The sequence below is a fragment of the Tyto alba genome, unplaced genomic scaffold (genome assembly GCF_018691265.1).
Source record: "Tyto alba isolate M040663 unplaced genomic scaffold, T.alba_DEE_v4.0 Super-Scaffold_2, whole genome shotgun sequence".
Lineage (NCBI taxonomy): Eukaryota > Metazoa > Chordata > Aves > Strigiformes > Tytonidae > Tyto > Tyto alba.
This window is the reverse complement of record NW_024881282.1, coordinates 56,058,785-56,130,873: the sequence shown is the minus strand read 5'-3', so window position 1 is coordinate 56,130,873 and position 72,089 is coordinate 56,058,785. Positions and strand designations below refer to the sequence as shown.

Below are 72,089 nucleotides of genomic sequence, written 5' to 3'. Positions count from 1 at the left end.
GGAAACAGATATTTCAACAACAGAGATATTAGCATAGCAGTTGAGAAGCCCAGGCCAGATTCCTGCTCCAGGACTGCTTTAAGAAAGACGAAAGGTCCTGTTCCCCCGTATTCCAAATTCAGCATGTAAATCCAGTGTATCAGCTGTATTGTACATGTGAAAACAACTCTCTGTTGTAAGCGATACAGACCTGTTTCTCAGGGGATGTGACTGGGCTTCCCAATTCCTGGGTGAAGGTGTGCTTGCTGAACTTGCCTGGTGACACAGAAAGGAAACATGGATGTGTAGACAAAGAAGTGATATAGAGGTCCCCGGTCTGGATGACTGTTGGAGTGTAAGGCCTCCTGCGGAGCACACTGACGTTCAGCTTGGCCTCCGTTCAGTGAATTGGACACATATGAACCAGGAGGCTGGGCCCTGAGGACCTGAGCTGTTAGACAGCCTTTCAACCCACTGCAAAAGGTATTCTGATGGTTTTGGACAAGTTAGTCTTTGTGCTTCAGGTTCCTATCTCCTTATTTTAGACAGGCAATGTGAAGATACACACTCAGGCTTACCTTGCACTTATGTGAGGACCTAAGTCCCTGAAGGTGTAGGTGTCATCATTCCTTATTAGAAGATCCCAGCATGGCCATCTCCACCAAAATTCTGGTCCTGGTGCCAGCTCATGCCACATCATTTATAGGAAGAAGCATGTCACTGGGTAATAGAGAAAAAACTTTCCATTAAGGTAGCTATTCTTTCTAACAAAAATAGTGGTTGCTTCATATCCTGAGACATAAGGACTTATATCCCTTTGTTAACAACCTTTCAGAAGTATCTTGGAAACTTCTCTTTACCAGAACCATTAGCTAAATCTTTCCCCACTTCCTGCCCCAATCTGCTAAGGCAGCTATAGTCCTTTGACAAAGAATTCTAGCATTAAATAATGCATAAAGAAATAAAAATATTTATCTTTGTCCATTGTAAATTGTAGCTTTTCACTGGGGATCCCCAAGTCTTTATATTATAAATAAAAGCAAGCAGGAAATTCTGGTTTAGTTTCTGACTTGATTATTTTTAATGTTTGTCCTGGGTTGAGTGAGTGGTGGGGTTTTTTTTTGATGTCAGGGGAGTGAGCTATAGGGGCGGCTCCTTTGAGATGCTTCTGGAAGCTCCCCCAGCTCCAAGTCAGCTCCACCTCTGTTTGGAAACTGAGCCAATCAGCTTTGCCTCTGCGATAATGTATTTAAGAAGAGACATGGTGATGAGCAGTGGGACTTGTGAGGACTAGTTGCAGCAGCTGTGTGAACACCAAGGTCAGGGGAGGAATGGAGGAAGAAGGGGGAGGTGTGGTGTGGTGTGGTGTGGTGTGGTGTGGTGTGGTGTGGTGTGGTGTGGTGTGGTGTGGTGTGGTGTGGTGTGGTGTGGTGTGGTGTGGTGTGGTGTGGTGTGGTGTGGTGTGGTGTGGTGTGGTGTGGTGTGGTGTGGTGTGGTGTGGTGTGGTGTGGTGTGGTGTGGTGTGGTGTGGTGTGGTGTGGTGTGGTGTGGTGTGGTGTGGTGTGGTGTGGTGTGGTGTGGTGGAGCAGAGACCCCCCTGTATCCTGTGGTGAGACAGCAGGGAGGCCCCCCCTGCCACCCATGAAGGTCTACGGTGGAGCAGACATTGATTTATGGCCTGTGGTTTCTGCCTTATTGATCAAGGTGCTGTGTCTGAAGAAAGCTGGGATCTTGTGGGAAAAGGTAGCCCTGCTGCTGTAGTTTAGCGCTGGGAGGATTGCAGCATGCGGGGGAGTCCCACGCTGGAGCAGCTCAGGAAGGGCTGCAGCCCATGGGAGGGACTCATGTAGAAGAAAGTTTGTGAAGGACTGTCTCCTGTGAGAGGGGGACCATGATGGAGCATTGGGGAACAAGTTTCAGAAGCTCCCCCCACCATAGATGGATGAAGTGGCAGCACTGACTGCACCCCCCATTCCTTGCCCCTGCGCCACTGGGGGAGGAGGTAGAGATATCGGGAGCAGAGCTGAGCCCGGGAAGAAGAGAGGGGTGGGGGGAAGGTGATCTCAAGATGTGGCAATGCTTCTCACTGTCCTACTCTGTTATGTGTTGTTAGTGTCTGTAATAAATGTATGTTGTTTTTTTTTTTTCTTCCCTTAATGAGTCTGCCTTTTGCTTGTGCCCATAAAGGGTGATTTTTCCCCATCCCAGTCATATCCTGAACCCCAAGCCTGGCTCTCTGTCCCTTCTTATTGCCGGAAGAGAAGGGAGAGAGAGTGGCTGCGTGGTGGTTGGCTGCTGACCAGGCTCAAACAATGACAATGTTTCTGTTAAATTATTTCTAAAAAAAGCTCTCACAGTTGTTTCATTCTACCGAGGTCTTTTTCATCTTTAGTTCCTCATATAGTCCCTCTCCACGCTTCATGTATAATCAGTAACTTCTTACTGAGGTGAAGTTGACAGACATTCACCCGGTGTTGCAGATATGCTAGTCCAAAGAGTGCACAGTAGCACATGAATGCATTTTTGAGTTATTTTCCATTGTATTCCCTTAACATTCTTGTGTTTCCATTGCAAGTGCACTTTGGGCTAAGTTTTCCAGCAGAGTGCTGCATATGTGCTGAAGCTTGGAAGCTACTAGAAAACCACATCCAGAGAAGCTATGTAGTAAGTTTAGCAGAATACAGATGATTTTACTTTTAGAAACAAAAGAATATTTAAAAACACTGGACCACTGACCATATATATTCTCTCTGACAATGAATATTACTAGATATTTTGGGCAAGGACTCTGAAGAAGAGAAAAGAAACTAAAAGTCAAAGGAAGAATTTCCATTTACTTCAATGGGCTCTGAACCAGAAATTCAAACACAGAGTTGACATTACTAAAAAATATACCAATTATCTAGTAATCATTTCTCCTACTTACTAGATTTTGCCTTTACTTTTATTTAGAACCTGAATAGTTTTAGTTTTAAATGCCAGGATCAACTTTGAGAAGTGCAAAATAAAACCGTAGCATTTGTAGGTCTCCAATTAGAATAATTACCACAGCATCTTTTTTTTTTTTTTTTTTTTTTTGTGAAACAAAGGAAAATAGGGTCTTATGAAAAATATGAAACAACACAGAATAAGATTGTAAGCAGATGAAGTAATTTTACTTGTAGCATATTCTGGATGCAGTACTTGAAGCACTATGACAATAACAATACATTGCTACATGTACTGACCAGGCACGTTGTGATTTAATGGATGACTTCAAAAGAAAATGTCACCAGCAGTTTGAGATGTCAATTAGAGCAACATTTCCTAATATTCCACAGATTCATTTCTTCCCCTGTGAGTGTTAGAGAAATGGAAAATGTTGCACATTTAATCCACTCTCCACTAATTTGATCCTTTTGGGCTCTTGGTGGTACATTTTATTTCATCTTGGTCATTTAGGAAGGAACAATGTTTAACCAGAGTACAAGGGAAAATGGACTTACAGACGAACTGTTAATTCAGTATGACAACATGTGGGAGGAAAAGTGCATTCAGATTGTAGGCCAAATACAAGATATGTAAGATTACATCTTCTGCTCTGTTCAGGTTTTCCTCTGGAGAGGAGTGTGGTAAGAGGTGGAGAAACTACCATTGGCACTGAAGGCACTGGAGAACCTCAGCCCTGAGACTTCCAGCCAATATTTCAGGTACTTTCAGCGGTCTGGCCACCCAGCCTTGTCTCATTCAAGAAAGGAGATTGAGGCACTTGGAGATTCTTTCCCCAAGTGCCCACAGGAGGTAGGCTGAGTTGGTTTAACTGCAGTCTGAGATGATGCTCAAGAGAGATTTGGGGATTGCTCCCTGTAGTGTCTAAAAGCACTGGGCCTGTCTATACAGGAAATTACTCAGAAATAGCTATTCTGGTGGTGCAAATTCATAGCATAAATCTGCTTTAACTTTCAAGTCTGGACGAGCTGTTATGCTTTATTATCTGTGTAAATGTGATAATTGGTGTGAAATCAGCAAAGACAAGTTTAAAAAAAAAAAAAAAAAAGATAGGAAGGAAACTAGATTTTGAACAGGGGATACATTTAAAGAAACAGTTGTTTTATTCCAGTGGGAGACCTGAGCTGCCGATTCACACTTCGGGTGTGAGGACCAGCATGATGACATGCTCAGCATAGGTGTTACCAGAGTCAGTATTGCTGTCCTACTGAAGTGCTGGTCTCCTCTTTGCTACTTAACACAATAAAACAATGTGCTCATGCATCTAGGCTGCTTCCAGGGGTGAGGTATCTTTGCTTGACATGCTGTTGTGTTGTATAGATGTACTGTCTGCTGTCATCTGCAGCTTGCTAAAGTCAGCATCCTCTCTGCATCATCACCAAGTCATGAAATCAGGCTTTTACAAGAGAGGGCATCAACTTTAAATGGGGTCATGTCTAACAAATCTTTGGTTCTCAAGAGTCTATAATGATTACTGAACAGTCTCAGCACTGGTCAGCTGAAGATATTTCTGTGTTCGTACCTAACCCTTCCCCTTTGCAGTGACCACAATAGGGCTTTTGGTGTCTCCTCAAGTACCTGCCTCTCAGTCCTGTCAAACTTGCTGAAAACAGCCCAGGTACAGCCCATAACCTAAGCTGCAGCACAGACATGACCTTTCTTCTCTCTCTCAGCCTGTGTATTCTCTAAAATCTCTTATGAAACTGGACAATTATATGGCATGAAATTTTCCTTGATTAAAAAAAACCCTGATATTATCTGCAATAGATGTTTATATGTAAGGCAGCAGCAGTAAATTACTTTGCTGCCAAGTGTGATTTTATTTAAAGTCCTCTGTAGAAGCTGCTTTTCTCTGGTGCTCTAAGAAGTGTGTGAAAATCTCAAATTTTATATAAAAATAGGTTTCTAGCTGGTATATAAAGACAATTTTACACAGAAAATGCCACACTGAAGGTTGAAGACCAGAAGTTAGGTAAAAAGAAACTCATACTACCTTTCCTGTACTGTCAAGATCTTAACAAAAATCTTATGATTATGCAGTGGAAGACATTTACCCCAAATTTCAAACATTTTGGGTTAACAATAATGAAATTACCTCTGTGGGAACTATCTCAGGCTCACTGGGTATTTTTAAGTCTTATTCTTACTGTTTTACAACAGTTTCAGGTGTTTAAAGAGATTTCAGAAATCTTTAATCCGGTTTCCAAAATGAGGAACAGTCAGCTATCTAAATTTCTTGCAAAACAGCATGGCATTTTGAAGAGAAAACACTTGAGCAACGTCTTACTTTACTGCTGAATATGGTTTTGTGGTTCAGCTGCAGCCTTTTTTACAAATCCTGAGACAGACTTCAGCCCATGTGACGTGCGGGGGGACACAGTGCTGGCCTGCTGCAGCATCCCTCCAGGGCTGAGGTGGTAAAGAGTGCTGCTTCCCTTACTGTCGTGCAGCCTTATGGCCCCATTCACAAGCTGGAACATCTTTATGTGTGGCAGTAAGAGGTTTAAGGTGCCCACTGACCTGTTTCCCAGGTGTTGGAGTTATAGAATAAGATAGGAACTAGAAAACCGGTGCTATAAATGAATACCCTGTAAAAAAGTCACTGCACATAATCAGAATAAGATGGAAGCCAATTTTGTGTCCCACTTTTGGTGCACAAGCTTTGACAGGTCGTACAATTTACAGACTTGACATATCTGTGACAGCCTGGGAATGCCTTTTTGCTTTATGGGAGAAGTTCAGGATTTATGTTGGGACCACAGTTGGCCTTTGTCTAGAGAAATGATGGCAATGTGAAATGTTCAGTTTAGTCCTAGTTCACAGAAGAAAAGTTGAGTGGAAGAGTGAAGCAGGGACACGGGCTAATGAAAACTTTTGATTCTACTGGAAGTGGTGAAGGAAGTCTGCTTACTCTTCGTGTTTTTATTCAAAAGTGGTAGGAAATGTTGCTGAGTTTTTGAAAGGTTTGTCATTCCTCTTTCATAATGTCCCCTCTCCCAAGCCACTAGAGGGCCCTGAAGTCCACCTTAACGGATAGACTTGGCAAATTGGCATTTTTGAAAAGATTATAAACAAATTTGAACGTTTTGTTTCCAGAATTCTTGCACTTTCTGGTTCTGCTATTACAAATTAAAAGTGTAGAGTGAATGCAATCACAAGAAAATAAGGATGTGAGGAAGAAGTATCTTGAAGAGTAGCATCACCGAGTGACTTCCACCCCCTAGGGAAGAGCATGGCTTTCTGGAGTTCAGTGGGGGTGGTATCTCTTCAGCAGTGCCGGCATTTAATCCATGCCCTTTCTGTTTCTATCGAGTCAGACACATATGTGGTAGACTCCCTGTGTGTGCACAAGAAGATTCTAATTTCATACCACTCCTTTTGAAGACTTTTGCTCTATGTTAAGCCTTCAAGCCTTACTTCCATAGCTTGTCTTTTGGTTGAGGAGGGGTGAAGTAGCTCAGTTCCCCTTGCTGTTGAGTGTGTGGTATGGGCAGATTAAGAAACAAGACAAGGGTCCTTTAAAACAATGTTTCTTTCTCCTTGTAAAGCTGAACATGGTGGCTGGGTACTTTGTTCTGCTCTACCTTTGTGGATGTGTCTGGGCAGAGAACTTCTGCACCTTTGGTCATCCAGTCAGAAGATCACTTTCTTGTGCTCTATCTCCTTGCAGTCACGAGTAACACCCAGACCTTTGAGCATGTTCAGAAACTTTCAAAGTTTAAAAATAACTCCAGAAAATTTTCCTTTTTCTTCCTCTCCCCGTTTATTTTCCCAACCTCTTTATTAAATAAGTCTGTCGTCTCACATGCTATAGTCTCAGTCTGAGACGTTTAGATAGAGAGGTGTAAAATTATGTTAATTTTTTGGTAGCCCTTTCAGGAATGAAACTGAAAGCTGGATCATATGAAAAGAGAGTATGTCGCTGGGATCAACAATTCACTTATCCCTGTCCTGGAAGCGTCTGAAATGTTGGGCACTGAAATACAAAAATGTCACTGTGAGTTTTATGGCTTTTTCTGAAACCTGTATCATTTGATGGATGATAGTTAGAGCAGCTGACTCCACAATCTAAAGAGGGCAAAATGGGTTCCAGTAAAAAATGCTAAAATTGCCAGAAACCTTCCTAAAATACTTTGCTTGTGACATGTAAAGAAACATACTGCAGTGTAGACTGGATCTACTGGCATTTGCTTGAACTGACCTGCATAATACCAGTGGCCCTTTCATCCCAGAGTAAAGAGTTTCTGTTCAAAGTGACCTCTGTTATCCACTTAACACACTGTGCTTACACAACCCTGTCTTTTTGAGGGCTGTCACTGGATACAAATGAGGCATAAGCTATGTGTTTTCCCTCAGGGTTAATTTTGCCTTTCCAGAAACAAATTACACATTTGTGTAAGAAATAATGTTTCAGACAAATGTATGGCTGCCAGGCTAGTGATTGTGATTAGTGGTAATGGATGAATGAATGATAAAGAATGAGCGTCCCCCCCCTGTTCTTTTTAAGCAAATCCATTCCTCATTGGTAATGATATGGAAGACATTAATGTATATATGAGTAGCCACTATGTTTATTGTATACAAAGACTTGTTAACTCTCCAGCAAAATAGAGTAAATGAGATTAATCTCAGATAACTTTTTAGCATCTGACTTAGTCACCTGGACTCCTTCTGTGGTAAGTAAAAGAAAAAAAAGGCTCTTCTAAGAAATTATGCACTTCATCTTCATGTAAATCACTAAAACACATTATGTAGCTCATATCTGAAGTATGCGTTCCTCTCCTTTAATTACAAAGAACTCTAGCTGACTACATGGGCCATATATTATATATACCTAGTTTTTGGCAAGGTGAACCCCACCTGCCCTGTTGGTGTGGTTATGCAAATCTCACATTTGTTTGTGCTAAATTGCCAAGTACAGTCTCTGTGCTATGTAGCAGCTGAGCACTTGGGAGAGAAAAGCACACACAGCAGGCAGCTGCCAACACAAACGGGGGCTTGAGAGAAACTGTAGCTCCCAGGAACGATTGGGTAGAGTTCAGTAATTCCAAAGGAGGTCCCTTTCCCAGCCTGGGACTCTTTGGAGATGCAGGAGCACATTACCCTTCTGCAGCTATGGGATCTGTGGAGGAACTGTGTGGGCAGGTGTAGCCAAACCACTGCCCGAGGAAAGCCTCTCTAGAGGGTTTTGGGTCAAGGGTAACACGCTTCCATGTCCTGAGCATCTTTGTGGGTTGCCTCATGGGATCCTTCTCAACCCCATCTGCCAGCATCCCTCCAGGAATGATGAGTGTGCTCTGCTCAGCTGCCTGAGCTGGGACACAGAGCATGCAAGGAGGGTGACACAAGAGGAGAATGGAGGGATGGAGAAAGAGATCTCTGGTAAATCATTTAAAATACACTGTCACTCTACAGGGAGTAGCTTAATCCACTGTCTGCTTTCTTAGTTAGTTGCTTACTGCAGATGTTTTATTTGTTTTATGGGTGAATGTTCTTTTCTCAAAATAATAAAGCTTTCTTGTTAAGGAGTGGTTTGAATTAGCAGTAATTCAGAACTTTTTTTTTTTTTTTTTAAGAGGGCGTAAATGGAACTATAAAATGATCTATAGTATTTTAATTCCTTCTAGATTTCTCTCATAAGTTTATTTTGGGTCTCGAGGGATGTCCATACCAAACATGTGGCTTAATTCCAAGTACCTTTCTTCTTAAAACCCCTGTGTCTTGGGGCATAGCCAGAAAGAATGACAGAATATCTATTATTTTTATAGCTCATAAGTTTAGTTGACAGCATGAAAAATGTTTTACCCTTGAGAGAAAAATTAAACATTCCTGTCTAATTTAAAAAAGGGATTGTCTAAAGGACTTGCTTGATGTGAGATTCTATGCACTTTTGGGATCCTCTTTCTATTCTTTAGGAACTGTTATGTATACTTTTGCAACCAGCTCTCATCATTTAGGAACTCATTTTGTCATTTCAATTGTAAGTGGTTTACAAACTCCCAAAAAATCTCTGTGGATATCTAGTGCGTTAATGAGACGGAAAAGATGATGGTGTTCCTGCAGTGAGGTATTATATACAATATAAAATATCACTGGGCAAGATACTGCAATTTAGTGGCTGACTATATGCTTCATTCAATATTGGATGAGAAGCAAGATTTCCCTTCAGGTAATGGGTGTCTGTTAAGTTGGGTTTTTTCATAATGTCCCTTGGAATTTTAGAAAAAAATAATAAGCCTTCATAAAAAAAAAAAAAAATCAGTTAAAAAAGTTGCATTCTAGAAAAGAGAAAGTTTTCTGAAATAGCAGTTAAGTTTATCTCACTCTCCTTCAGGCTAATGAATGATAATATATTCAGCTGGTGAAAGGTATCTTTAGAAACATGATATCATCACAGCTAAATCTTGTTGATTGATCCTATGCAGTAAGCAGGACATTTGTGGCAGCCTCTTACAAATTAGTCTCTCCTTGAACTTCAGATCCACTTCACATTTCTTTTGAATATTTCTCTCATTGCCACTATTTCCAGCACTGATGAGGCACATCTGGAGTACTGGGTCCAGTGCTGGGCTCCCAAGTACAAGAGAGATAGGGACACCCTGGAGCCAATTCCAGCAAAGGAGCATGAAGGGATGGGAACATCTGACACAGGAGGGACGGGGAGAGCTGAGACTGTTAAGCCTAAAGATGAGATGGCTCCAGGGAAATCTTATCAGTGTGTATAAATATGTGACGGGCAAGAGTAAAGAAGATAGGCAAGAGTAAAGAATAGTAATCTCAGAGGTGACCAGTGACAGGACTAGAGGCAGTGGGCACAAACTGATACACAGGAGGTTCCCTCTGAACACAAGAAAACACCTTTCTACTGGGATGGTGGTTGCACACTGTCATAGGCTGCCCAGAAATGTTGTGGAGATCCATGCTTGGAGATATTCCAAAGCTGTCTGGACACATAACCTGGGCAGTCTGCTCTAGGTGAACCCTGCTTGAGCAGAGGGGTTGCACTAGACCATCTCAAGCCTCAGCCCTCTTGTGCTTCTGCCACTGTTTCTGCAATTCAACAAGAGCCAGGACAGGCTCTGGCTGAGCAGCCTTGGTGCTGCTGTAGTTAATGTGCAGGCAGGAGGTTTTGAAACAGGTTTTATGTTGAATTACAGACCGAGAGACAGATTTCTTTTATTTCCACAGTTAAATAGAGCCAAAGACCAGACTGTACAGAACAGACACCCAGTCTGAACCCCTGTATATTAAAAGCCGTAAAGCCTAGTCCAAATGAATTAATATTAAAATAGGATCTTCAGAGGTTGTGTAGTCTGTCTCTTTGTACCTAGTCAGAGTTAACTGTACCTAAATTGTTCCTGGCAACATTTCCTGTGGTTAATGATCCTTATTATTAGAAAGATTTTCCTGATATCTAAGTGAAACTTCAGCAACAGTTGGCCGTAGAATCTCATTAATGTGTCTTCTCGCCACAGTGGTCACCAAGCAGAGTTTATTCACTTTCCCTCCCCATAGTCTTGCACATTTTGCAAGATTACTGCCATTCCCTCTTCAGTCTTGTCTTCTCATGGCTGAACAAACTCTCCAATTCCTTCGACCTTTTCTCACTAAAGATGCAGAAAAAAATCACTGGGAACTTTGCATCCAAGGAGTGCAGCATGCCTGTAGGTTATCTGCCTAGTCTAAGTACTACCAAATGAACAACCCAGTGCTGTCAGACTGACTCTTAAAAGCAGTCCCTGGTGTTACATGTGTCATGTATTGAAGCAAATGAGCTGGCAAACTCACTTAGAGGCTTTTGGAATGTTATATCAAGAATAAAAGCAGTGGTTAGGTCAAAACACATAAATATCCAAATGAAACAGTGTTCTCCACCAGGGAAGACTAGTGATGGATGTCCAGCCCCTGGTGTCCCTGGGCTCTCAGGTGGTACCTGAGCCTTGGGACAGCTGTTCACTGCAGGCTCCCAACTGAGATGCTTTGACACCTGTCTCCCTCCCTTAGTTACACTGGGAGCATGGGGAGAGCTGCCTCTTGCTCCAGGCACTCATCCCCACTCCCAGAGCTCAGGGGAGACCTCCTCCCTCAGCCGCTGTGGCATGACTGAAATGCACTCGCCTGGAGGATGTGATGAGGTGAACCAGGGCCATGGAGCACCATAGATTCCCAAAGTCACCAAAGTCATCCCCTTCTCAGCCCTGATGGGAGAAGAAACTGCACTAGTCAAGCACTTGAGGCATTTTCTTTGCTACCTCAGAGCACCAGGTGAACCTTTGCCTCCAAGAACCATCAGCTGCCTGAAGAAAGTAGGAGAAAGCAAATGGAAAAATACAAGAAAAAGAGAAAAGTGATCAGAGGAAAAATTATATGAGGAGGATTCCCCCCATCCCATGCCCTTTCTTCCCAGCTCGATCAGGCAGTAAAGGCCTTGAAAGATGAATTTTACTTCTGTAATTTCTCCAATACAAAGCTGAAGGAGTTATGGATGCACTAAATTCAACACAAGCAATTCCACACTCCCCCAGGGACAGTAATATTTACACATAGACAACTTAAAAAAATAAGAAGAAATAAGTCTTATATACTGAGTTAATGAAATCTGTAGCTTCTGTAAAGATAATAGGGTTATAGACAATAAACCAAGAAAACCGGAAAGAATTTGCAATAATGAAAAAGTTGCTGCTATGGGGAGTAACAAGGAACAAGAGTGTGCTCTTATTAAAGCCTTAGCAAGAGTTTGTTCTCAGTCATTTCACTTTGAAAACACCTTGAGAAGTAAGATAAGGTATGTTCTGACATCAAAATTCTGCAAAATGAATAGAAATTCACAGTACTTTTCAGTGTCATTGAATCTGTATTTTTATTCAAGTGATCTCATTGAATAAAAACAGACAAAAGATGAATCAGGCCCAAAGTAGTGAAGTGAATAAAATAATTTAAATGTAAAGTGTAGTCTGTTAAAAGTAGAGCACACATTTATGTGTTCAGAAATGTACTGATGCTTTCGATCTCTCTCACATATTACTGAAGTATGCACTATTTTATTCAAAATGCTGTAGTCTAATTCTTCTGTTAAACTCCATTGATTATAATAGGATATTGCTGTTGTAACCAGGTGTAGAATTAGAAAAAAAAAAAAGTGTTCTAATTCAGGCATTTGCTTTTACAGACCTTTTTAAGGTGTCCTTGATTATGTTTTGCTGTGATCTTTGAAATCACCTTCCAGTCTTGCTATGTGGAGGTTACAGGGTTATTCCCAAGCTCCTTAGAAAATGGTGTCTCTGAGTGTTTCTTGAAACAGGCTCCTATAGCAGTTTGAAAAGTCTGCATTTCTCAGGATAGCAAGCAGATAAGCTGCACCTATAGATGTTTGTGGGTACAACAGCAGGACAGGTTTCATGGCAGGAAGGCCAAGTTTTAAGTAGAACTTAGTGTCTGCTCTGACCCATCATTATGACATTTGACAATATAGATGCAAGATCACCTAGGAAAGCAAAAGACAAATATATGTGATAGTCCAACAGAGTGAAAATTATTTGAGAAAGGTAAAGGGTTTGAGCTATATTTAAGACTTATGGACTTTAAAGTTCTGTCTGGTAGAATATCAATTGTTGTACATTTATAACTTCAGAAAAAAATCATAATATAATTTTTGGTTAGCTTGAAGAATGAGGCATTGGGGAAAAATGTTTCTCCTAGAAAAGAAAAACAAAAAACTTCTGTCACAGACCATGGGTTTTTCAAACCACTGTCACCTCACTTGAAGGAACTGATGATATCAGTGTTCTAACATAAAAACGTATTTGGGACTAACATCAGCTTAAATTTGATTTGTTTTTTCACTGCCTTACAAAAAACAGTGCTGGGTGAAGGTTAGAAAACAATTCTAATTAGTTTTTTCAACAAGCTTATTGAGTCCACACTTTTTATTTAGCATCCATATCTACTCTCTGCTTCTGTCAACAGCCAGGAGCTAAAAGAGATCAGCAACCAATAGGTCTGGAAAAATAAACATTTGTATGGATAAGAAGATAGAAACAGAGTAATCGGGCATGTTTTGGGTGAAAAATGTAGCAAAATGGCTTGGGGAAAAAAGGAAACTAAAAACACACTGAGATATTTTATGAGCTTTTGAAACAGTAATCAAAACCATTTGTCACAATGGTTAATGTCAACATTTTTCAAAGTAAAACGCTCCACTTTCCAAACTGAAATGATTTTTATTTTCTTTGATTTCATCAAAATCACTGTGTTGTTTTAAATGGACAGCACTGAATGCACATTAGTTTATGATGTTTCTTTTTAAAAAAAGGAAAAAATCCTGTTCAGATAGATATAATTCAATCCCTTGATTCTGCAACATTTTCAAAAGTTTCAGTTTTTAAGCTGGCTAGGAAATACTACATTTTGTTGTTGTTAATGAATTAAAAATGTAAAATATGTTATTTTCTTAGCTGTTCATGTTAGGTGGTAGCACTTCATATGATCATGAAGAATAAAAGGCTACGCTCAAACTCATAACTGAGAAGGGGGAAAGGCACAGAAAATTTCAGCATAAATCATGCTAGTAATCAAGTGGGTGGTAGAAAAAAACAGTCACACTGATTTCAAAGATAACATAAATAAAGGGGAGTAGTAATGATTCACCGATACAGCTGTAACGTAAACAGTGCTGTCTTATTTGGAGAAAAAAAAAATAAAAAGAGAAGTTTTTACCAGTAATTGCTAACTTTCCCTAACAAGGTGGTTAGCAATTTTATTTTGAAGTTTTGTCTTAGCTTGACTCATTTGTTTTAGTAGTGGTAAAAAACCCCAACAAAATAAAATCCCCTGAGATAAGGAAAACATCACTGGGAGAGGAAGGAGCGTATCAGTCATCTTTTCCTGGCTTTTGCAGGATTTGGGGCAACACTGGGAGAGGAAAAGAAATCCCCAAAGTTTTATGGGAAAAAAAAAATTAAAAAACCTCTTTCTAAAAGATACATATTTTTTTTCAACTGTTTTCCTCCATCTGGAACACCATCCTGGTTTGGGGAATTGCACTGGTACCTTTTGGTGTAGTGGAGACTTGCAGGCACTCCTGTCCTTTATTCAACTATGGAGTAGAAACTCAACCAGCAGAGATCCTCTTTCAGTAAATAGTGGCATTGACCCTGTTCTGATGTTCCCCAAGTTGAGTTCTCAGACAACTGGTAGCTGCAAGGCAGAGCACATAGCTATGAAGGTGGTCTGGGGGACTATATCACCTGAAGAGATTATAATGAAAGAGTAAGAATGCACAGTGCTTTGTGAGAAATGAGCAGTTCTCTCTAATTTTCTTTTTTTTTTTTTTTTTTTTACTTTTCACAATATGGGTCTTTTCTTTTTCATACTCCTATTTATCTGCCTTGCATTCTCATTCCTTCATTGTTTTAACATTATAATTGATTTTTTATCATTGACACACAATCAAACATATCACTTGCCACAGATTTCTGGCTTATCTCTTGACAATAAATCCTTGTCTTGCCCCATCTTTTTCCATGGTGGGGTGGGGTCTGAAGCTAGAAGTGGGTTGTGATGTCTGATAGCATCCCTACGGGATTTCCCCTCTGTGGGGAAGGAGTTTCCCTCTAAGTCTTATTCTGTCCTCATAAAAATGTAAATCAGTGGAGTAACTAGGATATTTTGATGGGATTTCCCCCCTCCAAGGGTAGGAGGGGTGATGAAGAGGGAAATGAAGGAATGTGCTTTTCCTCTTTTTGGTGCTGGAAGCTGGAGTTACAGGAAGAAAAGCTGTTCTAAGAGATCTTTGAGCAATATCTAGAAATGTGTTTGACAGATGCAACTAAAGCTGAAAATGAAGGTGGTAGATTCCTAAAAGAGTAGGACCAATCTAGTTTAAAGATGAGATTTGATAAAATTATGTAATGAGTGGTACAAGAATAGCACCTCTATTCAACTCTATAGTAGAAGAATGAGGCAACTTACTGTGAAATTGGAAAAAAAGCCATTTTAAAACTGATAAAATATGTTGTTACACAGCATGCTGTTAGCTTGGAACACCTTGCAATTCCTATCACAGGCAGGTTTTGGCTGGGCTGACCATGACTTGCTGGAATACTGAGACAGCTGATGGTAAAATGCTGAAATAAGATCAGCACTTAAGCGTGCATAGGCACAAACATAAATATTAAATAACATATTTTTGTCTTTTATGATCTCCTTATTAACAAAGGTAAGTGGATTTTGCTTTTTATTAAATATAAAATAAATCAATAAAAGTTGCTGTCCTTCAGTGGAGCTAGTCTTTGTGTGACATGCTTGCAAAAATAGTTACTTTTCCATTCTGCTCTAATTTCAGGTCTGTTGCTGAAAATATATGTCCAGTTGGGCAACATGACTCAAAAACACATCCTTAGGGGTTTAAGTGACAATAATAAACTCTTACAATAACAATAGACTTTTCTTTATTATTTCTTTTTCTGTGAAAGAGGCATATTATGTGATACTTTTTCTTCATGTTTCTAGAATTCTATGTTGAAAGTTTTTACTTTAGTCAAGGTTTTTATTTTTTATGTAAAGGTTGCTGTATACATTTAAACAAAATTTTTAGAGTGGAGGAAGTAGAAATGGATAAATTTCCAACTACCTTGTCTTTCCCATGGTTAAAGGATTCTAAGGAAGTGTCAAATCCACAACCTCATTCCTTTCCACCAATTTTTGTTTTATATTTGTGTTTCTCTGTCATTTCCTGTGTTTATCTGAAGTGTCTGAACAAGACACATTGGCAACCATCTGCCATCGATTTTATTTTCATTGCACTGCACTAATAGCAAAGTTGTTTATCTTCAAGGGCCTTATTCAATAAAAAATTTGTCTATCTGTGATTGCATGTGGGGTAGCTGTCTCTGCTGCTGAAGAGAGCTCATAGAAATAGCTTGAGTGTCCATCTAGTGCAATGAAATTAAAATCCATGTCCAGCTGACTCGTGAGCCACGTGTGGTAGCTGCGTGTTTGTTGTGGACCATAAGGACGAATGGCTCTTCTGCCATCGGTGGGTAATGGGATGAAACCGAGGTGCAGAGCCGTGGCTCAGGTCCACCCCTGGTGCTCACTACTGCTCCTGTGTGTGCGGCTGAAGGTGCAGGGACAGGAAGGACACGACAGAGGCATTGGGAGATTTTTGGGAGGGAAGGTCGAAGGATCACCTCCAGTTCAGCTGTCTTCTGCCCAACCTCCAGCCTTGGAGGAGTCTAGAAACACTTCACTATATTTTTAGAGAAAAAAGCCTTTTTCTTCCAATCTCTTAAGCACCCTGCTTTAGGGAATAGGTCAACAGCTAGTTTGGAAAATGTTCTCATTGGAAATATGTTAAATTTATCTATTGTAACCCTGTTACTTCTTGAAATTAAAAAAAAAAAAAGTTATACAAATGTGATTTTTTGCCTTCTTGTTTTATTGGTCAAGTTCTTTAATTAACAGGTTGGGCTGATTTTTTTGTCTATTTCTATAACTTTCTGTTATTCAATGAAACCATTCTAGTTTAGTTTACATATATTATTGTGGAATATATATATAGATATTTTCTTTAATTCTGTCTACCTTAAAAAGTAAGTCAGTTCACAATTATTCATATAGAGCTTAATCTTCAAATAGGTGCACAAACAATTGGCTTAGTAGAAACAGCACTGAGCAGGATTAAATAGACAGAACACTGAGAAGGATTAAATAGACCAGAAAGCATCAGCTGCTTTCAAAGGCATTTTCTCTCATCAAGTATTTCCAGTAAAACAAACATGAAAGATGCTTTGAAAAGAGTGCTGACAGTAACAGAAGACCTTCCTAGATGTTACCCTTTTCCACTCTGGGCTTTTGACGGGAAATCCCATCACCATGGAGCTGTGTTGTTTGACGATGCAGCTGCCTGACATGTTCATTGCATGTGTGTTCCTTGCTCAGCTTCACTGAGCTTCAGCATTTCTAAAGGGTGGTTTGACATGGCCGGAAAGACCACTCCTGGAGCAAAGTGGATTAAGAAATTCCTGGAATAAGAAGTGCTTCACATGAACTGCTCTGGCAGAGCTGGGGATGTGATGATAACCAGGCAAGAGGGACAATAAATTTGGTGCAGCAAGTGGTCGTTTCACCAGAATGAACAGGAGGCAGAAGGTGATGCCTGACTGTAGAGTTAGCATGGATTTGCTGGGAGAAATTCCTGGGAAAAGCAGCCCTGAGCTATGGCTACTCTGAGTTGGTGCCTCAGGACATGCCTGGGGACCAGCTGTGACTGTGGCATGTGGTGGCCCTCAAATAATTTATCATTAATTTCAGGTACTTTTCTTTAAATAGAGTGAAAGGTCTGACTTCAGTAGTCTGTTGGCCAGGGAATCCTATAGCTCCCATCCTAAAGCACTCAGTTGTTAAAAGTAATAAGCAGATTTAAAAGGTAAGGTACTGAAGTTTAACAGCAAAATTAAATTTCCTGGAATTCATTAATATTAATAATATTTAGATTGTTTTAAAAAATTATTTAGATTTTATCTTTTATTATTTATACACTGATGTGCAGTGCTTGGGACATTCCTGCATATTTGAAAAAATACGGTCAATGAACAGCAATGAACTGAATCCTGAAGTAATTACCTGTGTGTATTTCTTGTCAAACCCATGTGTTAGATTCTAGAAGATTTAATCTGAGGCATGAATAACTGCAGAGGATGAGGTAAAGTACAACAAGTGTAAACTCCCTATCTTTCCATATTAATGTGTATGAAGGTATATGTCTTTCAGAGCTCAGGGAATGTAGGTAGCATGCACATTTCTAATTAAAAAGTAAGCAGTAGAAATATATACAGAAAAGCAGAAAAGGATTAAGAAAGATACACTGGCTACTCCTGTAATGGATCTGCGGACTCAATATGACCTGGCTGTGCTGTGCTACCCTCCCCACAGCCTGTCCTGGCAGGAGACACCTCTTAGAACTCTGTCCTATGGGGAAAGCCACAAGTGAAATGCACTGACCACTCGTCCTGCTCCCTCTGCACTCAGGGTGGAGCAGGAGAGGTTTGGCCAGAGGGACTTAGTGCTCATTTTCCAAAGGGAGAAATGGTGTGGACCACGCTAAAGGTGATTCGTATTTGCATCTCTTGTGATCTTTCAGTAAGACCCACTGCACACATGCTTGACCTTTCCATGGTCCAGCTGCTACAAAGATCTTGTTTAATTCTGCTATTTGCAACAGGAGTTATGTATTTATAATGCAGGGTAAGGTATTGCACAAAAAACAGATGACCAAGTCACACCATGTGTTCTAGACGCAGAACTGCCTTAATCTGTTTTTACAGCTATGTCCCTTCAAGTAACTCAATGATTATTTTTTAAAAATAATTGCATTCATACTCAGTTTGAGCCAAGCTAGTGGTAAAGTTGTCCTGGGTAGAACTCCCCAGGCATGCAAAAATCTCAACTGAGTAGTCTTTCCTGTACTATTTGCATTAAATAGGAATGCCAGTAAAGTTTAATTATTAATACAGTTGATTATTATAATAGAAATAACATGTTATATATATTACAAATTAATGCTTATTAATTACTTGGGGGAAATATTAGTTGTGCAGAACAATGATGATGTAGTACCTAAGGGGAACCCTTCTGAATAGTCTCTTTACTTGAGTTGTTGGGTGTATCTCCATCTCCATCCCAGCTGTCTCCAACATGAACCAGACCCTTCTGACGTGGAATCCCTGGGTACAGAATGTACCACATTTTCCCCTGTTACAGAGAGCATTGATGAGCTCAATCTCTCTTGTTTTCCTCTTGTGCCACACTATGGTGGCTTTTAGGAACCCAGGGTGTGGCAACATTTTTCTAGAAGTGCTGCGTTTGCAGGTGGCCTGTGTGTGTTGCTTGTTGACTCAAGTGTCCCCTTAGTTGTCTAGAGTGAAGACCGGGGCTGGAAAAGTGAACTGAGCTTTGGCCAGACACTGGTTTGGTGTGCTCTTCATCCCTTTTATGTTGGAGGGTTAGTACAAAAGAGATCTAACAGGGATCCTTGTGACCTACATAGCTACAAATACCCTGTATCCTACTCAGTGATGAAACTGGGAACACTAGCCAAAAGAAAATAAATCCTTGCAATAAAAGGACTTTAGAAATAAATATACTGTGAAACCTTTTCTTGCATAATCATAGTATGAATTCATGTTATTGGTGAGAGGAGCTGAATGAGGAGGAATGTGGCTAATTAGACTAATGGTGGGCATACCTTTCGGAGCCACTTTTGCGAACAGCTGTTTGCTCTATATTTTCACTTGGCTTTCCTGTGAAAAATTGGTTAATATGTATTTTTGGTGTCTTTGTCTTAGCATCACAGAATATGTTTCTGAATCTGACACGTGATTCTTCATTTGCATTGCTTTACTCAGGTGGCACATCTCTGAAAGACCAATGCTGAGGTATGAATTACCCAAGCAACTCATGGCTGAGAATAATTAGTTTTAGAAGAAAATTGTGAAGAACTTATATTACATGTTCTATTTATAACAGATCACTGAATATAAGACTAAAAGGCAATTTAATGTTTTAGTATGGTATCTGTCTTGCCTAACTCTAGCTGTCAAAGCTAAATTAGGAACACACAGGGGAACTAGACTAACAAAGATAGCCATTTAGCTGCCTTCATATGAGGGGAAAGACAGACACCTTCACAGAGAAAGTTTTTCGAAGATACTTAGATACATAGTTTAGATAGTTTACTAGTTATGGAAAAGCCTACCTGAGTATCTTAGATTGGATGATGAACACATAAATTAGATGTGGCAAATCTATGTCTCAGTACTGTAGCAAAGTAGATCATGAGATAAGGCAACAGCAAGTTAGTAACAGCCAATACTAACAGGAATGACATTTGAGTCACTGAGATAACAATAATATTAAATAATGAAGGAATCAATCCTGAGGAATCAGCTCAAGTGTGTCATTAACTTACCTCTTCACAGTGTCTCATCCTGCATCAATATTTACACTGGGGTTCACATTCACAAAACCCAAACATCTCTTCTGTCCCTATGCACGGATATTGTTCTTTGCCCATCTTGTGTGGTCAGCAGGATACAGTAGAAGCAGGGTTAAGATGCATGGAAATTAGGCTATTTGAATCTGGCTGTGGTGTCTAAATTTCAGGTGTTATACCTGAAACACATTTAATGAAAAAAAGGGGGATCAATGTAAGCGAAAAGTCATGGGCTTTTCTTGAGAACTGAGGAATGGTCAATTAACAGTGACTGGAAGAAACAGGAAAATGCTGATGTGGAACCCAAGAAGACTTTAAAATATTTTCTGTTTTCCTGCTTTTTGTTTCATGAATATTAGGTTGCTGCAAATGAGATAAGGTAGTCAGAGCATATTACTGGCCATGGCACAATGGCAGATGTTTCTAGGTACAGTGAAATTAGAAATTCTTGTTTAAACAGCTCTCAAAATTTAGTACTACATAGATAAAATACTAATTTTCTGATTTCAGAATCTAATAGCTTGATTGAGTGAATATTTGTGAGTTATTCAAAAGCTATTAAAAAATGACACTTAGAAAATTCTGGTGTAAAAACAGAGTTGCTTAGCTCCTAGGAAACAAAATTTCACCAGCACTAGATCAGCAATATGCTCTGTGCATCAAGAAGGTATGTTGCTGGTTACTTTTGCTTAGTGACTGTTTTTTTGGTTGAGCGTTGGAAAAAGAATCAACAAGCCCAAGGTATTCCTTCCTGTCTTTATAGTTAGACAAGCAGGAGGTGCTGAGAACATGAGAAGGGTGGCATTTCCATGGCTTCAGTTCACAGCATGGGAAGGCGATGAAAATCTTTGCTTTGAGAATGGGAAGGCTATTTAAAAGCTATTTAAAAGCATGGTCCCCAGTGTAGCTGGAGTATAAAATAGCTCTTGGAGATTATTGTGGGGAAGAGAAAGAAATGACAGGAAATTCTTGTGTCAGGATTCTGACTTGCCTATGGGTAAGGGATGTCATTGAATTAGATGTGAATCATACAAACTCAGCACTGCACCGCACCATGACTTTTGGCCTCTATCAAATTGCAGCGCCTGTCTGTGCATTTGGTGGCTATATTTCCATGTTCCCTCTAATCAGTTCTTGTATGTCAGTCATTTTGTTATTCTATTAGAAGCTAAGCTTGAAGAGCAAGCCTTATGCAAATCCTGTGACATTGCTGGCTTTCCATCTGTGCTAGAACTAACCGATAAAGCAAGTAAAATGAGGGGGGTAACCCTGCCTACTGATGGTATTGCATAGCCGGAAAACATGTCTATAGAGGCCACAAGAAGTGTGAGATGCAGAAATAACTAGAAAAGAAAATAATCGTATCCCCATAATAAACCCAGAATAGAAGTCAGTGTTTCCTTCCAAATGCTAACCAGTAGTTATTTCTAAATCCAGATTTGTGGTCCATCTAGATGGCAACCCCAAATGTTGGTAAGAGTCTCCTGGAGGGCATGTGAGGAAGCTGCTGGGCAGCTCATCAGGCCATGGGTTGTGCTCCCAGCTGCTCCTCTGCCAGTCTTTGAGGGTGCTGGAGATGAACTGCTGTTTCCTCCAGAGAAGCAGATGAGGAAAGATGGGTTGAGTACTTCTCTCCAGCAATTAGGAGGCTTTCTCCTGAAGTCAGAAGGATCTGCACTATCTCATAAAGGAAGGTCCACTGGCTTTCTTCAGTGGGTATGCTGGGCCCTCTATACTCTTTTGTTATGGTGCCCTGAGGGTGATAGTCTTTCAGATAATGAAGATACCTGCTGTATTTGTCACCTTTCTGCTGCTGTTTATCTCTACCTATAGAAATTTCTGGTCAACTTTGTTAACTTTTCTGTTTTCAAGGATTTTTTTCTTTTTTAAACTAACAGAATAGCCAGAGGCTGGGTTGTAGGAACTATGTGCTTCTAAAATTGGATTGCAGCCCAAGAGGGGTTGCAAATGGAAGAGACTCAGAAATACTGACACAGTGGCAGACTTTCAGTACCTGCCCGCTTCATCCTTTGCACATTCTGCTTCTCTGCCAAACTCAGTGCTGGCAGGGAAGATACGTATGACATTTTACACAAAGGCTAGCCAGAGCTGTAGTACACATTATGCCAATGCAGCCAATATCAATAGTTTACAGTGGAAAACTGATGAGTCTTTTCTTACTTGAAGCTAGGATAAAGAATCTAAGTCAAATTAAAATCGAGATTGTTGGTCCACTAAGTTGAAAAGAATTTCCTAACATATGAATTTCACTTAAAAGCATGAAATAGTTTTCTGGCTGTTAGTTTCCTTGAAAGGAAGACACCACAAATTTTATAGTACTTGTTTAAGAGCAAGTTACATACTGCTTATGGAAATGGCTTCTTGCAGCAATAACCCATTATTCCTCCTCATTTGATTCTATTCTTCTGGAGGATTGTTTCAGATATATTCATCTTGGAGATAACCCAGATTTGGGATTTCTTGATTCTAGGAGGTTCGATCCCTTCAGATCTTGCTCTTGATGGATATAGAATAAAACAGGTTTTCCTCTTTTTTTTTTTTTTTTTCACAAATAACAAAACTGGTATAATTGTTATTGTTGTAATTTAGAGAGCAGTAAAGCATTTCCACACAGCATGTATTTCCCCAGACTCTGGCAGCAACTGAAAGGAACTGACATTTTTGTCAGCTGCCTGCTTTCAGCCAAAAGAATGAAAAAAGAAGTAGCAGAAATGTCAAGTTTAGGCAAGAACTGAGGCTTCCAGGACTCTACCTACAGTTTGGAAGATTCTTCACCACAAGAACTGCCCTTCAGCAGCTCTGAGATACCGAGGCTTCTCTACAATCTGAAGACCTTGTGTATTTCTGTAATACATTGTAATTGGTGAAACCATATTTTGTGATGAACATCTGTGGTTTTTAGTGTGAACCCTTCTCTCTAGTACTATACAATTATGAGTGAATGTACCCCATCAAAGTTCAGTGACAAAGGCTGTTACCGTGGACAAGCCTCAAACCAAGGAGCTATGTCCTGTGGCAACAGGATTAAACCTTCTATTCCATGTCTGAAGAGGACTTACAGCCTGATTCAGACACAATCTTACAGAAAGAATAGAAGAGGGGGCTGATATTTCTCCCGTAGGTAGTTTTGTCCCCTGGTGTCATTGCAGTGTTAGACATTTTCTCTGGGACAGGTTTCACAGAAGGGTAGATCTCTGTAGTGCAGATTTTTACTTCCAAGCTAGTCACAGGGATGCACTTTGTGGTCAGCAGAGCCATGTAGGGCACATAATATATGACCTGTATCAGACAAGTGCTTCTGTTCACCATCTGTAAAGGAAATTTAAGTAACCAGCTCAGATGTAGACATCAGCCAAAGAGATGGCTATGGTTATCTCCTGAATCTCGCTGTGGGGGTGTTTCCTTGCTTCCCTATTGCTCAGTTTCTTCATTTTGGAACCTGTCACATGCCCCCATCAAGGACTGGGTCCAGCAGGGTCACTTTCTGTGTCCTTGTTGTTGTCAGTTGTCCCATAAAGCGCAAGCAACCCATGGCTCTGAAGACATGGTGCCCTTGGCTTTTGTGGTGATCTGCTCACAGGCTGACTTCTCTCATGATTTGCTTAGTGTACATTTGACTACGTACTTACAGTGAAAGTTTCTCTGTAAAGAGCTGTGTGTGTCAGTAGCACTTTAACAAAGCTCATAACAGAGCAGCTCTTACACATTTCTCCCCATATTTAGAGTTTCTTGTCTCATGGTGAATAGATGTTATAATTTGTCACAAAAGTTTTTGTGAAGTGAGACTTTTTAAAGGTTTTTGTCCAGATCCAGTACAGATGGAAATGTATCTGATCTGATAATCTGGCTGATTTGCTGAAACATATTCCACCACTAATCTGGAATGATGAGGCTTTTCTTTTGAAAAATTGGCATGCAGAGGCAAATCTGGCCCTAGCACTGCAGATGCATAAAGCACTTTGGCAGAGGGATAAATGTGGTTCTGCTGCACAGACTGTGCTTCTTCTCTCTGCAAAACACAATCCTTCTTTCTGAGGATGTCTGTAGGAAAGACAGAGTGGTGCTCATGGTGAGGGGGGGAATTTGCAGTTTGTCACATTCACCTTTGGGACTGCTTCATTGTATGAGCCCAAAGCCTGCAAGGAGAACTCTGAAACCACTTTTGCATTTAATGAAGTTGAAGGGCTATTTGGAGACTTCAGAAAAAGCCATATTGTTATTAGTCAAGAGTTGGAAGAAACATCTGCTGTCAACACCCTTTTTGTACAAAACAGTGTTTTGAGGCTGTTTCATGTCTTCAAAAACATGCCTGTGAAACATACCTTTAAACACATGGATAATGAAGAGGGAAATTTTGTCTCACAGCATTAACATGAGATATAACTGAGCAATGACGTTTCAGATTCCCTCTGAACAAAGGGCTGCACAATAGAGGACAACGACTAGGACAGGGATAGCATTGTCTCTAAGTTTTTTTATTCTCAAATTATTCAGGGTAGAAGTGGAACAAATGCTTTTCTAATGGTGGGTTGGGAAGACATAACCATTATTTTGTCCTCATGCTATTATGACCAAGGCTTAATGATTCTTCAGACGAACTCCCTCAGCCGAGGATACATTTATAAATAAGTTCTGCTTACCCTTCTTTGCTGGACTATCTACAGTATAAAACTTGGAATAGCTTAGTTTTTAATTTTTCCATAAAAATAAGTGGAAATAAGTAAATGTTGCTTAGAATGGGCACTGAAATCAAATCAATGAATAAAACATTGCTGTTCCTACATGGTCATGTAACTGAACAGAATTATATTTTAATAGCCTATAAATATAAAAGCACTGGAAGACAATGATATGCTCAGGGAAAATTGAGGGAATTATTTAGTGTTTTATGTCAAGATCTGCATTAGTGAGAAGAAATATGTGCAAACTTTGACTGGATGTGAAAGCATTGCCCATCACTTTGTTCAGAGCTTCATGAGTGTCAGGAGAAACCATCTAGTGTGAGAATCATCTCACTTGGATAGAAATTAAATGTCCTATGTCAATGTGAATTGCCCAGTGCACCCTTTAGAAACAATGGAAAAAACAAGGTGCCTCTGGTAAACAATTTCTCTGCCCTGTATTTAGGATTAGATCTATCACCCTCTGGCGGTGCTTATCTTTTGTGAGTAAGAAAAGCATCTCAGCCTGATGTGCCAAGTTTATTTGTAAATGATATATTTTTAGCTCCCTAACTTAGGACAACTGAATCTCACTACTAAACTAGTGAGAAATGCAGGACTTTTCTGAAATTAATTCGGTAGAGCTAAAGGATTTTATGGAAAAGAACAACAAATCCTGTTTTTAAAATGATCAGTCATGAAGGATCTATTGCATTTTCTAGTAAATCAATCCAGCTGTTAAATATGTTTATACTGTTTTTAAAACTATTTGCTTTATTTATAACCTGAATTAGTCTAGCTTCAACTTTTAGCTGATAGATCTTGTTAAACGTTGTCCTGTTCCAGTGAGCTATTGCATAGCTTTGTTCCCATGCAGTGCACGTGGGGATTTATCTCTTCTTAATTCACTTGTCTCAGAATCAGGTGGCTAATCTGAATAAATCATTGTTTCCCCCAGTAGCCCATGGAGACAGGTAATGATTTATCCAAGATGTTTGGGATATTTACTTAATGTTGGAGGAAAAGCATCCTGGAGGTGATGATACTTTCCCTTCCCATCAGTTACAGAGGGGGTCTGGAAGAGGTGTCTTACACTAGATGACACTGGATCAGTTAAGATCAGGAGGAATAAATTCTTACCTGAAGTATGCTCATGACATTCCTGACCTTTACTTCATTAGGTTAAACATACTAAGCTGCTGGAATCAGACCTTAAAAATTTTTTTCCCCTTCATTCCCCTTCTTCTCTAGTTTGTTACGTTATTCTGCATTGAACTCCTGTGAGTTTCTTAACACTTCTCTCAATAAATGGGTGCCAGAAGTGGACACTCTTCCCTCAAAGTAACATACTCTCCTGCTCCTGCTTGGTATTTCCATTTGAAATTGTAAGGATCATGTTAGCACATTGCTTTGGGACCTCAGCACAAGTAATTTTCTCCCATGACTCTCAAATCCTTTCCAGATAACTGCGTTCCAACCCATGGTTTTCCATCCTGTGCACATGGCCTACATTATTTGGAAAGATAATTTTTTTGAGGGACTAAGCTAAACGGATTTCTTTTTAAGTCCCAGATCTAAAGACACATAAGATAGACACTTTTTGGAAGAGTAATACTTGACCTGTAAAATTTTACCTTATCTGAAATCACAGAGATGTGGCTTAGAGAAGAGTATTTTGTAAACCATATAATCTCTAACGTGTCACATGTGTTTTTTCCTTCTGGATTTTCAAAGAAAATGGTTGATTTTTGCCTTGCGAGTCACAGTACAGCCACAGAAAATAGTCACAAATTAACTGTTTGAATGCCTGACACTATGCCACAGAGGAATCCTGCAGAACTAGCCTCACGTTCACACATTCCTTTTATGTGCAATGGCAACTCTTTGGAAGGAGACCTACATTTTCTGTACATGTAGACATCGATTTGCCTGGAATCTGATCTCAGCTGAACCAGCCTGAATCTAAAGCAACATCACTGACTGTGCAGCTGTTACTCTAGGTTTTCATACTTGTAACTCAGCCCTTCCTGAAATCTCAGTCTGTATCTTCACAAACGGGGTATATTGTTTACTGGAAGTTTGTTTTCAGAGGGAGAAAATAATGTAAATGGAACACTGAAAAGTTTCTCCATTTCAGGGATGTCTTCAGAATCTTAGAAGAAATGTGGTATGTTTTTAAAGAAAGAATAAAGAGACTAGTTTGGCATGCTCTATCCCAGATTGTTCTACTAAAGGTGCATGGGTATTGCTAGGGAATTGTCTACGTACCTGGTGGCAGACAGATGCAACCTTGTTCTTCAGCTCCAGGCCAGAAGCCAATTGTCCATTACTGTTGCTTGTGCTTGAAATACCTGGTCTTGTCAAGTATTTTTGTTTTCCAGAGTGGGGTATGAGAATAAACAGCCCATGACAAGAAGAAGAGATTTCAATGTTTTAAGCCCATATTTTTTAAGGAGGCCTCAAATACTCAAATGTCATAGGTGCTCATATGGAAATATATAGCTAACATCTGTCCTTAAAACTAGAACATGTTACACATGGAGTTGTACATACAAACTCTGGGCATCTGCTTCCATTTCTGTTCCATACTAGCACTTCTAGAGATCTTCTATTTTTATGTCCTGTTTCTATTTTATTCACTAAAGCCTTCCGACTATGAACAACAAAAATGTTCACATAACTCAATATGGTAATTCAAATATCTACTTTATACAAAATAATTGCCCTAAAATGTTTCTTTTTGTTTATTTATTTGCCTTCCCTCATCTTCTTCCCATACATGGGTCTTTTTTTCAGCTTTTCCTTTCATTGTGGAAATATATCAGTTACAGATGAAATCATTATTAAGCATTTAATTTCTAACCCATATCCCTCATAGTTTCAGACTTATTCCTTTGAGAATGTATTTTATTTTAGCTGTTAAGTTTTGACTGAAGTTACAGGAGGCTAACTTTAATAAAGGTGGCTGAAGAGTTTTCTAGAGAATAATTTTCTTTTGGAAATGTTCCAAGGAACAGATCTTTCCCAAGAATATCAAAAAGTGAATAAATTCTAGCAGAAAAAAACCCCAAACAAATCAACATTAAAACTGTCATGATAGTATAAAAATATTTTCTGCTGGCTATACAGAAATACAGATTTTTGAGTTTGTTTATTTTCATTTCAATTTGCTGTATGTTCAAAGCTTGTGTATAACAATGTAGCATGAAATCTGTATTTCCTATTATGTAGTATTATATATTTTCAAAAGTTTTTTTAAATTATCACAATAATGTGTTCTTAAACCAAAATAAATTACAATAACTATTTAAATTCATGCAGAATGCAGCCAGACAACACAAGAATGTTTTTTTGGACTCTGGCGTGATGAGTGAACCAGTGCAGCAGAACAAGACTCAAGCTCCAGCAGGTTTTCAGGCACCTCAAACAGTTTCTGTGGCGTTCCCTGTGGCCTGGAGACAGCCTAGCTCAGACCTAAGCAATGCCCTCTCTGAGCACTTTTTCTGACCTCTCAGGCTTATGTTTATACATTGCTTCTCCTCACATCATGGTAGCTTTATTCTTGATTTCTTTGTCTGTTGCTCTCACTCATTTTCCCCCTTCTACTTCTTTCCCCCAACCGGTTTCTCTCCCTGGCCTCCTGGTCCCCTCCTCCATGTCTTCTCTTGATGGCTGTTGGGAGAGGGATGTGCCCGGTCTCTTTCTGGGCACTGAAGAGCCACAGTCTGCCCTGGTGATCCTATCTTCCAGCTCACAGCAAGAGCTCTGACAGTCATTTGACAGAGTAGAATATAGACTCTGGCTCTAAAACGTGTTTTCTTATTATATAAAGATTCAGGCTTGAAGAAATACAATGATAGCAGGTGGCTTTGATGAAATTTTTTTTTGCCATGATATGACTCAAAGTCTCTCACTCTAGCCATCATTTGTCCTTGGTTATTAAGACACTAGTACCTAAATCAGGCAGATTCAACTCAATTAGCAAGCCTAATTCACAACTGACTTGGGGAGGACGAGCTTATCTGCTTGAGACTCTTCAGATGTGTAACTAATATGAAGTTGTCAGCTTACATTAGTTTTTAAACATCTTGGCTACCTTAGAGAGGTAAAGGCAAAATCTAGTGTTCAGAAAGATGACATGGATTTGAAGACTCCACAGGGAAGTTAATCAATGCACAAAGTACATTAATCAAAAATAGTTTTCATTGTGGCAGGCTGCTGATGAGCTTCTTCTCCTTGTGTAACTCTTTCAGAATAATGTGTAGGAGAAAAGATAATAGAATGGAAATTACATCTGCAAAATACAAGAGGCAGTTGTAATATTTTGTGAAACGCTGCTCAGTGAACCAAAACATCTCTCACAGGATGAGTTCTCTGCCTGAAAGATGTATCCAATGTGCATAAACGTAGGTGACTTTCAGCCACAGGAACATGGATTACTTACGAAAGGCTGGAGTCTGATCCCAGTTACACCTGTGTGCACTGAAATTAATTTATTCGACTTTACTGATGCAAATGGTAATTGAGTCTGGCATCATATTTAACTTGAGGAAACTGTTGACCTTTTCTGCAATAGTGTCATATTCTCAAGAGAGACTGGTAAAACTGAGTATTTTAAAAATAATTTTATTTCTTTACTAAATGTAGAGAAAATCCAGAAATTGTTCATAGCAGAAATTTCCAGCCATCTACCTGACACCAGGAAGCAGCTCTACTGGATCACTGTTTTTATACTTGAAATAGGAAGACAAGGAGCAGGGTACACGCTTCCAGGGGCTGACAGAAAACACTGAGGCTGGGTCCCACTTTGGTCCTGGATGAGTCACAATGGATCAAGCTGAGGACACGTGTACACTTTCAAAGCTGGTGGCCCCAGACCAGTCACAGTTCCCAGGCTTCTGACAGCCCTGAGTAATTTTTTATATCCATGGTGCCACTGTGAATCAGCTCAATTATATTCTCTGTGTTTTATCTGTGGGAAATCAAGGCACAGATGAACTCAGTGACTTTGCCTGAAGACACGCAGATAATCACAAGATACAGGACAGTCTCAGGATAAAGGTTCATTCCTTGCTTCAAATACAATTACAGTTCGAGTACGGGACAAAAGAGAAACCTAGACAAAAATACAGTCCATTTAGCTGTCACTGTTATGTAGTCTCCAGAGTTGACTTTATCATCTACCATTCTCCTACGCAGTTTTCTGCAAAGGTATCTCAGAGTGTCACAGATGCCGAGTGTCTGTAATGTAAAGGATGGAAAACATCATGTTACATAAGAAGACATTGTTCAGCTGAATGCTGATAACTGTGTCTTTCTTTTTTTTTTTTTTTTTTTTTTTTTTTTTATTATTCCATCAAGTACATAAAATAAATTATTTAGGAGCCCAGTTTCATGCTTCTGATGACTGAATGTGTCCTGAACACTTCAGTATAATAGAATATATATATAACGTGGGAAATCCAAAATTTCCTATCCAGAGTTCATACTTGGGGTAAAAATTAAGAAGTATATTACTAGTTTTGCAAAGCTCCATCTCATTGTTGCTTTGCTGTCAGGATCTCAAAAGATTACTGATTGTACTGTGCCCCCTAATTCTGCTCTTAATCTAGTTTATTATCATTTTATTATGTATAAAAATTTCTTCTGATGCAACCATCTAAAAGAGAAAAATCAAGCCCTAATTCTATATAAGGCTAGTATGTATCTCTTATTCTTTAAGAGCTCCCACTTCAAAATGAAATGTGGCAATTAGCTCTTAATACGTTCTCATTATTTTAATAAAATACAACAGACAGATTGAGTTTTCACATGTGTTTAACATCACAAGCCTGTTCAGACTATAACTCTGTTTTTGTTAAATGATAATCAGCAAAACATACTTTCGATAGATCTGAATGCTTATATATGCCACTAAGTAAGGCTCTTTAGGAAGAGCAATCAGGGAGGATGAGGAGGTGGTGTTGTTCTCTGTGTCAGTGACCAGCTGGGGAGCATGGAGCTCTGCCTGGGGATGGATGAGAAGCTGACTGAGAGCTTTTGGTTCAGGATTAAAACAAAGGCAAGTACAGGAGATATTATAGTGAAGGTCTGCTACAGGCCACCCAACCAGGAAGACCAAGTGGATGAGGACTTCTATAGACAGATAGGAACAGCTTCACATTCATAAACCCTTGTCCTCATGAGGGACTTCAAGCACCCCGATATCTGTTGGAGGGACAACACAGCAGGGAGTAAGCAATCCAGGAGGTTCCCAGAATGAATTGATGATAACTTCCTTCTCCGAGCGATAGAGGAGTCAATGACATGACGTGCTATGCTAGACCTTGTTCTAACCAACACGGAGGGGCTGGTGGGGAATGTGAAGGTCAAGGGCAGTCCTGATTGCAGTGACCATGAAATGGTAGAGTTCAAGATACTTAGGGCAGTGAGGAGGGTGCACAGCAAGTTCGTTACTCTGGACTTCAGGAGAGCAGACTTGGGCCTTTTCAGGGATATGCTTGGTAGAGTAACATAGGATAAAGCCTTGGAGGGAAGAGGGGCCCAAGAAAGCTGGTTAACATTCATTGACCACCTCCTTTAAGCTCAGGAGTGATGCATCCCAATAAACAAGAAGTCAGGTAAGAACACCAGAAGGCCTACATAGATGAACAAGGAGCTCTTGGACAAGCTCAAACATGAAAAGGAAGCCTACAGAGGGTGGCAGCAAGGACAAATAGCCTGGGAGGAATACAGAGAAACTGTCCAAGCAGCCAGGGATCAGGTTAGGAAGGCCAAAGCCCTGATAGAATTAAATCTGGACAAGGATTTCAAGGGCAATAAGAAAAGTTTCTATAGGTATGTTGGTGATAAAGGAAGACTAGGAAAAATGTGGGCCCTCTCCAGAAAGAAACAGGAGACCTGGATACACAGGATACGGAGAAGGCTGAGGTACTCAACAATATTTTTATCTCATTCTTCAGCAGCAAATGTTCCAGCCAAACTGCCCAAATTGCAGAAGTCAAAGGTGGTGACTGGGAGAATGAACTGTCCACTGTAGGAGAAGACCAAGTTCAAGACCATCCAAGGAACCTGAAAGTGCACAAGTCCATGGGTCCTGATGAGATTCATTTGCAGGTCCTGAGGGATCTGGTGAATGAAGTGGCTAAACCACTGTCCATTCTAATTGAGAAGTTGTAGCAGTCTGATGAAGTTCCCACTGACTGGAAAAGGGGGAACATAACCCCCATTTTTAAAAAGAAAAAAAAGGCAGACCTGGAGAACTACAGGCCAGTCAGTCTCACCTCTGTGCCCAACAAGATCATGGAGCAGATCCTCCTAGAAACTATGTTAGGGCATATGGAAAATAAGGAGGTGATTGGTGACAGCCAACATGGCTTCACTAAAGGCAAATTGTGCCTGACTATTTTGGTGGCCTTCTATAACAGGGCTACAACATTGGTGGACAAAGGAAGAGCAACTGATGTCCTCTACCTGGACTTGTGCAAAGCATTTCACACTGTCCCACACGACATCCTTGTCTCTAAATTGGAGAGATGTGGATCTGATGGATGGACCACTCGGTGCACAAAGAATTGGCTGGATGATCACTTTCAGAGTCATCAATGGCTTGATGTCCAAGTGGAGACCAGTGACAAGTGGCGTTCCTTATGGGTCAGTATTGGGACAGGTGCTGTTTAACATGTCAGTGACATGGACAGTGGGATTGAGTGCACCCTCAGCAAGTTTGCCAATGACACCAACCTGTGTGGTGTGGTCAACAAGCTGGAGAGAAGGGATGCCATCCACAGTGACTGTGACAGGCTTGAGAGGTGGGCTTGCGCAAACATTTGGGTCAATCCCAAGCACAAATACTGGTTGAGCAATGAGTGGATTGAGAGCAGCCCTGCAAAGAAGGAGCTAGGGGTACTAGTGGATGGAAAACTGACTCTGAGCCGGCAAGGTGTGCTCACAGCCTGGAAAGCCAACCGTATCCTGGGCTGCATCAAGAGAAGTGTGGACAGCAGGTCGAGGGAGGGGATTCTCCCCCTCTGCTCTTGTGAGACCCCACCTGCAGTGTTGTGTCCAGCTCTGAGGCCCCCAACATAAGAAAGACATGGACCTGCTTGTGCAAGTCCAGAGGAGGCCACAAAGATGATCAGAGGGCTGAAGCACCTCCCTTATGAGGACAGGCTGAGAGTTGTTTTTTTTTCAGCCTGGAGAATGGAAAGCTCTGGGGAGACCTTATAGCAGCCTTCCAGTACTTAAAGGCGGTCTACAGGAAAGGTGGGGAGGGACTCTATCAGGGAGTGTAGTAATAGGGTGAGGGATGACGGTTTTCAAAGGAAAGAGGGTAGATTTAGATTAGATCTAAGAAAGAAATTCTTTCCTGTGAGGGTGGTGAGACGCTAGAACAGGCTGACCAGAGAATCTATGGCTGCCCCCTCCCTGGAAGTGTTCAAGGCCAGGTTGGACGGGGCTTTGAGCAATCTGGTGTAGTGGAAGGTGTCCCTGCCCATGGCAGTGGGGTTGGAACTAGATGATCCTTAAGATCTCTTCCAATCCATTCTATAATTCTATTATATAGTGTCCTCCATTTTTCCTAAAGAGGTTGGATCCCAAAAACGTCCAGGCAGAAGTGGTAAGGAGATAACTACTTGCTCACCCAACAAATTAATGTCTCCTTTTAGTGGAAGTGCTATTAGAAATGTGAAAGGATTGCCTAGTATTTGGGGATGAAGTATTTTAGTACCTGAAAAAATACCTAATAGTTTCACTGCTGAATATTAGACAGTCAAATGAGATGAATCATACACAGTGAAGGCAAGTCTGTCTTTCAAAGACAACATTGTCGTTGGAAACCTGTTACATTCACATAAATTTGGTGGGGGGAGGTTAAGAAGGAATAATTAATTTCCATTTTGGGGCACTCTATGGTGACAGGCCCACATTTTGAATGGGGAATCAGCTCTTTCTCATTAAGTCCAGTCCAGACTATAATTTCCTCCTGCTGAGTAATACAAAATCCTGCCAGCAATCACACTGATCATGCTGGGCTGTGTTCACTGCAAAGCAAACTTCAGCTTTACTAGAGGTCCCAAGAATGTCTGAGAATTTTTCCCATCTCTGTACACCAAGGCTGAGTTAAACCTGACTGCACTGGTAGAAACTATGAAACAGAGGAAGATTCATCTCAAATGATCATCATTCACATCTAATGCAATATCTTGGTCCAGTGACTTGGAAATACTTGAAAAGTGAACACAAATGACACTGTTAGTGGAGCTTCTTCACAAGTAATATCATGGCCCAACATTTTCCGAACTTGCTAGTATTCAGTGTGAGATGGTTCCAGGACAAAATTGCATTCAATTCTATGATGGCATGACCACAGTTTGTCCCCCAACTAATTAGTTCACCATCCTACATATGATATGTATTCCAGAGGTACTGTTGGAATAGGGCAGATTTCAGAAGTACCATTTATATGAACCTAAGGAACAAAACCAAGCCAAACCAAAAAATCTGCTTGGTTTCTGCTAAAATTTTCAACGGAAAATGAAGCACACATGGACCATTTCAATTTCAGGTCACTTTTGAATAAAAGACTTTACATGCAGTCCCAGACAATCTTCAGTAACCTGCATCCAGAGCAGGAAACATGCAACATAAGTCATGGGGCAAGGCTAGGGGGACCTAAACAAATATTGCCTACATAAAACTATAGGGTTGGAACACACTTGCAGCTCCTCTAGTCCAACACCCTACACTGAAGAAAGATCAAAGATGCCTACACCATTCCCAGAAGGTATGTTCCTAAATTGTTTTTAAAAATCCTCTAGCAAAAAAACAAGATTCAGCAGCATCAGTCAATAGTCTCTCCTATTGTTTTACTGTTCAGGTAGCCAAAAAGCTGTTCATATTTTCCAGCCAAGGCCAGTTAACTTGTCAGCAGTGAACAGGGTCAATACAATTTGTTCTTGTCAAATCTGTCAGCTGTTTTTATCATCTTAGTATGCTCCAGGCACTTATAAATTTGTTATCTAACCACTTGTTCCAGAATAATTCCATGAATTGGTGTTACATCTATACTTCCCTGTTTGTTTTTTAAAAGGTAAGTATTGTATTTGTTTTTCTTGCATTATCTGAGACCTGCCCATGTTCTTCTGTGAGTTTTCAAAGATAACAGTGAGTATTTTAGAGATTTCTTCCTATTCCTTTAAACAAGTGAAGCTGAATGTCATCATGCCCTGATGGCTTCAATTACACTTAGCTTATTCAGACATTTTTAAACTTAATTTCTTCTTATTCTGGCTATGCTCCTATTTTAACATTAAATTTTATGTGGTTAAGTATCTGAGCAGAAATTAATCTTTTTGTGTGAAGACAGCGAACACTTCACTACTCTGTGCATTACCTGTCAAGCAGTGAACCTTTACTTTGCCCTTATTTTGCTTCTCAAGTACTTATTGTATCTTGCATATTTTTGCTGCCTTCATGTTTCAAAATAGTGGTAACTCCTTAATCATCTGAACTTTCTCAATTCCTTTTAAACTTATATCTAATTATGTTCCTTATTTCTACTTTTTGCATTACTCCATTCCATTTTAGGTTCTTAGGAAGGTCTTGGTGCTGTTGTAATGCACTTCGCTCCCAATTTTTTGTTATCTCCTGTAAATTTATCGTTGTGCATTTGATGTAGCTTCTATCACCAATTCCTACCTTTCCTGATATGTTCTGTTCCTTAGATTACTTACTTCAGGGACTCAAGTCACACTTCTTTTTACTGATCTCTAGGCTTCTCTCATTGTCCCTTCTAAAATTTAGCTCAATTCTCATCTAGCTTTAACAGATTCACTGATGATATGATTGCTGGTTTGTGGGTAACTAAATTGAAGGGGTTTGTTACTGATATTCTTAAATTGGAAACAACGATAGAAAACTACAGTGGCTTTGTGCTTCAGCTGCCAAAATTAAAATTGCTCACAGACACAGTATATTTATATATATTGTTCATATAAAGATTACTGACAGCCTCAGAGGATTTTTGAAACATTCAAGAACCCTTGCTTTGAATACCAAAAGACAGTCTCAGACTTTGGCATAGATTGAGAGTGATGTGTCCTATGTTGTCAGAACTTTCCTGGATATTTCCAAACTATTCACCTTCACAGAGACTCCTCAGGGGTAAAAAGGTCTCCTTGGACCTCTTGGATCCTCCATGGACCTCTTGCTGGGAGCACATCACAACTTCAGCCTGGCCATGAGCAATGTCCACAAGATACAGAGAAGAGATAAAGGAAAAAGAGGTTGTACTTGTGCAGGGCAGTTAAGTCTGGCTTATGTTCATTAATTCATGTAGAACTTAAAGAAAAACAAGATGTAAATAAAAAAAAAAAAAACAAAAACAAAAAAAAAAAACCAACCAACCAAACAAACAAAACCCCACAAAACTTCCAGATTCTGCTATTATTCACAGAAGGAAGCGGAGTTGGCAGAAAGCAAAGCCTGAACTCAAGTTGAGTCAGTAGATTAATGTCATTAATATGCCAGTACTACTCCATGGAGCAGTCAGTGATGACAACTCTTTCTCAGGAATGAGAAGCTTTGAATCCTTACAGCCAAAATCATCATTGCTGACAGCCTGGAAAGGTCATTGGCATCCAATCTTCACTGATCAGGTGAGGCTTCTTTGTGGTTACTACAGCATGCAGGAAGATCTCAAGGGTTGGCTTTGTATGTTGGGTTTTGGAGAGTCTTTCAGCATGGATGTTACAGAAGAGCATTTGCCACTGCAGAGAGCATGGCCTTTTGAAAGGATTCAGAAAGTTAGACTCAGGTGGTCCATTATGGCAGTATTCCCATAGGCTAATGTATGTTCAATGACATTAGTCTCCCTGTTTTTCCTGTGTGGTCAGTGCAGAGCGAAAGGCTTTCTGAAGCTCTAAAGCATCCTCTGGAGGAAAATATTTCTCTTTAACCTAAGCAGATGGCAGCAGCATACAGTCTGGGAGTACTTGTGTGAAAATGGTATAGTCATAGCAAGTAATGTCATCATTTATTTGAAAACACAGACATCGTATACTGATAAGTACCTACCTGTGAAAGTATCTTCTCCTTGAAGTACAGTGCACATTTACTGTGCTGCAGAAAGACATTCAAAAAGCATCCACGGTGTGGAAAGATCCTAGTATAATATGAGCCACTATAGTGCTTCCTGTCACAAAAAAATCAAAATGTTTTGCAGCTATTGATGAATCAAGCTCCACAAAAATGCTCAGAGTCAGATCTTAAAGTAGGTATTATCAAAATACTATTACAGAGTGTTTCTGCAGTGGTTATCAATAGTCAGAAATTGTAGCTTACAGCTTCCTACACATACATGAAGATCCTTTTTAAAGTCCTACAAGCCTGGTCAAAATTCTCTCACAAGCTTTGGAAAAGAGAAACATTTCTTATCAGAAAGATAAGGTTTTTTTCTTTATATCAATGTATTGGAATACCTGAAATTGTGGCATCCTTCTGTTCTGGTGACTGTTGCTCTTGGTCTGTCTGGACACAGTTAGCAGCCAGAAGAGGTATGCCATGAGAATGAGTTCCAACACTGGCTGTTTAGGGAACCATATAGAGCAATCATCATCTTTTATATTTAGTTTCCATAGATGTACACGCACATGTATCAGTTCTTCTCCTCCCACTACAAGGGTGCAATATTAATTGGCAAAGCTGACAGCAGCACACATACACTGTTGCAATGTCACACCCTTTAGTGAATATATCTTTAAAGAACAAAATGTTACATTCTGTCTTCAGGGCACAATTAAATTAATTACTTGATTTTCTGTAGAAGAAAAATAAAAATCCCAAGCACTCCTACTTCAATGACAAGATTTCAGCATGTCTCCTGAATGTTATTTATTTTTACAAGTGATGGCTTGGAGATAGTAAGAGATCTGATCAAAGGCACAAAAACTTAAGGAAAAATACAGGTCACTAGTCCTGTGACACCCTTACAAATCAGTCCAATCACCCACTCCCTTTTAGGGAGACCGTGGATTAACATTACCATTGTTTACCTCCTATGAGCAAAGCATCCTGAACTCATGACACGATGGCAATTAAAGATAACATGAAAGTACTTCTTTTCTGTCTGTGATAAGGTCTTCTCATTTCTGGGATGAAAGATCTGCATCTGCATTAATGAAACAACAGTTCTCTACACAGGAGGAAATCATTAAGACAGTATGAATATGTAATAAATTTTCAAAGACCTGAGCCCCTACCAAGGTTCAGGTACTGCTTTTGTTTTTCAGTTTTGACATCTGACTCCTGTATGTTATTTTCTCACCTTTAACTCCAAGGGTAGTATCTTTCTCCTGGCAAAAATTTCCCTTTACAATGTTTCTATTTTTAACAAATTGCAGTCTGTACTCTCCACAAGAGAAGCTCATTGCTTCTGGGTGGCAAGAAAACAGCACCGCCTCTGAGCCCCAGACCTTTTGAACAGTTTAGATAAGAAAAAGGGTCCCCCTCACACATGTCATCACTGTGAAATGCACCCTGCATAATACAGCAGGGGACATAGCCGCACTGATAATGAAAACTAGTGTAGTCCGTGATTCTTTGTTGTAGATGAACATAAATTTTGCGAGTTATGACTTACTGAGCAAGATCTGTAGGACAGCTATGGGAAATATACCCATAGCTCTGAGTTATTCCCAGAGAGTGTGGTATTTTGTACTGGCCTAAATGTGATATCATTGTATATGCTGGATAGAGAGAGGTTTACTTATACTTTTGAAGAATATGAAAATGGCATAGTAATGACAGGGTAGCTTTATAAACTTTTTGTGCATCATGATGATGAGAATTCAAAAACTTCCTTCTATTGCATTTCTTTATTATGAAGCAATTATAAATCACCATGAATGTGCCAAGTACACAGCACGTTGATTCTTCTGGCGTGCTTTCCAACAATTTCTCCCTGCTGAGTATAAAAGGAGCAGGGTCTGGCCGTGCTGCAGAGCAGGCCATGTGAATTCTTATCACTCTCAGGCATTTACACAAGATGACAGGCACATGATTGAGCTGGGAATTCATCACAAGCAGTCTGAATACAGCAAACAGCACTTTGCAACAGCAATTTTGCAGATGGAGCACCAATGAGAATTCATTTTCTTTAATGTAAAATGATAATGCCAACAGACACATTGCTAACCCTATAATAAAAATCTTGGGGACTAAATGTTGAGAATGTAGCTTCTACACACCTGTAATATTTGTTAAACCAGACACAGACTCTGCATAGGATCAAATTATTTGTCAGACTTTGTGGATATGGGGTAAAGTGTTTTTATTGATAAAAAAAGTGTTTTCTTTGTTAGGTGAAGAAGCCTGTTTTTACATCTGATATGAAGCAGGTGCTGTTGAAAGTCAGATTGATTCTGCATTTGATGTGAATTAATAGGTGAGACTGCTAAAAACCAAAAACATTACATGACAAAAATTACTGCTTTTAGTAAATGCAGTGATTTCTAAACTTTACTGTATTTTTTTTTCTGAAATTGGAAGGAAATTTTAAGAAAATTATATACCATAAATGTAGCAGCAATAATAGCAACATGTTTAAATATATTTTTTAAATGTCAAATGATATACAGGACAGCATACTCAACAAATCAGCTTATCACTACAGAACATATGGATCATAGAGACCATTCACTGCAACATGATCATTTTGCTTAAATTGTATGCAGTGATTATCAGTGCTTGAAAATAAACTGGGGAGGGGAAACACATGCATTGAAAAATAGATCAACTATCTTTTTAATATATGGACAAAAAACAAAGAAGAGGAAATAAAATCAAGGGAAAGTTCTCTTATTCCCACATTAAAAAATTACTGATTGGATTGCAATTACAAATGTCATTCACTTGCCCTCATGAATGTCAGTTTAAAAATTAGGGTTTGAAAAGATTTCGGGCAATAGCTCAAGTATATTATTTTCTGCTTTAAAAAACAAGGTCAGAGAAGCAAGTATACCTTTGCTTTTTTGTAAAACATCTCCTTCAACAGGATCCAGACTTGACTGACATATCTGAGCATGTTAGTAGCAGTAGTAACACCATACCAACACTGTTCCCTCCGTGGCTTAAATCAGAAAGAATCTCAGTTCTGGAACTAAAACAGAGGAGAAAATCTTTGTTTCCCCTCCACCAACGTTTAGGCAACAGTAGACTGCCTGAGGAAAGTCTCAAGATTTTGTTTGTTCTGAATACTCTGGTAAAAAATATGACAAAACGAGTGGTTTTCAGTGATTCTAGTGCCAGGTAAAAAGAGCAAAGAGGACAAAAGTCAGATGTAGCCTGCTCTGAGGCTCTAGTGCTATAAAACCCTCTGCTCCAAGTGCAAAAGGCTAATTGAGCTGCTCCAGGCAACTGCAGTGCTTATCAGAGCTAATTTATTTTGTGGTATATTCTTGCTGACAGCACCTCACTTACCAGGGAAAGTGCTAGAAATTCTTTTGTTTCTGTGAAAGGACATTTTGTCTTATGCAAAGGGAAATGTTTGCATTTGGTGAGGCTCTGTGCTCTGTGTCAGGAGCAGATATTTGAGCCTCCACCCACTCTGGAGAGGGTGTCCCTTGAGCATTTTGGGTTTAGGGCCATTAACCCTTGAAGAGAGAAACTGGCAGTGTACTGTATTAGTCAGCTCTCGAGCAAACATGTTCATTCATCCCCACAACTCTTCCCCTCTCCTGACATCCCTATCAGGGATGTATGCTGTAGCAGTTTATGAAGCTCCATGCATAGTTCAAAAGTGCAAATAAAGGCACTGAATTCAAAAGGTGATCTGTGGTAAGGGCTAAATAAGGGTTTCAACTGAGTTTGTTGATCGAGCTAATCTGATTGAAGAAAACATCTTCCCGCTTGCCTAGGAAAGGTCTGTGCGATGCATTTTGTCACAGGCTTGCTGAAGAAATACTTACAGTTGATCCTGGACTGTCATCAGAAATATTCACACAGACTGGACAGCCTCCTTGTATACCAGAGTTGCTGTATGCTAAGAGAGTTATTTCACATTAGTGATAGTTTTTAAATCAATTTAGTTAAGTTGATACAATAGAATAACAAATAGTCTTTCTCCTTTCAAAAATAAAAAGCTTAAAATATTCTATCTTGAGTTATTCCGAGACAGAAAATTTCAGTTAAATTAAAACAACCTACAGGTCTCTGCCTGGATAATCTCATGTTTGATCAAAGGAAACACTTCATTCACAGCCAACTTTTCCTGATATTTAGGTGTCATCAGACTGATTCTTGACCCTCCTCTCCTCCCCTACTGAATGTAGACTTCATTAGGAGAACTAAATGAGAAGATATTATTCTAGTTAATTAAGCTATTCTGCAAAGGAAAGGAAAATAGATTTATATAAGGAAAAAAATCCACTTAACATAATCAGAGCATAAACCAGTAATTAAAAAAAAAAATATTTTCTCTGCTTCATCTGTTCAGTTCCTTAATATTAAAATTAGAGCTTTCTGTTAAGTAAGAAACAGAGGTATGGTCCTTTAACCTATGACATGACCTCTTCAGCAGGTTTGGGACAGCTCTTTTTCTAAAACAAATAGCGATCCTCTTATATTTTGAGTTTGTATGGATCATTTTCATACTTGTATTACTGTCAGAACACTGTTAACAGCCAAATGCTCCAAAATACCCATGAAATCTGTATTTAGGTAATAAGACTACAATTTTTTTAATTATTATATTTATCATGTACCTACTGAAGGTGAGAGCTCAGATATTACCCTTCTTTTAAAATATCAAGTGAACTTTGGCTGAAATTATTTCTTGCCCTTATCCCCCTCAACCTCAAATTTCTATTCTTATCCACATCTGAGCCTTACTGGACAAATGGAAAGACATAAAAGAAACAGAGGAAAAAAATTGTTAAATATGTGCTCTTTTTCTCCCTATATATATATAATGATTCAAGTGCTATTTACCAGAAAAAGCAGAAAGAAAGTCACTAAAATCTACATTGCTCAATCTGTAAATGAAATGTGTATCCTGTCTTCTCAAAAGCTACTACTTACCAATGCCAGCTCTCATCGTTTAGAACACATTTGGAAGTATCTAATTTAATTAATCAATTAAAATGACCCCTTCCAGCAACTTTGCAGTACACCCAGAAACCAATTTCAGGAAGCCAGTCTTGACACAGAGAACTACGAAGGAAGAGGCTGGAAACAGTCCCTGAAGCTGCCAGGGCCAGATGGTGATGGCTCAGCCTCCATGAAGAGAGCAGAAGTATGTGCTGGGTGGGATGGCCAGCGGCTGTAGTCCACAGGGGACTGTCACTTCTGCATTACTTCAGAGATGACTAAAATAGCGTGCTTTGGCCCATAAAGGCTGGTTTATTCTCACCCAGTTCAGAGACATGGGAGGCAATTAGGAAAATGCTGCAGTCAAGGTATAAAGGCACTTGAAGGAGGTTATTTTACTCTAGTAGGAAGAAATAATTTTGCACTATCCTAAATGAAAACGTATGGTTTAATCACAACTTGACCTTAGGGTTTTGTTGCTTCAGAAGAACGAGCTGTATAATCCATTAGTCCTTCGACACGGTCATTAACAGTCCTCAGAAATCTGACTTTTCGAAGCAGCAATGCTAAGGAGATAGGTACATTACTAACCCAGAGCACTATTTGCGTAACAAGTGGAGGGTAAGCATCAGGGCTAAAAGGATGTGGCACTGGCTGTCCTAACCAGCTGCAGATTAAGGGCTGGTATCAGGAAGCACTTCAGTTCACCCTCAGCCTCCAGCTTTGTTGGCAGCCACTCAGCATGCTTGAGGGTCAGTCAGCCACTGTATGTGTTTACCTTTAGTGAGGGGGTTGTAGTCAGATACTTAAGCTTGTAGAGGTCAGGAGAGGTGACTAGCAGCCTTCTCTCTCATCTGCCACTACAGGTGGGTAATACGGGGACAATGCAGTTGTGCAGTTGCTATTGTTACACTCAGGACTGTCCAGAGAGGTTTCATGCTGGCCTCACACGACTGGTTTCCAACACACTCCACAAAAGCTTATGCCTTGCAGGCATATGCAGTACTGGAAACACACAGAGGCAAGGACATGACCTCCCAGAGCTGTCTGCAGCCATTAGCCTTAGTTTTGATATGTGAGGCAGCTGAAACTGATGTAACAGGTCCTTGAGTAAGAGAAAAGCTGTTCAACACTGTTAAAGTGGTGGAGGACCAAGGTTCAAGGGAGCCCCACTAAAAAGACACAGTATTCAGCTACAGTTTAGAGCTCTGCCTATGACCTTTTGTGGCGCAGTCTCAGGCACTGGAAAGACAAGCAAAACTCACATGGGATTACCTGAGCTGTATGAGGAATATCTCATTCTCAGCATCTTGCAGGGGCAGTGAGTGACTCCATGCCCAACCAGAGACTTCTTGCCAGTGGGTTTGTACCTCTGCCTTACTGCAAACCCATCTTAAGAGTGTGGCTGGACTGGAGCCAGAGCACTCAACACCTTGCAGAACTGAGATCACTCTGAATTAAAAATATCATTCAGCTCTTTGGTAGATGCTGGAAACAGTAATGGGAAATCCAGGACATAGGCTGACAGGGATGACACGGTGGTAGGAGAGGCCTGCTGATGAAGACTTGCTAGGAGGGAGAGCAGACCACACTGGAGATGCTGGTGTGGCATCTGTGAAGTCCCTCTTGCCCGTGTGAGCACCCAGGGTGCTTCATGGCTTTGGAGCTGGATGTCAGTGCCTCTGGGCTTGCACTGAGGTGGGAAGGGAGGGACAACTGAGCTGCATTGGCTTTCCACAGTCTTCCAAGGAGAGGGCTGGGACTGCAGATTTATGGTGTTGGCGCTATATGATAAATATTCAGTAAAGACTTTTCAAATCTTTATTAAAGCTGCACCTACTGAACTCACGAAGCTGTGCTAATGGAAAGAAGCAGCAAACAAACCAATGGCTCTTTCAAAAGCATTGGTTTTACCACCTTATTCATAATCACAGTTACAACTGTGAGCACTTTGAAACAGTCAGTAAAATACAGACAGTTAATAGTCGCAGCAAATATCTGCTGTTTAGATCAACACTCAGCTTCTCTAGTCACCTGGCAGGATTACTCTGATCCCACACATCCCCACGCTCTTGCTGCAGGACAGCAGTCCCACGGAAGGAAGGCTGCAGGGTCTCTACCTTTTAAATTGAGGACTACCATGCGGATTTAAAATGCACGGCGAGTTCGCTGTGGCACGGTGCCACTGCCTCGCGCTGTGACCAGCAGCAGGGTGCACCAGCTCAGCTGTAGCTGCTAAGGAGGTGTGTACATCTGCCTCCCACCCACACTGACAACAGCCTGTTTTATTTTTCAGACCAATTTGGAACTGACCATCAGCGCTCTTGTATAAACACTGAAATCTGGGTCAATTAACCTCATGTATGACAACAGAGCATATCTGCCCAGAGTTGTAACTGATCTGAACAACTTCCCATGGGAGTATTTGCCTCTCCGTTTCCCACTCTGCCTCACCACTGTTTCAGTCCCTTGGCCCCAGGTCACTGATCGTCTCCTTGCACAACATGGAGGACACCCACCCACCACACACGTGGCACAGCATCAGATCATGCAGCTTAACTGAATCTTTTCAGTGAAAAAAATCTTTGAGAAGGAGGCAGTGTTAAGTCTTTGTCTCACTGACAGATGACCCAACAATATCGCTGATTTTAGCAAAGACAGTCACTGTTTTCTCCTCATACCTCATGGATGTTGGTTTAATGCATGTATACAGACAAAAGAGGGAAAGAGTTTTATGAAAGGATACTAACCTGCTTGATAGCAGAAGCCATTTTTAAATTTACACATATAAATGTACAAATAAAAGACCCAAACTCATGGTCATCTTTCTCTCCTAAATATTGATTATCTTCTGCCCAGAAAAAGATTTGCCATCTTCTGTTTCCCTGAATAAGGGAATTAAAATCTCTAGCAGTTTTCTAATTCCATGTAGTTTGTGCACATCACAGTGACACTGTTTCCTGATCTAATCTGTTTTCCAGATAGCTTGCTTTCAAACAATTAGTTACATCAGGATTTCTCCGTAGCAAATCAATTGTTGATAGCTTTGGTTCAGCCAGATATAAGCTTTAGCATGATGACATGCCTCTCAAAAGAAATGACAAAAAATGGTAAGTGGCTGTTACACTAAGCCTCTCAAAAGTAAATTAGAGTTGCCATACCATGTAGCCCTTTGATTCCGATTTTGTTTATCTTTTACCCTTTCAGTATATTCCCCAAAGATAGAACAAGACAGACATGCTCCAATTGCTCTTTTTTGGTAAGCTGTAATTCCTTTCAGAACTCCTTTGAAGTTGGTAGTAATCAATGTGAGGAAGATTGTCAAAGTCCAGCCCAATCCTAATGTAAGTAAGCTTTTTTTTTTTTTTTTTTAAAAAAAAGGGCAAATATAACAGAAAAAGAAATAGCAAATAGAACAGTATGGTCATTACAATAACACATTTCATGCAACCTATGTTGCATGACCAGTCCAGGCCAGTCTTGACAGGCTCATAAACATTGACAGTGATATATTTGGGCAAGAAAGGAAACAGTACACATGAGACAAGGGCCAACGCTAGAGAAAAGCTGTGCTTTCTGTATTCACATTGCATAAAGACTTATATTTCTCATGAGGCTGTCCAAATACTGTATTTATTCTTTTAAGAAAAATCTCTAGGAAGTAAATTTTATAAGCACATGCTGGAATCGTGTGCCACTGAAAGGATTAATTGAAATAGTCCCCTTATTTCATTAAATTACCTTTGAAGAGAAGCCACCCCCACCTAAAATGAAGCTCAAGCCCTGTTGATGGTGTGAGACTCATTGACCACATGTGATGCCAAGTGTACAGCAAGCAGCAGAGATAACTGATTACAATCAATCCAGTTATTGTAGCTTAATGAGATACTGCTACTTAGTCTGAGTCCTCATGACTGACAACTTTAATTCCTTGACTAAGGCAATTGCAAAGGTAACATGTTAACTTTTTCCTGTTTTCATTACATGTCGATATGTATAAACAAATACAACCACTTTACTTCTCATGGGTAATCCAATAAGATTTGAATGAGTACAATGCCCCCCATTTAAAGTTTTAAAGAAATTATTGGCAAAGACATTATCAGTTAAAGGCCATAAACATTTATCCAGTGCTGCTACACATCCTGGTGGCAAATCTAATCTTTTTGTTCTGATCAGTCCAAGAAAACTCATGATTTTTTCCCCCTACTGATTTTACTGTAAAGATTTTTATGAGCCTGTGAAAGGAATTGCAGGAGGTCTGGACATTTTTCTCAGTAGCCATCTGAGTTTGCTTCTGTACTCACTGCAGAAGAGCTGAGTTATCAGCATGACTGAGAGTGTTTTATAGGGGTCAGCCTCTGCCTCTGAAGAATCAGCCATATGTACTGAACACACCTCTAAACATGCATGAGAAATTGCTGTGTATGGACCAGAGAGTAAAAGCCAAGGCTAAGCGTACACTGAAGACATTCACATTAATGCCATGTTGTTTGCTTTTCCCGAATAAGATATCACCGTTGCCTGGCCCTGCAGTCAGAGAGAGGAAACACAGTTCAAGGATTGACAACAGATACTTTTTTTTTAAAACATTTTAACTCTTTTTATTTGTTTTTCCTGGTGGTTGCTACAAGCAAAAGAGGTATTCAGAAATGTAACTGCATGATACAAACACAGGCAGCAAACTAAGTGGATGGCATGAAAGGTGTATCTGAAAACACGGAGTTGACAGAATCGGAGTCAGATTTTGTTCGAGTAGTTTTTAAGATACTCTCAGCAATGATATTGTCATTAGGGAACAGTTTTACTTTCCCATTCTGACTGTGTTTTGGTTCGTGCACGGGTTCCAGGAAAACCACCCGTTTACCAGTGCTAACCTTCTTCTCATCAGCTGGCAGCTCTTGCGATGGTGTGGAATTCAGTATGGATGAGTGGGCACTGCTTTGGTTCAGCTTCTTCTTCCTCCTTTTTGCCTTACATTGGCATGGACAGGGGGTCAGATAGAGATACAGCAGTACTAAAACAATACTGGCTACGCAGGCAGCAAGGGTGGTAAAAGCTGTATTAAATGCTTCATGAGCATGAGACCTGTTCACTGTGAAATTGCTAACGTTTATTCTAACCTCTATGGTTTCATTTAATAGTATTTTTTTATTTATTGCGATGCAGGAATACAGCCCTGAGTCCTCTAGCTGGGCATCTGTTATCTCCAGGCTGCCGTTACGAAACACCTTAAAGTTGTCAGTCTCCCTGTCTGGCTCCAGCAATCTATTATCCGGACTAACCCAAACAAAGTGTGTGCCTGCATCGCTGATTCTGCTGTCACAGTGTACAATCAGCCTGTCACCAACCTGGGCATCGTGAATAAACCCAAAGGCTTGGAAAGAGCTGTTGACGGTGCTTTCAGAGCAATTCAGAAAGTTGTCCTGTAATAAAGGCAGTTTATTGTAACCTCGTGGGTCTGATCGCAGAAAACAGGTGTACTCATTTTTGAAGTCCACCACCGAGCTGAAGTGCCTTTGATACCAGAAGGTTAGCATGGAGTACAGCACACAGTCACAATGAAATGGGTTGCCATGAAGATAAATTCCACTAAGATGTTTGGCCGGCACTGAACTCAGGCGCTGAATAGGCATTGACTGGATGTGATTAAAGGAAATATCCAGCAGCACGAGGTCTGTCAGTTTATATTTTCCAGTGTACAAGTCCAGTGGGAAATGTGAGAGCAAGTTATAGCTTAGGTATAGTTTCTGCAATTTGTACAATCCTCCGAAGGCTGAAGACTCTATCTGTGTTATCTGATTGTTGTACAGCAGGAGAACCTCTAGTGCCCTTAGTTCCTGAAACACGGGGCTGCTCAGTGTCTTCAGGCTGTTGGATGACAAGTCTAGGTACTTCAGGTTCGGGGTTGTGGAAAAGCTTCCAGTGATAATGCTGCTAATGCTATTATGATTGACGATTAAAGTGTTCAGTTTCTCAAACAGCGCTGGGACCCATTCAGGCTCCAGAAACCCAATTCTGTTATAACTCAGATCCAGCCTTTTCATACATTTATAAAGATTTCCTGGCACTCGAGAAAGGTTCTTATTGGTGCAGCTTATGATATCACTGGCACAGATGCAGGCTGTTGGACACATCCCCGAGGCACTGCCACAAACGCTCACTGTGAAGACCAAGAGGCATGCCAGTCCTTTGCAGTTCATAAAAACTCCAAGTCGGGTACGAATTGTCCGCCAGATTAAAGACATTGTCACTGGCTCTTAGCTGTCTCCCAGTGCTCCTTGACACAGATTATATGTGCAGTTAGCTTTGCACTAATTGCTGTCAAAAGAGGGATACAGAGGTACAGCACGTTAACATTTACGATTCACACCCTGCCTGATTTCTTGTGCATGCCTTTTGAAAAATACTGGTAATTAATCCTTAATGTTTCATATGGTTATAAAATCTGGTTTTTCTTAAGTGATGTAAGCTTAACATTGGTTTTATGTAAACATGGAATTCTGCACTTGTGTAAATATTCACACGACAGGTATATTTTTTCTCTTCAAAACAATGCAGCTATTCTTCAGTCTTGGACCAAGGAATGCAATTTCTGACAGTTCATTAAAAAAATAAATCAGAAATGTTCCTGTGTGGAACATGACTGGACAACGGTGTCCCCTACCTGTTTCCAGACCAACCCATATAGAAAACTCCTGGTACAGGCAAGAAAAAGCTTCATCCAAAAGTTATTTTCTTGTCTAGTGGGGAGCAGTTACAATATGTGTTTCCTCCCAATCTTTTTTAAGCAAAGAACTTTCTCAGACTATTGAGCTTTAAATGTCATATGATATTTTTTTTTTCCCCTTTTTTTTTTTTTTTTTTTTTTTTAATTCAGTAACTGATAGTTCAGGTAGCAACATCCCATTTTTAAAGTTATTCAAGATTGGAATATTTTGTATTCTGCTACTTCTACCTTTGCCAAAATAACTGCTGAGGAAGAAATCTATGCCAGGCGTCTACCTCAGGTTCAAGTTTTGGGAAACTTTCAGTAAGCATGAGCCAGCCATTTCTCAAAACTTAGTAAAGGAAAAAAATATTTTGCTCCTACTTAAATGGTAAGAACAATTCCAACCATACTCTTTTCTGAGAATATTTTAGTGTCACTATAGTTTGAAGCAGGGACGTGACATTTGGCAGGGTACTGATTCTGTGCCAAGGGATATGCTTTTTGCTATCTCCTAAGAAAATGTGCACATACTTAGCAGAGTAATGAACATTTCAGTTCACTCTTGCTCTCCCTGGATACCTGTTAAGAGTTTGTCAGTAAATTCCCGGGTGAATCCATATGCACTGATTATCCCCATCCCTTCACAGCTCAAATGCAGTATTCAGCTCCCACATATTAACCTCATACTCATTTCCTCTATCTCACCCACCCGTTGGAACAGCCTCTGAGCAGGACAAACCCCGCAATGTCTGCTCTGGGCTGCTAAGCGCAGCTATGGCCGGGAGTTGTGAGGCTGCCTGGGGGCAACCGGGAGGAGAAAGAAGTAACCTCAGATGGAAAGAAGCAGAATAAAAGGAGAAGTTGTATTCTCTGATGCTGCCAGATGGATGAAAGAAGGATGAGTCTTGAGTAAAAAAACCATGAAAATCAAGACCTAAAGTGTAGAGGACAGCAGGACAGAAAAGCAGCCAAAAAAGGGGAGAGACAGAAAAGGAGGGTAAGAGATGCATAGGGAAAGAAGGGCAAAAGCAGGCAAGGGTGATACTAATGGAGCATTATCATCGTTATTAATGAAGCAACTGAGGAAGATGTAGTTTGAGGATTCAGAAGTCAGTTAAGGCATACAAGACTGGAAAAGCAGATGGGGAGGGTATAAAGGGCAAGAAGAGAGTTAAGCAGAAGAGAAGCAGGAGTTTCAGGAGATGAACCTTTGAATGCACTTCTCTGGAGAATTTGCATCTGCTACTTATGAATCCAAGATTATCTGTGCAATTAATTAATATATGTGAAATGCACTAATTTATACTCCCTCCTCAATTCCTTATTCCCCTCCTCTCTAACCCGCTGTCAATATGGCAGGCTGCTGTCTTTTGCTGACAAATCTACTCTCAAGTCAAGTGGAAAAGGATGTGCTACGAATCTAAAGAGCCAGACCTTGTAATGACCCATTAAAAGAAGAAATATGAAGGCAGCAGGATGGGAGAATTCACCTTTCACAAGAATTTAAATATATATTGGCTTTAAATGTTTGCATTCCCAAAAACTGTATTAAGAGTGGCAAGACTGCCAAGTCAAGTGCTCAAAAATTAAAGTGTCACAATTAAGGTTTTCTGTGAGATTGTAGATTTTATATACAGTCTTTAGTTACACGATTTTTTTTCCCCCCCCCCCAAAAACCTTTCCTCACACTGTGCACTGGTTCTGAGGAAGAATAGGGAAAAGGAAGGGTGATTACACCAAGAGTTCAGTAAACACCTTTACCTAGGAACTGGAGCATATCCTAGCTTCTTCCACAGAATTCCTGTGAGATCAGGAAAATTATGTGAACTGGTGACTGTTACAAAATAATGAATGTATTACAGTTGCCAGCTTGACTTTTAGAAAATAGAGAAGCTCTGTGCATTAAATTTGGGAAAGACCGATCTGAAGAAGTGCTGAGATAAGAGTCAAAATGCTATGACTAGCTGACACTTCTGACTGTAAGGGTACTCCTTGCTTCCCTGACTATAAAAGGGATGCAGCAACATGATCTTAACTATAAAAATACTGTAAAAATAAATGGATTGGTGTGAATGAATGTTAGTATCAAGATTCATAAAGTCTTCTAGGCTTTTAGATCCTACTGAAGTATCTAACTGCATGGGGTTTTCAGTGGAAAATTATGAACCCAGAGGAGAATTTTTTTTAAGCAGTCCTAAGCACCTAACTTGGTTGTTTTTGCTAGCTAGCTACTCTATGGCAACAGTTAATAGACACAAGTTCTTCTAGGGGGTGAGACCTACAAAACATTATAGAAATGACCATCAGAAATTAACTTGGTACCTCAGTGTGCATTTGTATGGCATGCAGTATATAAGGCAAAATGGAAACACATTGACAGAAGAAAACATAATTTAATAAATTCTCATTTAGTTAGTCTATTGCATGAAGCAAGATATCTGAAAACCATATACCGTAAAATCATGTGTGTGAAGACTGAATTATAAAGCATTCACAAAACGGGAGACGAACTGCTGCTGTATAGGTTGCCTTTCTAACTAATATTTGAATGCCTGATTCTGCAACCTATGCAGCCTAATTTTTAATGTAACTGCACTTGCAAAAAGATAAATGGCTCTTTCAAAAATCAGCTCCTATGTTGAATATAACTGCAATCCTGGAGAAACTCCAAGTGGGACATACTAGGTCAATGATCAGTTTTGGAAGGATTACCAAGTATAATATACTAAATAGCCTTGCATGTTTGTTTCTGTCCATACCTACAACTATCTTGCCAGAAACTCTAAGCTAGTCTGCGACTAAATCCCAAGGGTAGATCAGTGGCTGGTGTAAACCAGCATAATACCTTTGAGTTCTAAGGAGCAAAAAAAGTTTGCTAGGGCTGAAAACTGGGTTGTCCATTTTCAAAGCTTATTGATTTGCCACATAAAAACTGTTTCAGATACCTTGCTGTACCTGACGAGGCAAATCCAAATTATAGCTATCATAAACATATCACAGGACACACAGGACTATTTGATGAGTACCCTGACAAGCAGAAACCTTCCCTGCCATGCCCAACTCACAGTGCAGTGCTTACATTCCCAGTGGGTTATTTGCCCTTTTGGAGAGTAGGACTGTTGAGTTGCAAATTGGTCCTCAACATGTGTTCCCCAAAACTTCTGCATAGATTACAATGGATGGTCTGCAAAGCCAAGCATGTTCAGTATAAATATTTATAACCTATGGGATCATTTGAACTTACTCAAAATGACTGCATAAATATTTCTGGGCTGGTAATGTGTACATGTTAAGTGGCAAGGAAGAGCAAAGCTTACAATCAGCCTTATGTTAAAAAGTGTCAATCTGTTTCATCTCAGCAACATTACTTCAGGTCTCAGAAAAGTACTATTTTACGAATTTCAGTATTACATATTTTCTCAAGACAGATATTGTTATTAAATACTATTAGCTAACATGTGCCAACAGACTCTGGCTAAGTACTCTACCATTATTTCTGAATGAGCTGGGTAAATAGCTTTTTTGATTTATAGTAAAGTGAAGGGCAGGGTTGGGAGTTTTGTACTTTTTTTTTTTTTTTTTTTTTTTTTTTCAAATAAATCATTTGTTTGTGGCAAGTGTGATATTTTAAGTTCACTGCCAAAAACTCAGTACTCCCTGAGAGGAATCATCTGTGCAGCAGTGATGTACATGCTTCTTAACTGTTTGAGAAGAAACACAGGATATATCCTGATATATAGGGAATATCCTCTATTGTCAGGAACAGCTCAAATAACTACAACAGATCACCTCCTAAAGAAAGTGAGGATTTAGCTCTTGATGTTAATCTTTCTAATGTGTGTGTGGTGTTGTTTTTTGTTTGGTTAGTTTGTTGTTTTTGTTTGTCCCTTTGTTTGTTTGTTTTGTTGTTTTGTTTTTGTTTTATTTTGTTTTTTAAGTAATGACTACCTAGAGCTGATTATGGAAAAGGGGAATGCTGGGCAACCATAAATATCCCCACCATCAGTTATCACTGCAAGATCAACTAATCCCCTAAACACTCATCTCCACTTTCTCTGGACTCTCTCTCCCACTAATGCTACATTAATAATCTCTGCACCAGCTTTCTTTTCTCCTGTAAGTACCTTCAGGCTTATTGCTGCTTCTTCCAAAGAAACTGTACGACAAGCTGTCTCTCACAGTTCATCTGAGACTTTGCTAAAAAATCCTTATGTAGCACATCTCTTAATTTAAGCAGTGAATTGGGCTGGAGATCACAAGTTACCTGAATGCTTTTGCAAACATTACCGTTAGTCTTTTCAGTGTTAAACAAACTGTATTCACAAATGCTTTACAGTAGGAATAACATCTTCCTGTACATTGGTGATGTAAGTAGTCCTACATCTGGCTGGCACTTTCTGCACAGTGAAAATGCAAATATTTGCACACAACCCCATTGTACGACTGTGGGAATACTGTTGAGCCTCTGGAGAGCTCAAACACTAGAAAATATGAAAAATCTCAGTCCACGCTTCAGAAAGTCCACACTGTTTCTGCATCTCCTAGCTCCTTCCCTTGTGTCATGTCTCCCATGACCATCTCTCCTCTGACGACTGTCCTCCAGTCTCGCCATCCCACAAGTCACTCATGCACCTTTGCACCTTCTCATTGACTTCCAATGCCCATACAGTTGATCTCCCCCTTTTATCAGTCTATAATCAGATGAATCAGGGCTGTATTAAATACAATAATACATGAAATGAAACAGTGACGGCTCAGGTGTTAACAATGTTTCCTTACAGCCCTTATTTTTTGGCATGGCATTTGACAAAGCTTTCCTCATGAACTCAGAAGAAAAAGTGACTGTTAGAATGGGTTTTAATTAATTTATAACTACAATATTATACAAGTACAATTATTCATGCTTTTAAACCTAACGTTACGAATCCTACTGAAGTACATGACACAGCCATTAATTTCAAACAGCCTAGTGGCATCCTACATAATTAAGATTTAAAAATGTTACACTTATAAGGAAGGTCTGCATAAACTTCCATTCTATGTGTGTGTGTAGGATGCTGCCAGAGGAAATATCCCTGTAGTGGCCACCTCACTCTAGTCTCCGGGCTCGACTCTGTTTTTATCACTCTTGAGTGGGAAAGGCACTATCTGCATTAAATCTGCCTGAACAGCTGTGCTCAGTTTTTCTGACCGAGCAGATCTGGATTATCCAACCATTGTAATCCATGAGATTTAGGGACATGATGGATCGGATAGCAGTGACTGTTGGTGAGCTACATCTGGGTAATGTCTTGATACACTGGACAAAATCTCTGAACTAGGTTAAGCTGTGCTTGACGTAGGACCTAACAGTGATGAAAAAATGGCTTTACATCACCTTTGCAGCAAGCTGATCCTGAGGTCAGTCTGGCAAACGGAGCAGACTCTCTGGCCAGCACCTGGCCAGACCTCAGCAGTGCTGAATTGGAGATTAATTTGTCCTAATAACCTCAGCCAGCTGAAACTATCTTTTCCCACTCATCCCTCACTAAAGATTGAATTTATCTGAAGACAGATTTCTTTGTGGTTTTTTTGGTTTTTTTTTTTTTTTTGCACCCATGATAACTCACTTGGCTTAAAGAAAACTGAGACACAGATGAGCAACTGGGTGACGTACCACAGAGCCTGAGTTGGACTAATCATCAGCAGTCTGTCTATGGCAGTACCAGCTACGTGAAGTCAACACTCTGCAGTTCTTACCCCTCTTGGGAGAGTACAAGAGAAATATGCATCAGTGAAACAACAGTGCGATCGTTTTGCCATGTTACTTTGTAAATCAAGCTGCACCCTAGCTTAAACCTTGCAAATGACTTCAGTTGCTAAGGAGATCGGCAAATAATTAAGAAAAAAAGCAATAATAAGTGGCAGTGCCTGTTACAGTATCAGTAACCAGTCCCCAAGCAATACCAGATCTTACGAAAGTTTAGTTGCCCAGCGTAGGATCCTCACCGCCTCCAAAGGCTCCTCTGACGGGCTAAACTTCAGAGAAACCCCCTTGCCTATGACGTGGGGAGGTTCCTGCCAGCCTCCCGACGGGAGCTGCCCGCTTCAGCCCCCCAGATCCCTCCCGGGGGGTGGGTGGAGGGCAAAGTTTTGGCGAGCATGGCGGACTAAACCGGCAGCGGGACCGGGGGCACCCACGGGCACCTCGCCGGCCCCTCGCCTCGCCCACTCACCCTCCCGAGGGGTCTCTGACCGCCTTCCCCGGGGCGGGCTCGGCCACAGCCGCTTCGGAGGTGGGACCGGGTCTTCCTCGCCCCCCGGCTCCGGCGGCCCCTCTCAGCCTCGGCTCCTGCCCCCCCCCCCGCCCCAACCCGTCTACCGAGGGAGGGGGGATGTCTGCTCCGCCACCCCACCGGGCAGCGTTACCTGGAGCTCCCGGCGGCCGCTTCATGTCCGGGGAGCGCGATGCCGGCCCCGCCTCCGCCTCCAACCCCGGCCCCGCATCCTCCGCTCCGCTCCTCTCCGCCCCGCCGCCGGGGGAGAGTTGGGGGGGGGGGGGGGGGGCGCCGAGAGCGCGGCAGCGGCTCCGCTGCGCTCCCCCGTGGGCACAGGCAGTGCTCGCCCGTTCTTTCCCCCCACCCCCCACACTCCCCGGGGATGGAGAGGAGGCCCGAAGCCCGGTACCGGCGGCGGGTGAGGAGGAAAGGCAGGAGACTCCCGGTCACAGCGGCGCCGGGGATTTTATCCCCTCCTGCCTCCGCCCTCCTGCTCCCTCCTTTTCTCTCCCCCCCCGCCGGACTCAACGCCTCTTCCCCCCAACCCTCTCCCGGGGGGTTCCGCGGCAGCGGGACGGAGCCGTCGGTGCCCCGGGGGAGGAGCGCACCGCCTGCCCCCGCTCCTCCTTTCGCCTCCCCGGGGGCGGGGGGGCTGCCGCGGCCCCGGGCGGGGGAGTTCCCGCTGCTCCGCCCCGCTTCCCTCCGGCTCCGTTCCCTCACCGCTCCCGCTGCCCCCGCCAAGCCAGAGGGCGAAGCTCCCCCGGCCGGGGTGGGCTCAGCCCCTCCGGGGCAAACCAGCCCCGAGCCTGCCCGGCAGCTCCTCAGCGCCCGGGGCGGTGGCCGGAGGCAGCCCGGCACTGCAGCCGCCGCCGGGGAGGGGAGGCAGGGTTTTCGGGAGGGGGGCAGGAGGACATGCGGTCCCCGTTAAATGCATCAAAACTCCCCGTGCGCGGAGATGGAACCACAGGGTGGTCGTAAGGGGCTGACGGTAAGAAAAGGCACCGTGTTAGCTCTGGAAAACAACCCTCCGGTAAATTAAGGGATCAAAACCCACAGAGGCTCCGTAGTAAACTGCGCTTTGATGAGAACAAGAGAGTCTCTCAAGTGATACAAGGGGTTATCTAAAATTAATTGCCATGTACCCGGCTTGTCTCAGCCATGGGATCTGTGGGAAGTGAGGAAGCGTGACCAAGTCAGGAAGAGGCAAAGCTGTAGCTGAAAGCCTAAGAACACCCTTCCCTCTGTTAGACGCTGATCTTAGCCTCCCCCAGCGAAGTTTCTCACTACATTGCCACCATAATTTAGAGTACCCTACATTTAGAGACGGAAACCGAACAGGGGCTAGTTTAGCAAATAACAGAAATTGTGGATTTATTGTCATCCAGACATACAATTTATAGAATAATTCTCAGCAAATGGGCTGGTGTATTAAAGCTGCTGTAAATCACGCTTTTCTTCCAAGGGCACATAGCAAAGTGACTTTTAATATGAGAGTTTGTGGCTACATATAATGTTCAAGGGTTCTGTCTTGTCCTAAAATTCATTCTACAGGCAAACTGAAATTCTTTAGTATGGTACAAGGTACCTGTTAAAGATGTGATTGAATACAGATTGAAGTCTGGTGAGACGTGGGTGATACTGCTGTTGATTTCAATGACTTTTTAGCACTACCTTATCATAAAAAAATTATTCATCATTCTTATTTTTGTATTGAATCTCTGCATTTCCGTGTATTCAGATGATACACCAGTGAAATAATTTTAATCCTCAGGTTATTCCACATTGATTGGTTTCAGTCCCTCTATTGGAATATTAATTTGTTTAGAGAAACTCGTCTTCATTTAGACTAAACCATTAAACTTTTCTAGTTGCCTCGATGTATCAAAATATTGGGTGAAATTTAAGTTGATGACATTGCTAATACAGTCCGAGGAAGATGATAATAACTTTTTCAGTCTCATTCTCCTGCTATCAAAACTGAAAATGTTGAGCCTGAATTCTTAAAGACCTATTTATGGAATGAAAATGATATCTGCAGTAGCATACGGAGTAGCTGCCCATTTGTTAATATTTTGTCCACTCTCTTTAAACTAAACTGGTTTTAAAATACTAACAATTTTAACTTCAGTTTGTTCAGACCTCGGTAAGCGAGGAGCATGGGTAGGTGCAAAGTGACAGTACCATCTGTGGCCAAGGTATTTAGCTTCCAGCCATGAGATCTGGACATAGTGATAATTTGGGGAAGGCAGGCTCCAAATCACAGGGAAGTGACTAATTCTTAGGGCAATAAGAACTTTGTTTTCCCATTTCATTTTTCTCGTTAATGCTGACTGGGATTTGCTTTTTATGTTGGAGATCTCAGGGCCCAAATGCTCAAGAAATTGATGGGAGTTGTGATGATCCTTACATTAGCTGCTCAGCTTACAGCCAGAGGCCATCTGCCAATAAGCAGACTTTGCAGAGAAATCATGATCAAGGGATGCATCGAAAGGTCTGAAAGGAGTTCAGAACCACAGGGTTCTTGTAAGTCTGGCAACAGCTGGTTGTAAGCCCAGCAATTCTTTGTTCCCACTGAATATTGACAAGTTTGATCATGGCACGATGCAATCTAATTCATTGTGCTATTTCACAACATAAAGGTGCTTCTGTAACTTGCTGCATACTAAATTACAAGGAATATTGTTTTAAAAAGTCTAATTTGGATGGGAACAATCAGTAATTAGCTTTCTTCTACCAAATAGTACTGATGTGAAAACAGTACCTATTCAAAATCTTTGTTGATCATACATGGGCACAAACTGTGTGAAGCTGTCAGTACATTAATTAGGATGTGAAACCTTTCTCTTGATAATCTGTACAAATGTAAGGTTTCTAGCATCACCAGTAGAGAATTTTATTGCAGAGAATTGCTGATAGCTGTCTCCTTCTTCCAAAACCATCAGGATCCTGCCTGTGTTTCCCTGCCCCTCTACCAAACTATCTATTACAGTGAAAGATTTTCAGTTCTTGTTTTCATGTCCTGTACCGTGCCAGACAGACTGATGGGGCTTGAGGAGGGCTTTTAATAACATTATTTCCCTTGTGCTATCAAAAGGCCCCAAAAATACAGAAATGCCCCTAATATCTTCAAAAAGAAGTCTTTTTAGTAAATCAGCAATTTTATTAGAGTTATATCATTAAATTGATCATTAATGGACTTTTTTCAAAAGCAGAATCTTTATTTTCTTTGGTTACAGGGAGTTTACAGTCCCTTTATGAGCAAGCAATGTAACTGTTGGGCTAGGGACTAATTATGAGCGGGGTACTGAAAGAAAGGAATATCTTTCACCTCTTCTCTTACACTCTGCATCTGGCAAGGGCATGGGTTTTCTGCCATAGTGTTTATGCAGGAAGAAGGATTTCCAGTCTCCTGTTTAAGGCCTTGTTATATACATTATAGCTATTAGATGACAGCACACAGTAAAATGGGTTAGAGAGCCATTTTTCTTTTTGTGATTCCCCTCTCTTGTTCCTGAATTAATTCTGTTTCAGTGTAAGTCTGATCTGGCGGTTAGGGTACTTCAGTGAGTTGGGAGACATGGGCTGCAGTTCCAACTGCATGAACTCTCCACCCCCAGAGGAAGGCAGGGAAGCATGCTGCACAAGGACTTAAACACTAATTTGTGAGTACCTGGGAGGAAGAGTTATCTCCTCTTCCTCCAGTCATGCTTTGGAAGAAAGTGGGAGCTGACACTATTTTGAAAAAAGTGTACACTAAACAGCTTGCCAACATCTAGCGGACCAAGTGCCTTAGTGGAGAACATTGGGTCCATGGGTCCTGTCTGGGCTTCGGTGTGACACACAAGCAAAATGCTTGGTCCTGTCAAAGCTCTAATGCTTTCAGGATGCCCTGGAGCGGAACATAGCTGCTGCTCTGCCTGGGGAACCTGGGGATCAAATCCTGCAGTGCTTCAGGGGATGAAGAGAACAAAAGGCAGGTCTGGCAGGGATGGTAGTGGCAGACATGGGTTTTAAAGCTCTTGGTGTACATCAGATGATGAGCAGGACTGTCACCTGAGACTTGTAATTGCTCTTTCCAGCTCTGTTTTCAAACCAGTTTGAAGCTGATCCCTGAGTTCTTCTGTTCCACCAGGACACTGCTCACCAGGCTGCTCAGTCTCCAAGGGCTCAGCTCCTTTTTCACTCGCACATAGGAATTAATACTATTCATTAGACTAAGAGTAAAGAAAATAAGAGTGATTTTTTAAAGCCCATTGTGTAGGTTGTTGGAAGATTGTAATTACTCCCTACCTGGGCAAGCAGTTTCTTGCTTCCCATTCTTAAACATTCAGAACTGCCTTTTCTTCCTCTTTATCACTCAAACATATTATATTGATTTTTATTTTCAGTCTTATAGATCTGCAGGTCTGGAGGGACTGTTCAAAGAGACATGGAGTATTACCTGTCTGCCAGTGCCATCTTTCCTCAATCTGTCCTCAGAATTGCCACCAGCTGGTAAGTGCTATTGAATAGGGAGTCAGAGTGGCTAAGTTGAAGTTCTCATTATGGGTGAGCATACTTTAGGATAAAAGCTTTTTACTACTTATATTTATTGATCTAACCCTGACTTCTTGCCCTTTCTCCATTCAGATGCCTCTCTAGTACCTAAAATGTCAGTTCCTCAATTTGGCAGATTTGCTGTCACTTGCACTCCTCTTTGATATCTTTGCTATCTCAAGGATTTCTTAAGATCAAAGATGGGAAAAAGACCAGCAGATACATCTTAAGTGTCTATGTTAATCAAATTGATTTACTTTAAGGGTCTCCTTGCTGTGTGCTGGTGCTGTCAAGTTTGTGTATAACTTACAGAACATGCAGTTTATGTCCTGGATGATTTCTAAAACACTGAAAGAGCTTGAAATGAGGTATTCACCATCCACAGGTGTGTTTCATATGTGTTATGAAAAGTAAATGAACATTCTGAGATGCCTTCTTATTTTGAGCCTGATAGGATGTTGAAATCTAAAAGTTTGGAGACAGCAGAGGTAAGCGTCAGTAGCTTGTGTGTCCTCGTAGATTTTTAGGGTCCTTAAGTCTTAGAGTTTGCAGATCTCAAATACGCACCCAGAGACATTACTAAGAAGTAGTCAGGTCTTTGAAGCACATTTATATGCAAGGAATGCATTTTTAAGTACTGGAGAATAATTTATTTTCATTTTCTATTCCAAAGGCAGCACTTGAGAAAATGTTATATATTAACAGAAAGTTAGTGGTTCAGTGAATTTAGCCTTTAATAGTAAGAACATCTGGGAAAGTAATTTGTCACAGCCTTGAGCAATCTCTTTTAAAGCAGTACAATAGCTTTTCTATGATATCAGGTAGGTAACCTAACCTTAGGTCTCAAGAAATAAGTAATGCCTGACTGCATTCAAAAATCACCTTTTAAAGTCCATCAGCAAGCTTTATTTGCACGAAGAACTGGACTTTAAAAGGTGATTTTCGAATGCAGTCAGGCATTACTTATTTCTTGAGATACCATATATCTCTCATATAGCCAAAATAAAAGCAGGAATGCTTTTTAGAACATCAGATTAATTTTGCAGTATAATGGGCTGTAGTGAGTTACTGCTGTAACTCTAAAATAACATCTAGAGCACATACAACTGGATTTTGTATTAAAACTTGAATACAACCTCTGGCAATATATGAAATATTTGTGCATAATCTCTAGATTTGCAATATCAAGCATAAGGAAAAGGAAGATGGATGATCTCACCGTCTTGACTTTAATTGTTCACGGATACAGCACTAGAGTGGCTGTACTTCTCAGGAGGTTTAGTGCAAACCCATTTTCTGGATATGCAGCATGGGTAGGAGATAGAGGAGGTTCTGTGAGGTGTCTCATATTGAGTGTGTGACTCATTTAATTGGCTCTTATTTCCTGCTCCCCCTCAGAATTTTCATGGAGTTTCTGCACATTTTCTCTCCTGCTCCAAAACCCCACATACTGGATATGTCAGATCATGAGTGGTCAGTCTTCAATGTGTTCTGTCAGGTGAGGGCTCCTGATGTCCAGGCTCATAGAGTGAGAGAGGGCACAGGAAGTGGTGCATTGCATAGAAAAAACCAAGAAAAAATAAAAGTAATAAAAAAGCCTGTCTAGAAGATCAGACCCCACTTGCAGCCTTCCTCTTCATCTCCTTCTCCTCATATGACTCAGAGTGCCCGATGTGGGCCCACGTTCTGTGACCAGCGTATGGAACCCCAGAGCATGGTGCTGCAGCATCCTCCAGGCTGATGTGAAGACACTAGGCCCAGGACAGCAGAGCTGTGAGTTTGCTTAGTGGGGGATTAGGGGAGGCATGGGGGGGACAGGACGCGTGTGTGTAGTTACACAGCTGCAAAGGACAGACAATTTTCTGTATGCAAATTCCTGCAAAATGTGGTTACAGCTATATAACTACTCACGATAATGCGATATGGCTGCAAGGCACCAGAAATAATACTCTTTGGGATATGTGAACCAATGCTGTATTTTCACCTTTTATAAAACATCAAACTGAAGCTCCTAACAATTACTGGTGCCTTCCCCCCAGCTGGTGTCCTTCTTAAAGCAGATATTTTACTACTAGCATTTAGCAAGCAGTTGCCAAATAGGATAGGAAAACTATGTAGGAAAGAAAGAAAATTGTATATTACTTTGGTGAAAACCACTTACTTTGCAAAGGTTTTTATGATCTGTATTAATCCAGGCTGAAACTGCTCTGACTTTGCTCCAACTAATAACAGGGATGAGCACAGCCATCCATTATCATTAGTCACTTTTGGAAAAAAAAAAAAAAAAAGAAGGATATAAGGGAAAAGTCTGTTGGGAACTGGCACTGTGATCCTAGATGTGAATGCAGCTCCCTTGCTTATTTCTTTTGACATTATATGAGCTGGAAATAAAAGGACACATTGCCCATTATTTATAACGATGCATCTTGAAATCAGCAAGGGTTACTGTAAGGGTAGAATTTCGTGTTCATGCAGAATCATGTTCAGTATGCTGCTCATTCTTTCTGTCACAGCCATAAACCAGCATGGCTCAACTCAGAAATGTGTCTCCATAATGACCATGTTCTTATTCCCAGTGCCTGTGGGAGTGCAGGGGTGGCCTCTCACACTGATCATGACTCTGACCCATTTCAGATTTTGCAGATAACCTTTGTCTTCTTCTTCCTGACCCTTAGGTTTCAGGGTTGAAATGATCTCAATGTTATTCAGTACAGTTTGCTCTGAAGTTTATTTGTGTTTGAAGAAGCTGGAATTCCCTGTCATGCTCTCTCAGTCTAGCTTGTGTCTTGTGGTGAGGTAAAAGTCAGTATCAGCATCTGTTCTGGGCTAAGTTTCATAGTAAGGGATGCCTGAGAGTCCCCTTTAAGCTCTGTTACTGGTATGAAGGGCAAAACTCATTGAAATAGCTATGCTTTTTTTATTTGACTATGTATTGAGGCATATGATCTGGAAAGAATTGTAAGACCAAATTGTGGACTTGCTAGTATCCCTGTTTCAATATAGCAGTTAATGCCTGTATATAAATGAATACATTTTCATTAAGAGTAAATTTCACTAATGTGTTACTTATCCTTATCAATGTACTCAGTTGAGGTTATGGTGTCTGATAATAAGGATTTGTTTCCAATACACCTGTGGTATCTGGATGGCTGATGGCATCTGAGTGCTTGCTTTTTGAAAAATGGAAAGCTGAAAAAAAATAGCATATTTAGAATAATCTCAAAATATTTCAAACCAGCTTGTTCTTTGAACTTCAAATGTAGCTGGAAAAAACTTAACAAGTCTAGAACTTGAGACCAATTTTAAAGTGGAGGAAAAGAGTTTTTTGGAAAATTAGTACCCATCAAAAAAAGCAGAAAAGCATTTTTGTATCTTATACAAAAAAATGGATGCAATTGGAAGCTTTCACAAGGCATTGCTTTAGTCACCACCTGCATTAAAATGAAGCATAGAAGAAATGTTTGGAGGCATGGAAAAGCATATGGAAGAGACTGACCCTCTCTGCCTCCCGATTCATTTTTATTCTCATTTCAATGTCCTGAAAAAGCAATTAGTTCTTTCAGCTCCTGAAGCAAGAAAACCTTTTTTATCTTTGCATTTTGTGTTTGATTAGAAGCTGCAATTGATGATTTTTATATGACTGGAACATCTGCTAGGTGTCCTGTCCAGATGGAATATCTAGTAAAGCTAAAAAGCTCACGTTCACTTGCTTGGTTCTTCTTCCCACAGTCAGTGTTTGCTTGTTACTTCTCATTTACTCAGGTGATCATTTTTACTAAGCTTGTAGGTCTACTATTATGTCTGAGACTTCCACTCTTCTGTAAGTATGGCTGAAACTCAAAGTCCCTGTGGACACAGACAGATACAGAGACAGCCAGCCTGTCTGCATAAACTTCATTTACTTGAGGCATCTCGTTAGAAACAGAACAGCTGAGAATAGGATTACAGTGCCCAGTCCCTGAAGAAGGAAAAGTGGGAGATCCTTTGCATCGCATCTGCCATTTGTGCTTTTAAGTGTGGAAAACCGTAGTCAGCTGTGTTAATGGTTATGTACATATGGTATAATTGATTTCAGCAGGTACTTTCCCTTAGGAGACAGTATATCTTAATTTATGGCTGATCTAATTGATAAGAGACTAAACAGAGTTACATTGGTAGGTATTACTGAAGTTAAAAAGGTATTGGATAATTCTGACCTGCTTGATTCAAAAAGCTGTAAAAACTCAGGGCAGAATGAACGTCCCTCCATTCATTATTCATTCAGATAAACTCATCCCATCATTATCATCGTTCCTTGAACAGATCTTATTTTTTCCTTTCTTGGACTATATTTTTAACTGTAATGCTTTTCAGATCTACCACAAATTTAGAATGCAAAATCTGAGGCTACCTAAGATCATGATGGTATATAAGTTACTTTTTTTTTTTTTTTTTTTTTTTTCCCTCAGGACACACACATCTCTATCATTCATGTCAGTAAGTAACCAGAGGGAAGAGATTTATAAAGCAGCAAATTCTGATCTCAGAAGAATGTCAGATCTGCCTTCAGCTGATTTTCTGTAAGTTTATTATTATATGAACTACTGTGTTCAAATAAACAAAAAAAATCAGTGTAAAGTTTTTTCTGTAATACTAAGTAAAATACTTTAAATAGGAAGCCTGTGTTCCAAGTGGTGGAAATAAAATGCCATTTTAACCTGTGGAAGGAGTTTTGGTCTTTTGTCCCTAGAACTAGATCAGTTTTTATCAGACAAAGCTTTTATTATTTGATCAGCTCCCTGTGCCCTCACAGATGACTGTGTTTTTCCGGCAGACATCTGACTGCTAGAAGCTTGAAAAACAACACATGGTGAGGTAAAATATCTGCTGTGCTTTAACCAGCCAAGTCTGCTTTTCTCTTGCTGTAAGCTCCTGTTCTTTTGACTACAGAGAGCATCTGCTTTTAATGAACAAAAATAAGCCAATAAAATTCATATGTATGTTATTATGAGGTTTCCTTCCCTTTCTATGTAAATGTAATTAGCATTTTGAACTCCATATACCTTCTTTGGAGTTTAAATATAGCTCCCTGTTTTTCTGGCATCACTACAATAATTATGTTCATACACATTGGGAGAAGCAGCAAGGAGATGACAATTCAGGCATCTTCTCTGGTTATTCTTGGTCTCACATAAAACCATTAATATCTCTCTCTTTGGATTTGATAGTGCTGATTTTTGTATTCATGTTTCATGTATCCAGTAGGATGTCATGAAGGCTGGTGTGAGTGGAGACAATGGTAAGATTAAGATGCAAGTAAGAATCTGAGTCTGTTTTTAGTAGAAGTTCCTTTTTTGGCAATCGAAGTGCAGAGGGGAATTTTCCTAACTCATAGAATTAAATTTTGAGAGTCAGTTTGTTTTTTTTTTTTTTTTATATTGGAACAACTTTGTCTTTTTCATCTTTGGCTATTGCTACCTTTTTCATCTTGAACAGTCAGTACCAGTACATTTTCTTTTATCCTTTTGTTGCTGATGACTTTTGTGATGTGACCCATGGCTTTCACCCAGCCAAACATCAAAGCATGTCCTCAGGTAGTATGTATGAATAGTTTTACTGAGTCTATCGGGTCATCTATGCTCTTTATTCCTTAGTTTGGTTAGTGCTGTTAGTAGCTGCAAGGATGATTTAATCTTTGCATTTCTACAGATCTTTTGGTTGGGAAACTGGGAGTATACAGTCAGTACTCACCCTATTTTCAAGCCTTGCTTATTCACCTCTGGTGGTGAGTTTCCAGCAGCCATCTACTTCTCTCATATTCTTCTGAACCTTGTTGTAACTGTGGAGGAATAGTTCAGTTGTTTTTGAAGGAAACAATTTTGAAGAAAACATACAATTTGGTATGTTAGACAAAAATATGTACAATATATTTATCAAAGCTCCTGTAACGGCTAACATCACCTGAGACAAGCCAGTGTTTGTGAGAAGTGCATTCCCATTCAGACTTTTTATTTAGATGAAGACATATCAAAATTTTATTTTAGCCAGACTTGATTTCAGTTTGGTTTGGACTGACAGTACATGGCTGGTGGGTACTAGATGTTAGAGAGCAACTATGTTCTCATGTAAACTTATGCTCTAGATTGTCAGTTTGTCATATCAATTCTTAAGCAGAAACCAAGGGATTAATTTTGGAAGGGCTGATAACACCATATTTTGTTGAGGTCACTGACTACTTCCCACTGTAAGTCTCTGGGTTTGGTAGCTTATAACCTTGTGAAAATTTCATAGTTGGAGCAAAAATAACCCACACTGCATATCCGCCTCAGCTGGTGTTTGATTAGGAAAAGTCAGACATTTCTGAAACATTCTGAATTACACCTGGAAAAAAAGGAAAAGTGGACAACTAGTATTGCCTGTGGTAACATTTCTGATGAGTTTTTATTGGAAATGCTTTAGCACCTCATTGTTTTGCAGGAATTTGTGGGGAAGTAGCAAATTTTTAAACTTTTGAATAATTACATTTTTCACAATGATAAACAGACTGCTTGCTTTTTACCAGCCAAATACCCTAAAGGCTCTGCCTGTACTGGGAATGACCTAGTGTAAGACCGAGCAAAGGGAAAAAACTGCTGCTGGGGGTTGTGTTGGGTCTTGAACCTGACATCTGAACTTGGCATCCTTCTCTTCTGGTTTTATAGCAACCAATCCTGGAGCCCAAGGGGCTGGGAGAAGGGTGATCCTTCTGTGATGGTAGAGGAGTGCTTAGAGGTGGGTGTAAGAGCAAAACAATAATGGAAAAAATAGTAGGCAATGGTGTAACTGATGACTATCATAAACATGCACAGAGAAAGGTTATGAACTCAAGTAAACATAGGTAAGCTTATTTCTGGTTGACATTGTGTCTCAACTAGTGTGAATCAGAAACTGTTGAAACACAAGATTTATCAAAAAATCAGGGAATCATGGAATACTTTAGATAGGAAGGAACTGCTGAAGGTCATTTGTTCCAAAATCACTGCTCAAAGCAGAGCCAACTTTGAAGTCAGATCAGGTTTCTCAGGGTCTTGTCTAGTTCCAGACTCTCTGAGCAACCCATTCCCATGTCCCATTTCAGCTTGTCCAAGTTGAGAAAACTTAGATCCCTTTCCCAGGCAGATAGGATTGGTAAGTTTTTTCCGGAGTGGCAGAACTCTGAATCACTCAATGCTGATTAGTAATATTGGGTAAAATTGTTCATTTCAGTGTAGATATTGGCAGTGGATGGCAGCTTTTTGTGAGCTTTCTGACAGAGATTTTCTGTGAGATGGTCACTTGAATAAAATGAAGTGTACAGGTAGCCTATAGCATCTGTCTGGAGTTACAGAGCTCTCTTTTGTATTCCCCTCATTTTTGCAAAATGTATTTTTCCCTCTGTCTTTCCTCTTTCCCCCCAGTTTATGTGTTTCTAATCTAATGGGAAGATCTTACTGGAAACTAAGCTTTTGTTCAACTAAGCCTGACTCTGCATGTCATCACCGGGTAAAAGAGCCACCATCTGCTCTTAATAGCCACTCCACTCAGCCTGAGGATTTAACTTGTCAGAACTCAAGGTTCTCAGGGAAATCAGCTTTATAATTTATCCTCACATTCACCCAAGTATTACACAAGACACAGCAAGTTATCATGATTTTTTTTTTAAAGTAAAAATCATCCCACACTGCAAAAGACAAAAAAAAAAAAAAAAGGGGGAAAAAAAGGAAGAAATGCTAGTTTTGTCCCTGTACCAGTTATACAAGATAATCAAGAATGTTTTAATGTCTAGATCAATATTTGGTTTAGCAGTATTTGCTTGTTTCAAAGTTGTATGGTGAAACCTCCTAGATAAAAAAGATTGTGTATGTGTCTTTCATCCAAAAATAATTAAAATTTGCAAGTATGGACAATAATTGTGTCAGCACTAGTTTTGGTTATGGCAGTATACCATCTGGTGTGTGGGATCAACAGCACAAAGTAATTTGTCAGATATTGTACAAAATAGCAGTCTTCTTTTGTATTTTTGATTTTTGCCTATTTTCCCATACATCTACATAGAGTCTAAATGAACAAAAACAAATCACAAAAAAAAACAACCCAAACTCACTAAGCTTCTCTTTGAAAGTGTAAGGTGATGAATACAAATTTCCTTGTGTGGGTTTCATTAACATAGAATCTTTAAGCTGGTTTTCTAAGGCAATAAGGGCTATGCACTCATTCTGCCCTTGTGCCTGTGTATCTCTGTTCCATTATCTACCAGATGAATGCTGCTCAGCAATTCATCACAGCAAAGCTGGGAACCAGCCCCAGTGCTGGTTTTGGAGGATGCGGATAGCAAGGGATTGCAGGGGGAAATGGGTAGCACTGTGGCAGAAGAAGGGGGCTCATCACAAGGAGGGAAGTTGGAATTACTACAACAGGGGGAAATACAACATTGCAAGATCCAGAAGAAAGAAAACCCTATTAATTCCTCTGTTGAATGAACTTTGTAATTTAAAAGTGCTAAATTTAAGACATGGTGGTTTTATAGTAAACTATCCACTATGGTTAAATACAATTCTAGCAGCCTTCTTTCAGTTCTGAACTCTGAACTCTGCTGTGAAGCTCCACTGGACTTTGTGTGGACATATAGTTCTGCTTTTAAGGAGTTTGTGTTTGGCTTGGGATCAGTACACTCATTCCAAACTGCTTAGTACACTGTGTGGTAGCAAACTGTTGTTCTGAAATGTTTAATTCACAATGACATTTATATGCTTTATAAGCACTTATAACCCCCAAAAGCCTTTACCTCTTTGGTCACAAAAAGGTTGCAGATATGACTAATGGATCATTTCTGGTGATGAGATGGTGGTTGTGGCATTAGATTGCCTTGTTCTGTCACTGAAGTTCTTTTCTTCCAGCTTTGAGAGTTCTCCAACCAACCTGCAGAAGAATTATGTGAAGTCACAAAAGTCCCTTTGGAGTACTGCAAGGTTCAAGTCAGTCAGGAGGATGTACCTTCCCCTCAGGCAAAAGATCCACTTTCATTTAACGACACTTTAAGGGCCAACTACTAATGAGAAAGGAAAACAACATGGAGAAAGCTGAAGTGAACAAACTTGAAACCCCTTGAGTGGGGAAATGTCTTCAACTCTTCACAGCCAAGTCATACAGAGAGTACTCAAAGGAATTGTTTTTGTGACATACCTGGGTTATCTTTCATGGGCAGTCAGAGGGGAAAAAGTTCTTTGCAGGTACCATGTTTCGTGCCAGACATCTTGGGACCATTCAGTGTAGTTTTGGAACCCTTCCAACGTTTTGGGATAGAAGGGTGAGAAAAACATGGATTGTCCATTTTTTCTTAAGTGTAGTTTGATTTATATAGCTCAGCATTTATTCCTCTCAAGAGTTAGTTGAAGAGCAGTGTCACAGTGATATTGTCTAGCTCTTGCGTGTCAATATGTATGCATGGATTTGCAAGACCCTTAGGAAGATAGGTCCTATGACTATTGTAATTTCACAGATTAAAAGTTTGAGGAACAGAGACAAATAATGGTAGACCTTCTAGGTGATCTCAGGTAAATGGGAAAACTGAAAGTATACATATTTATTGCCTTTTTCCTGACCATTTTTGCCTCAGATGTGTGTAATAGATGCTTCTACTGTGAGGTGAGAAATGTACCATCTAAATGGCTTTTTCAACCACATGCGCTGTGTTGCAATGCAACTTGAAGGGTAATAAAGCGATCTAATTCATTTTACATGTATTAAGAGGTGAAGATTCCAGAAAATGAAACCTGAATACAGAAAAAAACCTAGTACCATCTCCTTTCTGAGTAGATTTTGCTCTGGTGACTCTGTTCTGGAGTGAAATGAGTATTTAACTAAATGTATTAAACGAGGTTTGCACAGAAATGACAACAGGTCTCTTTAATGTAAGGTAAACATTTTTTTTTAAAAAGACTTGATTTCCTTCTAAGTATCTACTAACTAAATGTTAATTTCCCAAATTTAACATTTGCCATCATCAAAATTGTCATCAGTCAGTACTAAATTTCCAAGAACACAGACATGCACATAACACCTGGTGAAATACAGTGACATAAATGCAAACTATTTGACTTAAAAGGGGCAGAAGCAGTATCAGGATCATTTATGTCACACTCAATGCTTAACTATTTCTTTACTACATGCGCTTCAAGGAAAGAAGGGACTGCAAAGCCTTCTTGCATTGTCTATTCAAACAGGCAGAGAGATTCACACATGTACTCCCCCAATAATACCTACTTGTAAGATGTGTTTTCCAGCAATGTATCCAGGCCCAATTTATCAACAGTAAGAAATGGAGTATCCACCACTTCCATGACAGTTTTTTTCAGTATTAATTATCCTACCCATAGTAACTGTTGCTTTTTTTTTTTTTTTTTTTTTTTTTTTTACAATGAGTTTGTATTGTTTCTTTTTGCCTCATTGGCTCCAGTTTCTTTGATATATATATTTTACAGATAGGTGTGGAAGATGAAGGCCTTCCAAGATGCTAAGAATTCAGCATGACCCCAATGAAAAGCCATGGCAAAATCCATTATTATGCTTTTCTGATACATTATGCCAACACAGGACTCAGTCAGCCATCTCTGTTTAGGAATTTAGCTTCAAGGTTGAGTATGTTTGTGTAGGAATGAAAAACCCTTGTGCATGTAATAAACAATAAAGTTATTTATGTTTTATGATTAATTAAAAATTGATCTAGAATTGCTTCAAAGTAATAAACATTCCTGTGATAAACTCTTTCTGAAAAAGAGTGGAACATGCAATTGAGATAAATTCTTTTGATTCTGAAATTGTGTGTTTATCCTGGATATATCTAACATGCATATAATTTGATTCAAGCTATGTGCAAGCCAGAATTAGAACAGCAGATTGCTTACTTTTAGGAAGAAGTGTAATCCAGAGCTTTACTGCTTACATTATTTGTGTAATTAGAAAAAGGTTATGGTTGATGTCACTGGTTTAATCTCCAAAAAGCTGGAGCATTTGATACCTACTGACATTGAAGTCCAGAAGATTGTAGGGCACATTTTGACTAATCCACGACTAAAAGAATAAATAATTTGTCTTTTTACAGTGCTATAGCATTGCCACTGGAAATTAAAATGCAGTTTCTTAATTACTTAATTTATTTGTTTACTTGTTTGGCAAGGCGATATTTTTATTCAAAGATAATGTGAGTATAGTGGCTAATATGTTTACACAACAGCAGTCCAATATTTGGATTCTCAGAGAAAAGTCTGCCTGTTTTACCTTCAGATCTGATCTAGTGATAAATTCTGTTATCACAATACACATGTCAGACTTTGTTTGCCCTATGCTAGTTAATCAAATTTAATCAAAGTGACTTAATTCACTGATCATAAATCATTATTTAAATATGTGATCAGGAAAACTTAAATTATGCATTTGTTTTTAACCTTTTTTGCATATTTAAGTTTCAATTAATGTTCTGTATAAAAGCATTTCCATTAATATTCCCATTTTACCTCATTTGAATCATGACAGAGTTAAATTTAACCTTTATACTTGAAGATTCACCTTGACATACAACAGATAGAATCTCCTTAAAGTGAACAACTTTTACAGTGTTACATGTACTTATAAATGCTTTTCAATTGTTTTCAACATAGAAAAATGTAAACAATATATTTATTCATTACTTAGTGTCTAATATGTATCTTGGAAGTTGTGGCAAGCTGCATTTGATTAGAAACTGGTATCCGCTCACACGCAAACTAAATTTCCTTTCTATTGAATTAGAAAACCTTCTTCACTTCTTTAATAAAAGCAATAAAAATAATCAGGTACTTATATTGCTCTGTCATAAGGAAGAAATACTGGCTGTACTTAATGGTTTAACTGATTCAGGAGATGACCAAGTCTGTCAAAGATTTAAAATTAATAGATGGTCTCCATCTAATTTTTAACTTCTGAACTGAAAGAAGAATACAAGATCAATCACTTTCTTGACTTTTCACTTTTCAACCAAACAATCTGATTCACGGGCAAAAATTCAAAGTCCTGAAAAAAGTGATTTCACTTTTTAGTCACTTTCTGTTCTAGACAATTAGCCAATATATTCCATCTTTCTTTAAAATTCCTGCAAATGTGTGCTACGTCTATAACTACAATTCGTTATGGTTGATACGACTGATGGGTAGTATCTAGGGGCATAGCACTGTTTTCCTCTTCTGTTTTTAGGCATTTAATTTTGTATGTTATATTTGGAATATAGCACTTCCTTGATCTACCTCTCTGGAAACTGCTACATAACTTGAAACTTTGGCAGCTCCTTCTGTGCAATTTGCTTGGAGGTCTTTCCACATCTCAGCAGTGTTCTCAGTAAATTGAATCCAGCCATCACCTAAAGTTTGTTTGATAGTAAATAAAATATGAGAGCATTGATAGAGAATAACTAGCAAGTATTGTCCAAGTATCACATTCAATTAATAATGTTTCCAATATACATATGAATAACACAAAAATAGATTAATGGCATTAATCTTCAATTAGATTATGTTTTACGATAAGAACTGAGAAGGAAGTTATGAACATGCTTCAGAACAAAGAATAAGTAGGTGATTCAATTCTTTCACCTATGTTTCCTAATAATTGCTTTCATAAGAATAATTCTTCTAATATAATTTCATTTTTCTTGCATGCTTTTTGAACATTAGGATATTTCATGAAATGAAATTCACATTTCATTTTTTTTTTTTTTAACCTGGTTACACTGGAACTGCTTGAGAATTCTCCATATGGGATCTTTCTGGACATTTGTCTGTGCTATAGAAGCCCCCTCTGAAGAATGAGAAAAGATTCTGAAAAAC

General features: G+C 40.0%; 1 protein-coding gene across 6 annotated transcripts; it reads right to left on the bottom strand.

Moving 5' to 3' along the window:
- Positions 1 to 29,392: 29,392 nt before the first annotated feature.
- On the bottom strand, positions 29,393 to 55,519 carry AMIGO2 (adhesion molecule with Ig like domain 2). Of its 6 annotated transcripts, none has more exons than XR_006165372.1 (2): positions 54,851 to 55,519; positions 29,393 to 29,883 (listed from the first exon to the last, which is right to left on the bottom strand). XR_006165372.1 is itself a non-coding variant. In XM_042793247.1 (2 exons), exon 2 carries the CDS (start codon positions 47,976 to 47,978, stop codon positions 46,416 to 46,418), a length of 1,563 nt encoding a protein of 520 aa, XP_042649181.1. In that variant the 5' UTR covers positions 47,979 to 48,051; positions 54,851 to 55,438; the 3' UTR covers positions 46,308 to 46,415. The 6 variants fall into 6 exon arrangements, 2 of the variants coding, with proteins under 2 accessions (XP_042649181.1, XP_032855813.1); XR_006165370.1 differs by lacking the exon at positions 54,851 to 55,519 and adding an exon at positions 35,788 to 35,870; XM_042793247.1 differs by lacking the exon at positions 29,393 to 29,883 and adding an exon at positions 46,308 to 48,051 and having other exon boundaries at positions 54,851 to 55,438.
- Positions 55,520 to 72,089: the final 16,570 nt, after the last annotated feature.

Excerpts from the sequence above, each read along its gene's own strand:
- AMIGO2 (XM_042793247.1), bottom strand. The coding sequence starts at position 47,978 with ATGTCTTTAATCTGGCGGACAATTCGTACCCGACTTGGAGTTTTTATG.